Raw genomic sequence first — 68,730 nt, 5'->3', positions numbered from 1 at the left:
CCTCTTTTTTTTTTTTTTTTAAATTTTACTCACTCTTGCTACATTGAAAACTTTTTTTCCTTTGCAAAACTCCTTCCAGACTCCCCGTTTGGGGGTGCCCAGCGGCAGCACTGGCGGCCGGGATTCAGGGGGCTCTGCACCCCGGTCCTGGCCAGCTCCGATGGTCCTGGCCTCTGGATGCGGGCAGCCAAGAGGACAAAAAATAAAAAGAAAAGAAGGAAAAGAAAGGGGAAAAAAATAGGAAAAAGAGGAAAGGAGAAGAAACCGCTGAACCTCCACCTCTGGGCACCCACCCGCCAGTGGGCTGGCCCTCGGGGGCAGGGGGCACCTCCTCCACCCACCCCCGGAACCTCGGGCCCCCGGGAAGAGAGCCTGTTTGGAAAAGGCAGGGTGTACATCCAAGAAGCATTCCAAATAATAAAACAAACTGGGAAAGAAAAAAAAAAGCCCTATAAAGCCACACGCATAACCAAGAGAGAGAAACTCAAATGTTAAATTAACTACAAACTGGTACCAACAGGAAGAGTCCTTTATGTTTGCTGTGTGTGTGTGTGTGTGTGTGTGTGTGTGTGTGTGTGTGTGTTTCTGCCTAAAAAATTCAAGTTAAAAGTTGGAATCACACAGCTCCCGTCAGCCTGGGTGAAGTCAGCCCGGCCCTGGTGGCCACTAAGGCCGCGGGGGGTCACCGCGGACCCCGTGCCAGGCGCGGCCGCACCGCTCTGCACCCCGCGAGTTTGTTCTGGGTGATGACCGCAGGACGGGGGGGAGGGGGGCGAGGGGAGGGGAATACTGCACGACTCGCCGCGACCCCCGCTCGGCCCGGCCGCTCCTCCCCTCCCCTCCCGTCCCGTCCCGTCCCGGGCAGAGGGGCGCGGGGCGCGCGCGCTCCGGGGTCCCGGGTCCCTGTAGTGCGTCGCGCGGGTGGCGGCCCCGGGGTGGGTAGGGGCGGGGGTCGGGGGTGGCGGGCGCCCCCCGCGCCGCTCCCAGTCCTGAGCAAGGAGGGGCCGCGGCCGCTCGCCCCGCGGGCCCCCCGCTCTCGCTGCCCCCCGACAAGAGCACCTTCTGTTTCCCTGAAGAAGCGGACCCCGGGCGCGCGCGGGGGGCCGGGCCGGGCGCGCGCGGGGCCGCGGGGGGGCGCGGCGGCGCGGCCGGCCGGGGGGCCCCGGAGCACCAGAGGGAGGCCCCCGCTGTGTCCTGAGACGGACTCGGGGTCCGGAAGCACCGGCGGGGCCGGCGTGGGGGGCGCCCGGGGGGCGCGCGGGGCCGCGGCGCATCCTTCCCGCGCCCGTGCGCGCGCGCCGGGGCGGGGGCGGCGGCCTGGGCCGGGTCCGGGCGGGCCGGGCCGGGTCGGACCGGGCCGGGCCGGGTCGGACCGGGTCGGGGCGGGCCGGGCGGGTCCGGCCGGGCACGCTAGGGCGAGGCGGCGGCGGCGGGGGGCGCGCGCTCGGGGCTCCGCGGCGCCGCCGCCGCCGCCGCGTCGGGCAGCGACTCCTCCGAGTCGGTGCGCAGGTCCTCGTCGTCGTCGTCGTCGTCGTCGTCGTCGTCGTCGTCGTCGTCCTCGTCCTCGTCGTCGTCGTCGTCCTCGTCGTCGTCGTCCTCGTCCGCCTCCTCCTCCTCCTCCTCGTGCAGCTCCAGCTCCTCCTCGTCGTCCTCCTGCGACGACTCGCCGGGGCGCGCGGCGGGGCCGGGGGCGCCGTCGGGCGCGCGCGCGGGGGCGCCGGCCGCGGCGGCGTTGGCACCGGGCTCCGCGGGCTCCCCGGGCTCCCCGGGCTCGGCCGGCCCCGGGCCCAGCCCCGCGGCCGCCGCCTGCGCCGCCGCCGTCTGCAGGAAGAGCAGCGGGCAGCCCGGCTCGGCGGCGGCCGCGGCCAGGCCCAGCGCGCCGTCCAGGCCGGCGGCGGCGTTGGCGGCGGCGGGCGGCTCCCCGCGCTCCTGCTTCTCGTGCTTGCGCTTGTGCGAGTCCATCTGCGACATGCCCACCACCGTGTGGCGGCAGCCCGGGTAGGTGCAGTGGAAGTGCGAGCACTTGAGCTTGTACTTGCAGTCGGGCACGGCGCAGTCGGCGCTGGAGCTGAACTGGCAGAAGCCCGCGGCGCTGATCACGTCCTGCTTGCCGTGGTGCTTGCGGTGCGCCGTGACCTTGGTGCTGTCGGTGCAGCGGAAGCGGCAGCGCAGGCAGTGGAAGTGCGTGCTGGTGCCCGAGAAGGGGCAGTCGGCGAAGTGGCAGCTGAGCGACGCCTTGAAGCGCTTGAAGTCGTCCAGCACCAGGTTGTCCACGCGGTCGTGGTGCTGCGCGTGCTTGTACATGTGCGTGCGCCCGCAGAACTTGTAGCCGCAGTTCTCGCGCGTGCAGTGGTAGTGGGTCACCTTGAGCGAGAACTGGCACGCCGCGTCCTTGCAGTCCTCGTACAGGTCGAAGCGCCGGAAGCCCTCCAGCATCATGCCCTCGTCCAGCATCTTGCGCGAGGACGCCGTCTTGCGCCGCTTCCCGAAGGGGGACATGTCCTCGATGATCCAGAAGCGCTTCTTGGCGCCGGTGGCGGTGGGCATGGAGATGGTGTTCCCTGCGGGGGACACGGGGTGCGGGGCGGAGGTGAGCGCCCGCCCTGGCTCGCGGCCGGTGCGCGGGAAGCCCCGGGCTGGCCCTTGGTCCTGCCGGTCTGCGCCACTGGCCACCCCCCGCTCCCGCTCCCGGGCGCGTGGGAGCCGCCTCCCGCTGCTGGCTCGGGTGGAAAGTGGCTGCGTGTCCTGGCGCTAACTGGAGCTAGCTGAAGGTGGGCGGTGAGGCGTCTAGGCCGGAGTGTAATTACCCACACGGCACAGGAACCAGCTCGCCGCTAATGAGGGATGGACGGCCCCCGTTTCTGCCAGTCCTGTTCTGGGCACTCGGGACTGTGTGGCCTGAAGCTCGTGGCCCTGAGCCGCCTTCCTGCCCCAGGAGGGCCCAGAGCAGGGGCACCCCTGGGCCCTCCTTCCTGACCAGGCCCAAGTCCGTGCTCCCCATTCTGGAAGGACGCAGCAGGTGGGAAGCCCAGGTCCTGGGGGGTAGGGGGGGCACACACAGCCCCCCTGCCCTCTCTGCAGCCCACCCTGTTCCTCCATCCTCTGGCCCAAGGGGCGCTGCCCCCCACCTCAGCAGGGGAAGAGGCACCAAGCATTGTTGGGGTGCAGGGAGCAGACACCTCTGTCCGCCTGCACCTGGGATCTGCTCTCCGGGAGCCCTACAGAGAGGACCAGGGCTCAGCCCCAGGGGTCTGCAGGGGGGCGGGGTTCAGCCTGGCGTAGAACCATCCAAACCTCAGCAGGCCCCAGGCACCTTCCCAAGGTCCCCAGAGCACCCCCAGATGTGGAGGGACAGACTCTGTCCAGCACAGGACCGGGTGGCCCTCGGGAAGCCGGGGCAGCCTCCGCTCTCAGGGTGGGGCATGAGCAGGGCCGGGAGCCTGTCCTCGGCCGGGCGGGCCACACACTTGGGGGGGGGTGAGTTACCTGCGGCGTCCTGAACTAGGGGGGCGTCCCTTTTTACTGGAGTGGCGGTGGCGGGCGGGCTGCCGTGGGGGTGGGCCAGGCCCCGGGGGGCTCCGAGGGCGGCGCTGAGCAGAGAGTAGGAGAGGCAGGGGGGGGAGAAGAGGCAGGGCAGGGAGGGGAGGGGCGCCCGGAGCAGGGCCGCCGAGAAGGAGGGGGGCGGGGGGTGCTGCGGAGCCAGGCGGGCAGCCTCGTCACCAGCGGCAGCAGGAGGAGGAAGAGGAGGAGGAGGAGGAGCCGGACAGCCTGGAGCGGGCGGAGAGACGCAGAAACAAACCAAAAACAAAAACAAAACAGAGACACAGAGAAGAACCCAGATGAGAAACGGATGGTGGGGGGCGGGGCGGGGCGCGGTGGACAGATGAGAGAGGTGCCACAGAGAGGGGGGAGAGAGAGGGGGCGGGGGAGAGTGGGGGGGCGGGCCTGCGCTGGGGGCGGATGGGGGACAGCCCCGGGGGCTGGGGCCACTGCTTTCCTCTGAGCTCGGAGAGGAGCGTGGGGGACCCTCTGGGCGGCGCCGGGTGCTCCGTGGTACGGCGGCCCCTCACCTGCCGCCGTGCTCTCATTGCCCACGGGGGTGCTGGAGCAGCTGCGGTCCATGGTGGACGACCCCGAGGACAGGGCGCCCGGGCTGCAGCCGGTGTGTTCCATGTACTCGTCCGGCTCCGTGTCCAGCAGGCTCGGGGGGCCCTGCGAGGAAGCGAGGGGGGGGGGTCCTGAGGAGGCCGGGCAGGGTGACAGTGTGGCCGGCAGGGGCGGTGGGGCGGGCGGGGCGGGGCGGCACCTGGGCCGGGGGCGCGCGGTCAAAGTTCTTGCCCAGCATCCTACGCATGTGCTTGCGGGCGTGCGAGGTCATCTGGTGCTTGAGCAGGAAGGAGAACTGGCAGCCCTCGCGGATGCAGTGGAAGTGGCTGTTGACCTGGTTGTACTTGCAGCCTGCGGCGACACAGGCCGCATCAGGGGCGCTGCGTGGCCCACCCTCCTCCTGCCAGCTGCTCCCCCCCCCCCGAGAGCCCAGGACCCCCAGGACCTGCCCCCGCGGCCCCTGTCCCCTACCTCCAGGGAGCCCCGTTCCCGGGGCCCCGCCTGCCCCGGCCCTGCTCTGGCCAAGTGCCCTGGGCAGGCGGCGGCAACTGTGGGCAGAGGGCAGGTGAGGGCCTGCCCGTCACCATGGCACCCGGGCTGGCCAGGTGTCTGATATCACCCGCAGCTTTGTTTGGCCGGGCTACCACCCAAAACACCCCGAGTTGAGTCAACAGGCAAGTGCGGGTCCCGGGGCCGCCACGCGCTGACATCTGTTGCCATGGTCACCCGCCCGCCCTCGCCGGCCCCCAGTTCTCGTGGTCGGGATGTGAAGAAAAGGTTGTTTCCTCCCTCTCCCGGCGGCTGGCTTTTGAAGCACTGACCCTCCTCCCTGCTGGCAGCAGCCGGCCTCCCCCTCCTCAGCTCCACCCCCCAACCCCGTCCCGGCTGCCATGGTGACCGGAGTCCCAACAGGGCCACCCCATGACCCTCCTGCACTGTCCAGCAGGTGGCCCCGCCGGGAGGCACGAGGAGTGCCGCCCAGGGCCTGAGGGCGCGGGACCCCCGCCCCAGCCCCACCGCCAGCCTCCGCAGGGAGGCCGCCCAGTCCTGGATGCTGGGACTGGGTCCCTCCAAGGATGAAGTTCTCAGTGGCGACATGGGGTGGGTGCCAGGTACTGGGTGCAGGCGGCTCCTCCCTCCGCACGCCCGGGTCACGGGTGCTCTGTGCCTGTCCCAGCAGGTCCCTGGCACCGAACACTGGGAGGCTGGCAGTTGCCCCCCACCACCCCGCCCAGAGCCCCGCACCCAGCCGCCTCCCGGTCCCTGCCAAATCAGTGAATGAGCCGAGTGCCTGCAACGGAAGCCAAGGAAACAGACCCCAGGGGCGGGGACACAGGCCCGGGGGACTTTCCCCAAGGCCCCTGGGAAGAGCCACGTGGATGAGGTGTGCCCAGGGACACCCAGTCACACCTGTTTCCTGGGCTTGCAGCTCGGGCCCTGTCTGTTTCTGCTCTGACAGGGCCTGGCCTGCGGGATCCGTGACTTCCTCAGTCATGCTGAGGGGACCCAGGCACCCTCCCGAGACACTCGGGCTGCAGAGTTAGGCCCAGCTTTGCATGGGGTGTGATGCCAGGTGAGGAGCTGGCCCCAATGCGTGTCAAGTATCCCCCTGGCCGCTCACGGTCCCAGCCCTCGTCTGTGACATCGGGGTCTGCTGGGCAGGAAACGAGACCCCTCTCCACACCCCAGCGGCTGCCTTCTCCCGGGATGCAGTACCTAGCCGGCCACACTCCTCGCGCTTTGTGAAGTACTTGAAGCCGTTGGCCGCCCGCCGCTCGGCTTTCTCGTGCTTCTTCAGGTGCCACGGCAGCTTGGTGGTGATGTTGGTCACGAAGTAGCAGCCCGTACGCAGGCAGTGGTAGTGCCCGCGCAGCCGGAACTCGCAGTGCTGCGGGAGGGACGGGGCTCAGGCCAGGCTGGGGGTACCCCCATCGGGAACCGCCCTGAACTGCACTCCCAGGTTCAGTGCAGGGGAACCCCACCCCCATCCCACAGAGGCCTTTTACGATAAAAAATAAAAAACGATGAAAAAAAAAAAACACTCTTGCTTGTGTCCTTTCAGCACCGGGCTGAAATCTGGTGCCTGGCAACCTTGCGGACAACTGTCTGTCCACCCAAGCACTGTGAGCTTGCTGACCAGCAGAGGTGGGAACCCATCCCTGCACTCGCCCCCAGGCCTGTGCCAGGGCAGACATCACCAATCCATCCCTGCACTTGCCCCCAGGGCAGGCATCACCAATCCATCCTGATTCTGTCCGCCCCTCCCTAGTAGACGGTCCCCTCCCCGCCCGATGTGCTCTTCCAGGCAGCCCTCGTCCCCTAGTCTCTGAGGCAGGCCTGGCCGCAGAGTCTAGCTACCTCCTGTCTGGGGCAGAGACAGCTCCACCCAGCAGCCCAATGGGCCTATTTTTAAGTTCTGGGCCTCTAGGGAAAGGGAGCATGGTTCCAGGACGGGCAGACAATGCCAAGTGCACGGCAGCTGCCAGCACTCAGGCACCTCCGAGGGTTAGGACGGCGGGATGGGCCTCACCCACTGGGCACCCGTCTGGACCCCGGCCCAGGGCCTGTGGGGGCCAGCACCATCCCTCCCAGTGTCTGGAGCGGGGCCACTCCAAAAAGGGCGTGAGAAACCGGGTCTCTGCCCGGGAAAGCCGACACAGGTCCCGTGCCCTGGTGTGCACACCCTCCCTGCCCCCAGCTGTGTCCCTGCCCCCCCCCCCGCCCTGCCCACCGTACCCACCTGGTTAGGGCAGAGACACTGCAGCGAGTAGTACGCGAACTGATCTCGCACGTTGACGAGGCTGTTGTTGGGGTTGATGTGGTCCAGGCAGTGTGACTCGGCCTTGCCCGAGGTCTTGCAGACGTACTTGCAGTTGCCGAAGAGACAGTGGAAGTGGAACTTGTTGGCGTACTTGCAGTCCGTCGTGAGGCAGGGGTCGCTGCAAGGGAAGCACAGCCCGCAGGTCATTGGCATTCCCGAGGACCCACCCCGCTCGTCTCGGGGGTCTTCTCCCCTGTCCTCTCCCCGCTCCTGCCCCCGTGGCGTGGCCAAAGCGAGGGCCCCCCTCCAGTTCAACGCCACAACCCGGCCGGAGGAGACTACAGATCCCAGCATGCCTTCCTGCTTTTTTTTTTTTTTTGGGAGCGTGGCTGGGGCCAAGGGATCGCGGGGAGCGGGCAGCCCAGAGCATTGCATGCTGGGACACGTAGTTTCCATGGCCACACCTCTGGGCTACAGGCGAGGATGGCAACAGGCACTTCTTGGAGAGGAAAGTGAGGGATGGTACTGCCGGCCTGGTGTGGTGCCAGCAGGGCGCGGCCCTGCACTGGCTGAGTGACAGGGTACAGATGGCAGGGATGGGGGAGGAGGACACGGGAGCCTGGTGGCCCTGGAGCCTGGACAAGCGTGGGGTGCGTGTCTGGAGTCAGTCCTGCGGGGGCTCGCGGCTGCTGGACACCCGCCCTTCCGCCCGCCCGCCCGCCAGAGCCCCTCAAGGGCAGCAGGGCTGGGGAGTGGGAGGGGGCCGTGGCGGCCTGGCCCGGAGCTCTGCCCCGCAGGCCAGGACAGGTGCGGACGGAGCCCCCCAGCTTCTCCCGGGTGCCCTCCCCAGCCCCGAAACTATGGGGGAGGGACGGGAGGCAGGGGCTGCCCCGTCGGCCCCAGGCGCTGAGACAGGAGGACAGCGGCCACTCAGGCGAGAGTTCACATCCAATTTATTGCGTTTATTGAGAACAGGGCGCTGCACGCAGAACGATACAGAGTCCCGCCCCCGCCCGCCCCTCCCAGGGCAGAGGAGGACGGCCTGGCCCTGCCCTCCCAGTCCTGGACTCCAGCGTGGCCCGTGGGGCCTGGAGGAGACCCCTGGGAGAGCCACCCCTCCCTGCCGCAGTGCCCCTTCCTCCGGGCAGTCCTCAGGGCGTCTCCCTGCTCCCCGGGGCCACCTGCTCCTGGGACCGGGCAGTGAGGTCTGAGCCGCGACGTCCAGCGGACAGCGGACAGCAGCGGGGCCTGGGGGCGCCCCTGTTAGCACCTATGCCGACTCGCGGGGTGGGGGGGCTGGGGTGGGGGGGACACTCCCGGAAGTCACAGAGGGACTCACTTCTCCTGGAACTGGAGGAATCCGGGTTTGACCTGGGGCTTGGCGTTCTCTAGTGAGGTCGTGGCCAGGGGCGAGGCGGGCAGGTGAGGAGCTGGTGCCGGCAGCGGAGGCATCTGGGGGATGGCGGACGCCAGCTGCTTCCAGGCGAGCAGCGTGGGGGCGGAGGGCGCGGGCGCCGGGCTGGGGGTCAGTCCCTCCACCGAGGCGGCCGCGGCCGAGGTGACGGGGGGCACTGGGGGGGACGAGGGGGCCAGGGGGGGCTTGGCGTCGGCCGCGGGCGGGAAGGCACCCTCCACGCTCCCTTTCACCGTTCCTCCGTCCGTCCGGAAGTGGAAGCTGTGACGGAGAAAGCGTGTCGGGGGTGGGGGGGGCACGGGGACCGGCCCTGCCCGGTGGGGGGGCCCACACACCCGTCCAGTGCCTGCAGGAGCCGCCTGTATCTGGGGGTCCCTCGGGGGCTCTCAGACGCTCTGCAGCCTGTGCCCGGGTGATGCGTTCATCCTCGGTACCCCCCCCCCCCCCACTCAGTCTCTGTTCTCAGGAACACCCAAGGCTTTTCGGGAGCGGGAGGGTCTATTTCAAATGTCCCGAGTTCTGGGTTCGATTACTGCAGGCGGCTGCACCCGCCCGCCGCGCCCTGGGCCTGCCTGGGCTCTGGGAGTTGACGAATCAAGTTCATGGTGTTTTTTAGCTCAGGCAGAGTCTAGGGAAGCCACCGTGCGGCTGTGGGGGGGAGGGGCTCCTGCTGGTGGGGGGTGCCCGGCCTGGGGGTGCAGGGGACCCCCATCCCGCAGGCAGGCGCCCACTCACTTGGCGTGCTTGATGGCTCCGTCCAGGGTGCTGAAGAGCGCCCCGCACTCCTCCACCACGCAGTGGAAGTGGGCCTTGTGCAGGAAGTCACACTGCGCGTCACACACGTCCTTGGTGCCGAACCTGCGGGGGGGGGGGGGGGCGGGGGAGGGTTAGAGCCGTGCGGGGGTGTGTGTGGGGGGGAAGGCGGGCGCGGGGTGGTGGGCCCCTCACCTGCGCAGATACACTCTCCAGGGCTCCGCCAGTTTCTCCTGCACCAGGGCCTTCACCGCCTTGCCCAGGAAGGGGCCCGAGTCCGCCGAGGGGCTCCCCTCCCCCTCCGTCGGGACGCTTAACAGGCTGCCGAGGTTGGAGCTGCCCTGAGACATCTGAGGAGGAGGACAGGGGCGTGCTGGGGGCCGGGGGGGCTCAGGACACGCCGACCCCGCGTGTGGGCTCTGAATGATTCCCTCCACCCTCCAGAAGGGTTCGGATCCGTTGGTCAAACCGGGGCCAGGACCCGCCTCACTCCCCTGACTCAGAAGCAGCCCTGGTGAGGTCCCTGCCGGGTTTCCTGAAGAAGAGCAGGCGGCGGGGGTGAGGGGTGGGGGGAGTACTGGGAACAGGATGACCAAGGAGGGGTGCGGCGGGGGTGCTGAGGAGGCCGCGGGGGCAGTGGCCACTGGACCAGAAGGTGGGGCTGGAAGAAGGCTCCGACCCGCTCATGGGGGTGGGTGTGGGGCTCGGGCAGGGAGAAAGGAGGCTGAGGAGTGGGCACTGAGCCCAGGAGGCAGAGCAGGGCAGAGAGCCCGTGGGCGGGTGTGGGAGTGGGGCAGCGGGACCCCAGCCCGTGAGGTCGCCGGGCCGGTCCCCCGCAGGCTCTGTGTACAGTGACCCAATTAATCTTGCTGTAGTCAAATGCATCATGTGAAGGGGGGGAGATATATTTGAGATGATGTATAATTTACAAAGACCCTGCATTATTTAAAATAAATATTCCGGGCGACCCTGCGCAGGCGTCCGGGACCATTACTCAACCGGAAAAGTGGAGACCGATTCTCGGCTCCCACTTCAGCCCCCCAACCCCGGCCCCCTCCAACCACAACAAAAAAATAGATATAAAATAAATAAATACAATTAATAACGAGCAGCGAGGGGAGTTAGAAGGCTCGGGGAAAAGGCTCTGGGAGCCGGCCCTCCATCTGAGGGAAGAAAGGGTGTCACACGCTGGAATATATTTCTTCAGCCAGTTCATTAAATTAATTTGTAAGCAGTGGCTCTGAAATTATATCCGATGAAAAATGGCCTCAAAATTTAAATGGTACAAACTCATCTTATTAGAGGCAAAACATTAAAAAACAAACACATCCCCCCCCCTCCACAGCCCCCAGCCCAGCTTTAATTTCTCGGGGTGGGGGAGAGGAAGGCGTGTGATGGATGGTTCTTACCTTATTCATAAGCGAGGATAAAAGAGATGAATTTGCCGGGACTGCGTGGCCATTTGATTCATTGCTGGAACACACAAACCACGTCCCCGGGCGTGGGACAGAGCCCAGTCCCCACACTGCCCCGGGGCTTCCGGTCCCCTTCTGGCCCGGCCTGGGGCAATGGCCTGGGGCAGGAGGGGCCCCACCTCTGGCCTCTGGTCAAGGCCCCGCTGGGCCCCACTCTCTGCCTTACCTGGGCTCCTTCAGGGTCAGGTCTAAACTGCGGTCGGCGGCCTCCTGGGGCCCTGGGGTGCCCGTGTTGTCTCCTGCCTCTGCCTTCGCGGGGGCCAGAGGGAAGCGGGTGGGGGTGGCCTGCTGCCCACTTCCTGCGGGGATGGGGGGGATGCCGGTGTGAGCAGGGCAGGGCTTCCCAGGTGGACACGCCACCACCCCGACCCGGGGGGCCTCTGGCCGGCGCCTCTCGCCCTGACGAGATTGGCCGTGACGTGGATGCCGGGCGGCAATTCTTCAAGTGATAATTATTGCGGAATTATGTCAAAGTCGTCCCAGAGAGCAGGGTGGGAGGCGGGCGGGGGCTGGGGCGGGGGCCCTCCATGGCCCCCCCACCAACTGTCAGAGCCAATTTGCGGTGCTGTCGCTTGGGCTTTTATTAAGGACGGTGTCGAAGCTGAGGGGAAGTGGCAGATCCAGGATGGGGCGCCCCTGCCGCGGGCGGGCCGGCCCCTGGTTGCCAGGGAGACAGCCGGCCCTGAGCGGTGGCAGCCGGTCACTGCAGCCCCGGCCTGAGACTCAGCCCACCCGCCAAACCATCCAGGGCCCGGCCAGCCTCTGGGGCTCCAGGGGGACTTCAGAGGCCTGGGCTAGCCTGTGGGGAGAGCAGGGGCAGGTAGGGCCAGACCTCGGGTGGTCAGAGAAGCTGCTGACCACAGCCGTGGCCCCGCCATCCCTGATGACTGGAATATCCGTCTGCCCCCTTGCGCTGGGACCGACACATAAGTGCCCAGACACCGGTGGACAGAGCAGGTGGCACCTTGTCAGGAGTGAAGGCCCTTCCCCTGCCCTTTCTTTGGGGGAAAGGAGATTTTCTAAAGAGAACAGATTCCCAGGGAATCTCTGAGCCTGTCTGGAGGGCCACGCCCTGGCCACCCGCAGCCACCTCTCACTGGAGGGACCTGGGGATCTGCTGTTTTCAGACCTCAGAGTCCACCTTCACTGCCCTCCCTGCCCCCGAATCTCCCGCCCCCAGGTTCCCAGGAACTGACCCAAACGCTCTCCCAGCACCCTGTGCTCCTGGGCGGGGCCTGGGCCTCCTCCCGGGGACACACTCGCCCCACAGACTTGGGTCTGTCTATTCCCTGCTTCATCCCCCGCTGCTGATCCTGTGCCAGACACTGCGGGAGGCGGTGTTCCCATCCCTCTGCCCCAAGCCCTCTCAGTCTGGTCCCCAGGGTAGTGGGCAGGGAGGGCAGCCACGATTCCGGCAAGGAAAGGAGAGAAGATACAGCCACGGTCCAGGCAAGGGAAGGGCGTCAGGCCCCGGGGTCTGGGCAGTGGACGTGGGGGGCGAGGGCCCAGCACTGGGGTATAGTCACAGCTGCAGGCACTCCCCTGGAGATTCACAGGGCCACGCGTGACCAGTGTCAGCTGTGCTGGGCAGCACCGTGGATGGATAGCTCATGGACACACTTGGCCTCGAGGGACTGCTGAAGAATGGCTCCACCCATGGACCCCTACAGCATGTCACCCTGCCCTGGGCCTGACCCAGGTCCCCTCCTGGGCACCGGAGGCCTCTGGCAGCTGTGGCCCCAGTTTGTGCCCATCAGGGTCGGACCGGTGGAGCAGGAGGATGCCATGATGCGGCTGGTATCCCCAAGGCCGCGTCCTCGCCCACTTTCCCAGAGGAAACAGAAGCTCCTAGTTGGGGCAGACAGGGCGAGGGACAGAGCCTCTTCCCAGCCACCCCCATCCCAGCTCTGCTCTGGACCCCGAGACCGGCGAGCCTCGGGCAGGGCCTGGCACTCACCTGGGTCAAAGGTGGCCGAGGGCTTGAGGGCGGCCGCGGCCAACCTGGCCATCATGGGCGAGATGAGGCCTTTGCTGGCGGAGATCCTCTCCATGATGGAGGCAGTGGGTGCGGGCACCGAGGCGGCCGCGGCCGGGCCCGGTTCGCCCCCTCCCGAGGTGGCCAGTGCAGGGGTGTCGGGGGCAGCTGAGGCAGCCGGCCCGGAGGACATGGCCCCCAGGAGGCCGGGGGCGCCCACGGGCAGCGCGGCCGTGCCCCGGCCCGGCAGCATGGGGAAGTAGGACGAGCCGGAGGACAGGCCGGAGTTGGAGAGGGCGAGGGCCAGGGGGATGGAGCCGGGCAGGGCCTGGGACAGCAGCCCTGAGATCTTGCTGTTGGGGGCCTTGGTGGCGCTGGGCGTGGCCTCGGCAGCTGCGGCCAGAGAGGCCGAGGACTGCTGGCTGGTGGGGGAGGCGCTGAGGCTGGAGTTCTTGCTGCTGAGGGCCGAGAAGTCCACCAGGTCGTCGTTGCTGGACTCCTCGTGCTCCGTGTCCTTGGCGCCCAGCAGCCCGGCCGGCAGCCCCAGCACCCCGGCCGAGCGCACGTGGCGCCGCTCGTGCTTCCGCTTGTGCGAGGTCATCTGGCTGGTGGAGGTGAAGGTGAAGCCGCAGCCGGCGCGGATGCAGTGGAAGTGGTTGGTGGCCTTGCTGTACACGCAGCCCTCGTACTTGCACTCCTCGTACTTGTAGAACTTCTTGAAGCCGTCCTTGGCGTACGCGTCGTCCTTGATGTGGTAGCTCTTGTGCTTCTCGATGTCGCACTTGTTCTTGAAGGTGAACGTGCAGCCCGGGCGCCTGCGAGGGCAGGAGGCAGCAGGGAGGGTCAGCGGCCCCCTCCTGCAGCAAGGTGCTGCCCCACTGGCCCCGCCCACAGCGCAGTAGTAGTCCCGCCCACCGGCAGCACCGCCCCTGCGCCCCGCCCACAAGCCCCGCCCACAGTGCAGTATTGGCCCCGCCCACTCGCAGCCCCGCCCTAGTGCCCCGCCCACTCACAGTGCTGCCCCACTGGCCCAGCCCACAGTACAGTACTGGCCCCGCCCACCCGCAGAACCGCCCCTGTGCCCCGCCCACAGTGCAGTATTGGCCCCGCCCACTCGCAGCCCCGCCCTGGTGCCCCGCCCACTCAAAGTGCTGCCCCACTGGCCCAGCCCACAGTACAGTACTGGCCCCGCCCACTCGCAGCTCCTCCCTAGTGCCCCGCCCACAAGCCCCGCCCACTCAGTGCTGCCTCACTGGCCCCGCCCACGGTGCAGTACTGGCCCCGCCCACTCGCAGCGCCTCTGCCCTAGTGCCACCGCCCACTCAGTGCTGCTTCACGGGCCCCGCCCACAAGCCCCGCCCACTCGCATCGCTGCTCCACTGGCCCCGCCCACAGCCCAGTGTTGGCCCCGCCCACTCGCAGTGCTGCCCTACTGCCCGCCCACTGGCCCCGCCCACTCACAGTGCTGTCCCACTGGCCTCGCCACCTGCAGTGCCACCCTACTGGCCCCGCCCTCCTACAGTGCAACCCCACTAGCCCCTCCCACAGTAAGTACCCCTCTACTGGCCCTGCGCCCTCAGTGCAGCCCCCACTGGGCCCGTCACAGTGCAGTCCTACTGGCTCTGCCCAGAGGACCACCCACTGGCCCCGCCCCCAGCACCACTCACTGGGCCCGCCCACCGCGGTGGTACCCTGCCCGCCCACCTGCAGTGGAAGTGCGTGGTCTTCTGCCCGTAGAACTGGCAGTCCGCGGTGCCGCAGTCCTCAGTGGCCCGGAAGCGCTGGAAGCCATCGTTGATGAGCTGCGTGTTCTTCTTGTGGAAGTTCTCGTGGGTCATCACATCTGACGTGCTTGTGTACACCTTGTTGCAGCCCACCTGGGGGGCCAGACCGTGGTCAGCACCCTGCCCCACTGTGCACCACAGTCCACCCACCTCCTGGCGGGGCGCGGACCTGGGTACCCACACGCCTCCCCGCAGTGGAGCCCCAGGTGCCCCTGCCCGGGCTGACCCTAGTGGTCCTCAGGGACCCTGGTCTGGATGGTTTTTGTAGGGACCCGTCTTGCACACAGAGGCTGTCCCCCCATCTGCAGGCTGCCACTGAGACCCCTAGGGGGGAGGAGGGGTCAGCCCCGGGCCTGGTGGTCACCTCTAGCCCCGGGACTGGTTTGGAGGCTCTCCCTGGCACTGCGCCCCCACCCGCACCTGGGCTGGGCCCGGCCGACAGACGTTGCCATATTGAGTAAAGCTCCGTGGAATGCCAGCGCCCTCGGGGCTCCCGTGCCAGCGTCTGCACCATCTCAGACCCCCCTGTCCCTGGGCTCAGGCTGTTTCACGGAACCCTAACAACCCCCGACAAACACGGACGGCGTGGCAGCCGCCGGCAGCCCCGAGTCGCTCCCCCGGGACCTGACACCTTGAAAAAGCCCAGACTCGACGTGGCATTAAAACAAAGAATTAAACAAAAACCTCCTCAGGAACCATTTGCGATGCTGCTCTGGGTGCTAAACCCTGAAAAATGTCTGTCTGTATAAACAGCTCCTGAATCTCACCGCACCAAGTATGGCCACGGCCCCTGCGCTCACTCCCACCCCGCCGCTCCTGCCCCCGGGGTCGGGAATGGGGGTCTCTGCCGGCTCCCCGGGCGGGCATCTGCAGGGGCAGACATGGGGGGGGACAGGGCCCGGGGGCCTGCACAGGGGTCAGGCACCTGCCTATGTCAAGGGGCACCTAGCAGGCAGGGCCGGGGCCTGCATATTGGAGCAGCGCACTTGGGGGCTGGCGTGTCGGGGGCACTGCATGTGGGGACACGCAGGCTGGGGGACACGCAGGCTGGGGGCCCGCACGCAGGGGACAGGGCACGCGGGGGCGCGGCCGGGGCGGCACCTGCATGCAGTGGTAGTGTGTGCTCTTCCCGTTGAGGTGGCAGCCGTGGTAGTAGACGCTGCAGTCGTCCAGCGGGCTGAAGCGCATGAAGCCATGTTGCAGTGAGTTGTCTCGCTTCTTGTGCATGTTATAGTGGCGGATCACGTCCTGCTTGCTCGTGAACCTCTGCCGGGAGAGCGCGTGTCGGCAGGGCCGGGGCCGCCCCCCACGGGCCTGGGAGGGGCCATCCAGAAGGGACCAGAGCCCCAGGCCCTCCCTGACTTCTCCCCCCTCCCCCAGCTCTGCCCACGTGTCCCGTCCCCCGCTGATGCTCGCTGGGGAGGGTTCGACTGTGTGCCACAGCGGCCAGAATCTCAGTGTCCATCACAATATGGGGCTGTGAGAGTGAGGGCGGGGAGGAGAGGAGTCAGGACGGGTCCTGGCCACGGGAGAAGCTCCCGGGCAGCGGTTTGAGGAGCCGGGAGGCGCGTGGGCAGTGGGCAGCGCTTCGGAGTCCACCTAGAGTGTACCTGGTAGTTGCACTCGGGGTCGAGACAGTGGTAGTGCTCGCGGTACTGGTACGCACAGTGCAAGTGGCCACAGTGCTGGCTTCCCGAGAACCTGCAGAGACCGGGTGGGGGTTGGGGTGTCACCGTGTGCAAGGGAGAAGGGAGTGGGGGTGCCCCAGGGGAGCAGGCGGGGGAGGCTGGGCCCCCATCTGCCCGGAGCTGCTGCTCCCGCCCCCAGCGTGTGACATGCCAGCAGTCCATGGCGTTTCTTCCCGCACAGCATCTGTCTGGCTCCCTCCCTGTGGCCCGCTCGCTCTGCACCCAGCGCCACCGCCAGGAGCCCACGCTGCCAGCCGCTGCCGCCTCCCACCCCGGGGCTGCCAGGATTGAGGGGAGGCCGTGGAGATGTGCCCTGGGTGGGGAGCAAGCCCCCGCCCCCCGGGACAGGGAGAGCCCCTCCACACACGGATCTAAGCTCAGCTGCCAAACGGGCCATCTGCTAAGCAGAGCGCTAATAACGCCAATAATAACAGTATCAGCGGTGGAGACACAGGAGCAGAGCGCAGCTGGAAGTCGGGGGCCGGGAGGGCGGGGGCTGGACAGAACCTGGCGCCCTGGGCCCTGCCACGCGGCTCTCCACCGGCCAGGGGCCAGTTTGGGGGTTTCTGGGGGGAACCTCCCAGCCTACAGCTGACGGGGGGTCAGGGGTTGAGGCCGGCACACGCCTGGGAGGTCGGTGCCTCTGGTGTCCACTGCCCTTCTGGGGACCCAGCCCTGCTGCAGAGTCAGATGCTCCCGGCCCGGGGTGGGACCACGTCGGAGGTGGGCAGTGAGAAGCCTGGGGGCAGGCCTGCGTGGGGTGGCGGGGGTGGGGGCGGCACCTGGCCGCGGTCCCTGGGGGACCTGCTGCCCTCGCCACGGCCACGTCCCCAGGGCCTACCTGGCGATGTATTTCTGGTAAATGTTCACATCCTCAGTGACGGCGGGCTTATCTGTGGGCAGTCCGTTCCTGGTGAGGGACAGGGGACACAGCCAATCAGTGACCGGAGTGTCGGGCTGCAGCTCTGTGCCCGGGCCCTGGGGTGCCCTGCGGCCCGGCGTGGGGGTGGGGGAAGCCTGGCACCGGGTCCCAAACCCACGCCGGCCAGGGCAGGGCTGGGGCTGGAGCGGCAGCCATGGATCTGGGCTGCTGGCCGAACAGGGGTCGCTTCTGTGTGGGGGGGCCCCCTCCGGCCTCAGGCCAAGGGCTGCCCGACTCTGTCCCCAGGTCTCTGCTGGCCGGAGGGAAGGGCCAGGGACCTGCTGTTCCTTTTCCCACGGCCAGAGCCGTGCTCAGAGTGCCCCATCTGTCTGTCTGTCTGTCTGTCAGTAGCCAGGCTCAGCGCTGGGGCCCGCAGCCACCAGCCACCTGACCTGACCTGCTGGGGACAGCAGAGAAGCCTTCGAGGGCCAGGGGTCAGCGGGAATCAGGGGACAGGGGTCAGAGGGCATCAGGGGTCGGGGTCAGAGGACATCAGGGGCCAGGGTCGGGGCATCAGGGGCATGTTAAGAGCAGCCCACACGCCCCCGGCACATGACTGCGGGTGTACGGGCGGGGGTGAGGGCCCACGGCTGGTGCGTGCAGAGGTGGAACCCGTGGGTCTGCGGATGTGTGCACCCGTGTACGCGCACCTGTCTCTGTGTGCCTGTGTGTGTGGCGGGGCGTGTGTGTCCTGTGGACAAGCCTGCTGGGCGGCATGAGGGTCTGCGTGTGTGTGCGCTGGGGGTAAGCTCCAGGCCGGCCGGCGCAGGGTGGACGCGGGGCGTGGGGGGCGCCTTACTTGACGGTGGACACGGTCCCCGTGGTGATGGAGTCGGTCTTGGAGAAGGTGGACTTCAGGTACTCGGGCGCGTTGAAAGGCAGGGAGGCGGCCGGCTCGGGCCCGGGCCCGGGGGCGCTGGGGGCGCTGGGCCCACTGGCCAGGGGCGCCGGGGCCAGGCTGGGGGCCGGCGGGCCCTTGGCGGCCGGGCCCGGCTTCTGGACGGCGCGCACGTCGTACTTGGAGGGCCGGCCCACCTTGCCGGTCTTGAAGGCGATGGCCCCGCCCATGTCGGGGCTGCCCTCCCCCGGCTTGAAGAGGTGCAGGTACTTGACGTTCTCCAGGTCGTACTTGGAGGGCTTCCTGTAGGCACTGCCGTTCTGCGGGCGCAGATGCTCCCCCGTCTTCAGTTTCTGGATGAAGAAGTCGTACTTGGAGGCGCGCGCCACCAGGCCCTGCATGGGCACGCTGCTGTGAGACGGCAGGGGCAGGATGGTGGCCTTGGTCTCCAGGTGCGCGGTGCTGGGCAGCCGCAGGCCAGGCAGCGGCCCTGCGGCCTCCTTGGGCCCACGCTCGTCCGCCTTGGCGCCGAGTGCCGGCCAGCAGAGCTGCTCGCCCGCCTTGAGCTTGCGGATGTATTCCTCGTACTTGGAGAAGCGGGCCCGCTTGCCCAGCGCGTCCTCGGCGCCCGCGGGTGCGGACGAGGTGGCCGGCTCGGCCGTGCAGCCGGCCTGCAGCCTCTCCAGGCTCAGCTTCCGGGCCAGCTCGTCCCGGGTGTCGTGGTCCTCGTACCCGAACATGCCCAGGAACTCCGTCACGGTGGAGGCCGCGTAGTCCCGCAGCGAGGAGGCCTCCCCTGCGGGCGGGTGGAGGGGCGGGCGTCACCTGGGGGGGGCCTGGACCCCACCCCACGGGGAGGGGCCGGCGGGGGAGGGGCCGGGCCAGGACATGATCTATGGCCATTTGACTCACTTGTTAGGTTTTACGACTCTTAAATTAATTTGTTTTAAAAAAAAAAGTAATTAATACTGGGGTAAAATAAAACGAGTTCATCAATGCCAGGAAAATCAATTTCCTAAATGTTCTGGCCGATGGCTTTTCAGTACATTAAACAAAGTTTCATAAATGTCTCGGCGCTCTCGCCCCGGCCTAATATGAAAGAGGATGGCTTTCCTGGAAGGGAGGCCGCGTCCCAGCCTGCGCGCCAGGGGCCGGTGAGGCGGGGCCCGGCCAGGTGGGCTGGACACTCGGGCGGGGGAAGCCCAGGCTTGAGGGGGCCGCTGGCGTGGGGCGGGGTGAGCCTGGCTGACCCTCGGTGGACACAGACCCTCATCCCTGGAAGCGGAAGGGCCAGCCCATCTCCCCAGGACTGGCCTCTGGACCCTCACATGCTAACACCCCCCCACCGCGCACCCCCAGCTGGCTGCTATCTCGGCCTCCGGGCCCAGCCCCGCCCCCACCTGTCACCTTCTAGCCACCTGTCGGCTCAAGTGGCTTCTGTCCATGCAGGTGGTCTCTCTCCCCGAGGACCATCAGGGGGTGGCCAACCCATGGACCTCCACACTCCCTCCCTCCCTGCCCCCCTGGGTCAGGACACACGTGTGGCCACAGCCCCCCCGCGGCCCAGCACCCTGCCCCGGGGACTCAGGAGCTGGGGGCAGAGGGGAGCTTCCAGGTGGGGGAGGCCAGAGGTCAGAGAGGCTCGGGCCTGCAGAGCTGCCCCCTGGGCGGGGGGCCTTCCCAGAGGGGTGGGCTGGGGCGACTGAAGCCGGTGAAGCTCCAGGACCGGGGAAAGAAACTAAAAATAGGCCGAGGAGGCAGCCGGGCCTCGCTATATATGGCAGGGAAGCCGCGGCCGGGAGGGCAGGCGTGCGCGGGGCGGGCGGCAGGGGTCCCCCAGCCCCAGGAGGCCACAAGGTGGCCCAGGGGCAGACCCAGCCAGCCCTCGCTGCAGCCCAGGCTGGACACAGCCCCCCCCCCACCCCAGCCTCTCTGCCAGTCCTGCTGGACTCCAGCCAGAGGGCGCGGGCAGGGCCACCGGCCACCCTGAGGCCCGGCCCCCTGGCGGCTTCCCACTCTCCAAGGAGGCAGGAAGGAGGCCGAGGGGGGGAGCGCGAGGATCCAGGGGCTGGAGGCCCTTGTCCCTGTCCGTCCCCTCTCCCCGGGCCGCCGAGTCTCCTTGTGTGGGGAGAGAAGGGCTTTTCCTATTGGGAAGCTGAAGGTCATACTCTTCCTCATTGATCTTGCAATGTTTGTTAATTACTCTGTCACTGATGTGGCGAAGGATAATTAAACAGCTCTGTTTATATCTTATATGCATAATTATGTGGCTGTGCAGGGCTCTCCACGCGGAGGGGGGTGCCCCTCGCTGCAGGAGAAGGGGGCAGGGGAGCGGGGAGGGGGCCTCCCACCCACGTGCCCAGGACCCCTATGTCCAGAGCGCCCGTGGCCGCTCCGAGTCCTGGGCCTGGGCCCGGGAGTTCCTCCCGGGAATAAGCCCAAAGCGCCAGGCCCCGGGGGTGGGGGCAGCAGCCGTGACCCTGTGACCCTGGCCTGCCCCCAGAGCTGGTGGGACAGAGGGACAGCGGGAGCAGCTGGTGAAGGAGGCGGGAGGGCGGCTGGAGGGTCCTGAGGTGTTCGGGGCCCCACGGGTGCCCCTCTCCGGGCTGCGCGTCCACCTCCTCGTGTCTGCATCCCTCCACCCACTGCTTCCTGGCGTGGACCTCGGGGGGCAGAGCGCTGCCGACACGCACCTGACACCTGCTTGGTCGCATCCTTGCAGGCGGGTCCGTCCGGGTCCTTCTCGTCGGCGCCGCCGCCCTCCTTGGGGGGCTCGTGGCCGGGGTCCTCCTCGTCGCTGCAGCCCTGCGGCTGCACCATGTAGACGCCCTCGGGGGGCAGCTCGGGGCCCTCGCGGGGGACGCGGCCCAGCAGGGGGGCCGGGGCCAGCTCCTCGCTGTACTCCCCGTTCACCCACTTCTCGATCACCGCTCGCCTCTTGTCCTCCTCGCTGCGGGGGGCCCGGGCCAGCCCTGCCTCCTTGTCCTGGGGCCGCCGCGGGCTGCTGGCGGCCTGGGCACTGGCCTCGGCGCCCTTCTCCACCACCACCTGGCGGCTCAGCTTGGCACAGATGGCGTTGAGCTTCAGGCCGCCTTTGCGCTTGGCCGCCATGGGGGGCTTGCCTGCGGGCGGGTCGGGGCACCGGGCACCTTCAGCTGTGGGAGGAGGGGCGAGGTCAGAGGCTGCGGGCCCGGCTCAGCCACCCAAAGGTGCCCCCGTGGGGGACCACCGCCCTCCCTAGGCTCAGCCCTCCTCTGGGCCTGCACCCCCCTGGGGCACGAGCTCAGGGTCCAGACCCTGCTGACCTCGGGCTGTCTCCCCCAGAGCTGACCACAGACACCCCGAGAGCCGGGGCCTAAGGATCGTCCCCACATAACTGACCTCGTCCAGCCCGTGCCATTGGGAGCAGTTGTGTCTGCCACGGGCCCCCCTCAGTGGACACCTCCACCCGCAATCCCCTCCTGGGGACTCTACCCGACACAACTTCCGTGACCCCACGGTCAGGCTCCACCTAGGAGCACCCCACAGACCTTCTCTGTGTGCCCCGCAGTCCCTGTTCTCCGAGTCAAACAGGGCCGCGTGTGCACACCCATGCACGCATGCACGCGCACACGCACATGCACACGCACACCATGCACACCCATGCACTCACACATATGCACACACACATATATGTGCACACACGCACACACATGTTCATGCACACATCCACACCAGGGGCCAGGGCTGGGGGTGTGGCACATGCACACACACACAGACACACACAACACACACACATATGCACACACATCCACACACACACAGCACGGCCCTGACTGCCCCGTGTCCCTGCCCAGCCCGAGGAGTCACTGCTGGAACCGGGCCAAGAGCCTGGGAGCAGCTACTGCGGCTGTGGTTGGTCCGTCTGTCCGTCTGTCCGACCCTGTGTCTGTCTGTCCTGGGCACCAGATCCTGAGGAAGGACTGGGGTGGGGGCAGGGCAGACACCGCTCGCTCACACTGGCGGGGGCCTTCGGCACCCCCGGGCAGAGGTGGCCCCGAGTCTCACACTGGTCAGAGGCTGGCAGCCGCCCCCTGGGCCACTCGGGTCTCGCTCTGACGACTCTGCACCCCCAGCCCTGCAGGCCGGCCACAAGGCGCCCCTGCAGTACCCGCCCGGTGCCCACACCCTGAAGCTGCAGCCTTCACCCGAGAACGGCCGGCTGGTGCTCCCTGCTGCCCCTCACTGCCCCCCGGGCACCGGCTCTCCCCTCACTGCCCCCACGCCCACACCCCGAGCTTCTCCTTCTCCACACGGGGGGGTGCCTGCACCCACACTTCGGGCAGCGGGTCCCACGCTGCCCCCTCCCTCCATCCCTCCCTCCCGCGGAGGCCTCACCTGGTCCCCTTTGTCCCCAGGGTGGAGGAGGACGCTGGGGGGGGGGCGCGCTATTTTTACCAGGAGGTAAGCAGCCAGTGTCATGCAGACGGCAAATGAACCCATAAATATTTATCTCCAGGAAAAGGAAAGCAGGGGTTCCCAGGCCGCCCTGCTCCGCCGACCCCCCTCCCGGGGCCCCCACCCATCCTGGAGCCTCCAGCCCACCCTTCCCCGGGTCTCCGCGCCACCCTCGGGGCTGGGGGCACCAGCTGCAAGGCAGCTGCGCACCCAGGGCCCGGCCCGCCCCTGTGCGCTCCCTGGTTCCGCCTCTGGCCCCCACACCTGCCCTCCAGCTGCCGCTCTGCCCCACACCTGTCCTCCAGATGTTGGCCTCCCTCTGACTCCTGGGGCCAGGGGTGGGGGCCGGGGGGGGCGGGAGGCTGAGGCCGGGCCACAGCAGGGAAGGCTGAGGCCGTGGGAGGGGGGCTGGGGCGGGGGGGCCGCCTTCCTCCCGCCCCGCGCCAGGCCAGGGCCCCCCATAAACACACGCTACCCCCCGCGCGGCTGACCCCAGGCTCCCGTCCATGTAAACATTCCCCGGACTTTCTTCTCTGGAACATAAACGCGGCGGCCGGGCTCAATGGGAGGAAGCCATCCGTCCCGGGCCCTGTCACGGCCCCTTTCATCTCCTTCCCGCCACCAGGCTGCCCGCGGCTCTATTTACACTGGACACTTCCTCTGGGAACAATGCTGCCCGGGAGGCCGGCCGGGGTGCTCCCCGCGTCCCTGGGCGCTCCTGCTCGTCTCGGCCCTGGCAGCAGCTCAGCGGTGCCCGTGCCAGCTGGGGGGCCAGCGGTGCCCCCATCGGGGACAGCCCAGGCAGGGACCTGGACCTCCTGATGGCGCCCAGGGGCATGAGCCTCGAGGCCGGGGACGCTCAAGGGGCAGGAGGAGTGGACAGGGCCTGGGGCACCCTCGCCACCCCACTCACGCCCTGCCCTCCAGGCTCCACGGGACCAGCCCGCAGGCAGGGGTCTCTGGGGTGGGCACCGGCGCCGCACGAGTCTCTGGATCCTCTGGCCGCCTCACCAGGGCCCAGCGGCCTCTGCTGTGGAGGACACTGAGCCCCCAGCCCCAGCCTGAGCCCGGAGCCTGGCCAGCAGGACACCATGGGGTGGGTGCCCGGGTCCACCCTGCCTGTCCCCTCCTCCCCCCCACCTCCCAGTCCCCCTCATCCCGAGCCCCCTAAAGTGTTAACTGTGATGGGTAAAATGGTACAGCAGATTGCTACAATAAATAATTTACTGATATTTATAAATATTCAAATCAGCCAGCTTCAGAGACAGAACGCGAGGTCGGCCTCGGGAGAAGCCGAGACGGCAGAGCCTCACGCCTGCCGCCGCCGCTGGCCAGTTCCGCCGAGTGGGGGCTCCCCGGGCTGCACCTGGGCCCCCGCCCGGGCTGGAGGCTGCGGGGGGTGGGGGGGAACAGCCGCCCCTCTCCCTGCCAGCGCCCATCAGGCCTAGGGTGGGGGAGGCCGTGCCGGGGCGCCTGGCAGCCCCCCAGCGGTGAGGGACGTGAAGGGACCAGGCAGCTGTCAGCTCCGGGCCCGGTGCTTTATGGGCTCTGCCTGGTGACTCTGAACTCCCTGGTAGGAAATAAAGTTCTCCCCGCGCGTCCCTTCTAAACATTTCACTCAGTGGAAACGGTGTTTAAGAAAAATGAGGACATATTTCTTCCTAAGGATGCAGGTTCCCCGCCCCCCCCGGCGGCCTCACGCCCGCTGTACATCAGAGGGGGAGGCAGGGGGCAGGCACCTGGGGCCTGGGGTGGGGGCACCCCGGGGCCTCGACTCCTGACAGGCCCTTGGGGGACCTCGGGCTCCGCCCCCACGGCACCCCCTGAGCCGGAAGCGAGTGCCCACACAGTCTCCTCTGGGGTCGGGCTGGATTCCCTGCAGGTTGGTTACACGTCCAAAGTCATGGTGGGACCCTCATAAAGGTCCTCCCAAAGTCACGGTGCGACCCTTATAGAGGCCCCCAAAGTCATGGTGGGACACTCATGAAGCCCCCCAAAGTCATGGTGGGACACTCATAAAGGCCCCCCAAAGTCACAGTGGGACCCTCATAAAGCCCCCCATCAGGCCGCTCAGCTAGGAAGGCGGCCACATCGGGGCCCACCTGCACCCCCATAAGAGCTCCAACACTACGGGTTCCCAGGATCGTGAGTGGACGCCACGGGGGGTCGTGTCCAGTCTGAGGCTCCTGGGACGGTGCTGCCCCACTGGCTCGGGGTTCCTTCCCTCCCACCCCCCCACCTCGTCTGCGTCTCAGCAGTTCCCGGTGCCCGGCCACCTGTCCCCGAAGACAGGGTGTCCTTCCCAGCCCACCTCAGCCCAGATCGGAGTGTGGGGGGAGCAGAGCGGAGGGTCTCCGAGTCCCCGGTCCCCAGGGCCACCAGCTGGGGCGCGGGGGGCCCTGCCGCCGGGGCCAAGCTGCCCCCTTTGTTTATTTATTTATTATGATTTTTTAGTCCAGTTAAAAGGTTTACTATCCAGACGCGCCTAAGTGGCCTCACTTAGCGTAAGTAACTCCATAAATCAGGGCAACTGTTAGCATCCACCGCACAGCCAGCCCATCAATCTCCCCCAGGTCACAGCCAAACAGGAAGGGGAGAAAAGAGAGTCACCGCCCAGGGGAGGCTTAAAACACAGCCGTGCTGGGCTGGGCGCAGGCCGCCACGGTCACGCGTGAGCAGAGTGCCCACCACCCTGGGAAGGTGACCCACTGGGGGCTGTGGGGCGGCTGTCACGCCACCCCCAAGGGCTCCGGGCTCATCCCTTTCTTTCTTTTCTCTCTTTTTAACCTGGGGGCCACACCCCGGCTGGGATCACCCCCGGCTCTCTGCTCCGGGATCTCTCCTGATGGCGGCGTGGCGGGGTCCGAGCACAGTCGGCCACGTGCCAGGCCAGTTCCCGCCCCACACAGCCCGTCTCTCTTTTGTGTGGACCGGCCCGCCTGGGTGAGAGGGGCTGCCCAGAGGAGGGCAGGGAAGCTGGGCTAACATCAGCCAGGCCCTACCACGACACTGGGGTGGGCTGCACCCAGACCTGTGAAAGCCAAGTGGAGCTGGGGAGGGGGGGCGGGGCTGACCCCCTCCACCCGCACCTCCGTGGCAGGGACCCCGAGCCGGCCCTTCCCAGGCCCAGGAGGGGCCCCACGCCCCTCGGGGCCACCGGGCCACCGGCACCGACCCCCTCCGAGGGTTGGGGGTGTCTCCGAGGCCCCGAGGGGGCATGCCAGCCCCCCGGGGTGGAAGCCACCGGAGCCAAGGGGCCCCCCGCACCCTCGCAGACCCTGCCGCCCGCCTGCCCGCCGCATCTCCCCGTGAACTCTATTTCTCTCTCCTCTCGGAAAACAACTGAGCTGTAAATACTGTTTAACCTTCTCCCCCCTCCCCCCAGCCCTCCCCTCCGCACTATAAAAACACAAATATGCCATAACTCAGCGGCCGGCCGCCCAGCCTCCAACACGCCCCGCGCCCGGGCCTCTCGGAAGGTCATTACAAACGACTTTCCGATTCACTGCTCCTGAAATAATTTTGTGTATTAAAACCTGAATCTGCACTTTCTGGGGCCGAAAGCCTCGCTTAATTATGGCGGGTGTCCTTGGGACGGACAGTGATCCTTCACGCGCCCGCCGCCGCCCCCCTCCCCGGGCCCAATCTGTTTTCAAAGTGTGTCTGTCCTTTATTAAATTGTTTTCTTTTCCACATTATCAGTTGCCATGGAGACCTCATCTCTCGGATTATTTGAATTTCATTATATCTATTGATTTGGGAGCATTTCATCTTTTTTATTGTTTTTCTGTCAATTTTCAAAACGAATAACCATCTAATTTGCGTCAGCGCTGATTATGTTTGTCCCTCAATAGAGGTCGGCAGCTGCGCTGGGGAAACAAATCAATGAAAAACCATCATAAAACTCCCCACTCCGGGCGCCGGGATGTGTGGGTGACATTCCACGCCTGCGAGAGACACACACAGTTCCAAGTTCAGCTCCAGCGGCCGCCCCGGGCCCGGCTGCCTCCTCCGGCCTTCAGACTTAATTCGGCGATTTGGGGGCCCGCTTAGTGGCGTGTGGGCTGGCGTGGGCGGCGGTGTGGTGGTGGGCTGGCCGTGGCGCCCGCCGGCGGGTGAGGCCGGGGAACCCCGGAGGGTGCAGTGGGCAGGGACGGGAGGAGCGGGGGGGCGGGGGTGCCCCGAGGAGGGGCCGGGCTGGGAACGAGGGGGCCGCAGGAAGGGGGAGGGAAGGAGGGAATTCGAACTGCTTACTTTGTTGGTTTTTTTTAAATAATTTATGCAATTTTAAGCATTTATGTATAAATTTTTTAATAAGCCACCCCGGAGCAGGCTGGCCATTAGCATCCCGACGTCCTTCTGTCCAATGGGCTGGCAGAGAGGATCAATTTCTGAGAGCACTTTCCCTTTTTTATGACATGATAAAATGCTTTTAAAGCAACTTACACAAATATGGAAATTTTTTCTTCTTTTCGCCGCCCCCCTCCCCCTGGCCGCCTCCCCAGCCCCCGGGAAAGGGGGGGGCGCGCGCACAGTGCTCGGGCCCTCTGCTCGGGGAGGGGGGCCGCGGGGGGTTGGCAGGAGGCAGCCCCAGTTCTGACTGGAACTGGCCGCCTGTCCTTCTAACAAGGGCATAAACTTTCATTACCCATGCACGCAGTCAAAGGCAATTTAGGGAAACGCGCTGCTCAGAAAAGGAAGACCTCAGCGATTCGTGGCCCGCGGCCGCCACAGTCCGGGGCTCCCGCCTTCCGCGCGAGGGAGTCCGGCTCTGGCCCTCCGGCCCGGCCCCACGGGAGGGGCGGGAGGGTGCTCGACGGTCGGCCGCTCACAGAGGGAGGGAAGCTCCCGTGGCCCTGGCCGGCCCCCAGCACCCTGCCCTGGGCGCGCTAGCCTCTGTCCTCAGCCCTACACCAGCCATGGTCAGACACAGGCCCCAGGGAGCGGCTGGTCTCGTCTGTCTGCACACCCCCAGCCCGGGGCACGTGTGGGCAGGAGCTTGGCTCTGAGGGGAAAGGATGGATGGTGGATGGATGGATGGGTAGATGGATGGATGGGTGGATGGATGGATGGATGGATGCGTGGGTGGGTGGGTGGATGGATGGATGGATGGGTTGATGGGTGGGTGGATGAGTGGGTGGGTAGATGAATGGATGGATGGATGAATGGATGGTGGATGGATGGATGGATGGATGGTGGATGGATGGATGGGTAGATGGATGGATGGGTGGATGGGTGGATGGATGGATGGATGGATGTGTGGGTGGGTGGGTGGGTGGATGGATGGATGGGTTGATGGGTGGGTGGATGAGTGGGTGGGTAGATGAATGGATGGATGGATGGATGGATGGATGGTGGATGGATGGATGGATGGATGGTGGATGGATGGATGGGTGGGTGGATGGATGGATGGATGGATGGATGTGTGGGTGGGTGGGTGGGTGGATGGATGGATGGGTTGATGGGTGGGTGGATGAGTGGGTGGGTAGATGAATGGATGGATGGATGGATGAATGGATGGTGGATGGATGGATGGATGGATGGATGCGTGGGTGGGTGGGTAGATAGATGGATGGATGGGTGGGTGGGTGGACATATGGACAGACGGGTGAATGGATGGGTGAGTGGATGGATGGATGCGTGGGTGGGTGGGTGGGTGGATGGATGGATGGATGGATGGGTGGGTGGGTAGATGGATGAGTGGATGGATGGGTAGATGAATGGAAAGATGGGTGGGTGGATGGGTGGGTGGATGGATAGATGGATGGATAGATGGATAGATGGATGGATGGATGGGTTGATGGGTGGGTGGATGAGTGGGTGGGTAGATGAATGGATGGATGGATGAATGGATGGTGGATGGATGGATGGATGGATGCGTGGGTGGGTGGGTAGATAGATGGATGGATGGGTGGGTGAGTGGACATATGGACAGATGGGTGAATGGATGGGTGGGTGGATGGATGGATGGATGGATGGGTGGATGGATGAGTAGCTGGGTGGGTGGACAGATGGGTAAATGGAGGGATGGATGGGTGAATGGATAGGTAATGATTAGTTAGATGAATGGATAGGTAATGGATAGTTAGATGAATGGACGGATGGGTGGGTGGACAAACAGATGGACTGATGGATGGGTGGACAACTGGATGAGTGGATAGATTGATGGACAGACAGATGGAGGGCTGGATGGGTGGATGGGAGGATGAGTGCACGGTAGATGGGTGGATGGATAGGTTTATAGGCTGGTGGGTAGTGGGTGGATAGTGGACAGATGGAGGGTAGGTGAGTGGGTGGGTGGGATTTGAGTGGACAGGCAGGTGAAGAGACTGGGGGTGATGGATGGATGGATCATGGGTTGATAGACTGGTGGTGGGTGGAAGGATGAATGGATGGGTGGGTAGATTGGTGGATGGACAGGTGAACTTCTGGGCACATGAATGGATGGTGGGTGAATAGACTGGGGGTGGATGGGTGGGTTGATGGGTAGGTGGGTAGGCGGGTAGACAGTTACATGGGCAGGTAGACAGTGGACAGAGGGAGGAGGCCGAGTGGGAAACCAGCCCAGGGGTCCAGTTCCTGCAGGAGATCGGCAGAGGCCAGGCCAGGCCTCCCTCCAGGGTCACCTGCCTGAGCTTACGGGGAAGGCTGCCTCTGGATGTGGAAAATGGGGAGGAAGGGACAGCTTGACCCTCATCTCGCTGTCGCCGCCAACTCCTGAGGAGGACGGCAGGCACCCTGGGCCCAGCCTGAGGACGGCCCTGTCCCGCGTCCCCTCCTCCATGCAGCCCTGCCCAGTACAGACACTGAGGGCGAGCGTGGGGGAGCCCTGGGAGGCTGAGGGGCTTCTCCCAGAGTCCTTCCCACCTGGCCACTGGCTGGGGACAGCGCCCGACCCACAGGCCGCGGACACTCCCCATCAGACTGAGTGACCACTGCAGACCCCTCGCAGTACCACCACCCCCCTGCACTGTCCCTCTGTTTCGGAGGGGCCAGCGCCCCCCAGGGAGGCAGGGTGAGGAGGGGCTGTGGGTGGGGAATGTGGATGACCAGCAGGGACAGAAGCCCGTGGTCCCGGGGTCCCTGCCTGGGAGAGGGAGGAGCCGTTTCCTGCCCAAGGCGGGGGACAGAGTCCAGCCCGGCCGCCGCTGTCCAGGGCTCCAGGGGCGGCTGACGCCCACCGCTCCCTCCATCCCCCAGGCTCCTTGGGCCCTCACCTGCCCGGGCACCCCGGCAAGGCCCAGGCTGCGAGCCCCGGGTGAAGCAGGCCATCTCGGACCTCGGCGGGGGACGTCAGGGGGCAGGGCCGGGCCCCCTGCCCCCTCAACTGTCATTAAAATCACAAGTTTCTGTTACAATCTAAACATTCCCACATCGCATAAAGGGTTATATTACACCCGAGCCACCCCAGCCCGTGTTTGCAAAGAGAAGCTCACGGCAGGTCCCCCCTCCTGACGAAGTGACTTATTAAAGTTTAAACAGTAATTAACAGAACAATAAAAATAAAGGGATGTTTTGGGAGTCATAGCGCACACAGGGTTTTGGCAGTGCCAGCAGTTTTTCAGTGCCCTGCGCTGGCAGCAAAATGTGACGACGGCGACGGGGAAGGCAGAGCCGGGGGGCCGGGCCCAGCCTGGCGACTTCCGGCCGGGGGTGAGGGGCCGCTGCCAGGCCGCAGGCTGGGCCTGGGGGCCCCCGGGCCCCCCTCCAAGTGGGCACGGACCACCGGCTGGGGGAGGGGTGCCACGCCCCCGGGCCAGGGCGGGGGGGGGGGGGCTTGGGGGACTCCAGTCCTGCAGTTACTGGGCAGTTACTAGCCCTGGGCTGTAGGCGGGACAGGGCTGTGTCCCCTGAACCCTCCTGGGCGAGGCCACCCCTGACGTCTCTCCCACCTCACATGGACCCCAAGGCCTCTGGGCCCCCACCTAGGCCCTTGTCCACACAGGCTTGAGGACCAGGCCTGCGTCCACCTCGACTTCCTGCCTGCTTCCACCCGGCGCAGGGCAGGGCCCCCCTCGGCGCCCAGGAATGGCATGAGTCTGACTGCAGCGCCCTGAGACACCCCGCCCCCCCTCCCCGGCCAGGCTGTGCTCTCCTGGGGGGAGTCCCCGCTCCCCTCCCAGCAGGAAGGAGGCCCCTCCCAGGGAGGTGTGAGTCCCCCGCTCCCCGCTGCACCTCCCTGCTCCATGCGGGTAGCCAGGCTGGAGGCCCTAGGAGCTGGGTGGACCCAGCCCTGGCCCCGCCCCTCTCTGTGCCCACTTCTCTCACCCCGGACATCCGCCCAGCCCAGCCTGGTCCCTGTGGGCGCCCAGGGCTGGCCCCACGCAGACTCCCTGAGGCAGCAGAGATGGGCCTGGAGGTGAGGTGTGTGTGGGGCTGTGGCAGCTCTACTGGGCCATGAGGCCTGGGCAGTGGAGGGACAGGGACGGGCCACACTGTAGGCCCCAGCACAGAACTTGGCCCCGAGAGCTCAGCAGACAGAACTTTCCTTCCCCTCGGTCTGGGCGGAAACCTCGGGGGCTCCAGTCTCTGTCCCTCAGTGAGGGTCTCAAAGGTGGGCGGGGGGCTGAACCACCAGCTCCTCTGCTCAGAAGCCTGATGGAAGGACCCCGGGTTTGAGCCCCTGGCTGCCCTGAGGGTCACCGCAGCCCTAAAGGTGTGTGACAGGGGCTCAGGGCTCAGGATCAAGGCCAAGGAGGGCTCCAGGCTGCCTCGACCTCCCCACGCCGTCCCTGGGGCACCCCCATCCTGAGCTTGATGGGCAGACCCCAGGGGGGTGCCCCCCGCCCCCCTGTGGCCACACAGCCTCCCAGGGCTGCTGGAGCCCGGACAGTCGCCCAGGAGGCCCTGCTGCCCCCCTCACCGGGACACCCGCCTTTGGGGCCACATGTCAGGGGCCGGCTGAGGGGCTCAGGCCCACAGGGCGCGGGGCTGGGCAGGGGTGCGTGGAGGGAGGCTGGGCACCGTGCGTTGGTGGCCGTCCCCCCTGCAGGCCAACACCCCAGCAGTGGGGTGGCAGGCAGAGGGGCCCCCCCGCACCCCACCTGGCCCCCGCAGGCCCGAGCCTCGAGGATTTCCCTCACGGTGGCGTGGTGGAGGGTTAGTGCTCGTCAACCATCTGGAGTAAGGAATTACCGTCACCTCCCTGATCCGGGTCCCTAAACCCAAAGCTGGTGACAGTGTGTGTGCGGGGGGGGTCTCTCTGAGGGGCCAGGAGGGCCAGCCAGCGCGTCCTCTGCCTCCCTTACACCCCCCACCCCGCCCGCCCGCGCACGCCCGCTCCCGGCACGCCGGGCTGCGCTGGGGCCGTCAGGTAAATTAGATCTGAAAGCTGACAATTTCTGACCATATTTCCTTGATTATTTCAAACAAATGCACAGCAGCCGCTGTAAGGAGATTAAAGTGACATAAACGTCCCGGGTGGGGGGGGGAGGGCAGAGGATTCAGGTCACCCCATCCGTCCCCCGCCTGACAGACGCTATATCGCTATCCAATCCAATAAAAATCCCCCCCTTTTGCTTTAATTAATTTTACAGCTAGCTTGCTTAATTACTTTCAATCAAAATCCTCCTGCCATCGCAAAATTAGAGATGGTTGAGCTCCATTAGCCTAAATTCTTCATTTCCATATAGAAAAGAGGCTGTCGGCAGAGCCAGCCCGGCTGGCCTGGCGGGACAGACGTCCGTCTGCCGCCCTGCCCGCCCGCCTGCGGAGCCCACCCAGTCGGGCTTCCGCTCTTGCCCGGTTTCCCTCATCCTCTGCCCCTGCGGTTCCTGGGCCCGAGAGCTGAGGTCCAGGGGGCTTCCCCGCCCCGCCCCCAACTCCCGCCCTGGACTCAGGCTGGACCCCCCCCCCCATCCCCGCGGGGGCTCCCACACCCCGAGCCAGCCTGCCCTCTGGAGCCCACGCCCGGACGCCCAGACAGCAGAGCTGGGCTCCAGCGAGGCAGGCCACTGAGCGGTCAGCCCGGCTCTCTGGAACCCAAACCACACAGGCCGGCAGTGCCCGCTGGCTGGCTGGACTCAGCTGTCGGGCAGCCGGGCCCCCGGGTGCTCTCGAGGTCCCACATGGGTCCTCACACCCCCCCCACCCATCCCCGCCACGGTGGGTGTGGCGGCCTGGCTCGGCCATGGGGCGGCCCCCACTCTCGGCCCCACTCCGCGGCTCCACTTCGCGTTTTGCAGGCGGCAGCCACTGTCGCGGCCGGGTCTGGCCCGACCTGGGCTCTGGCAGGGGTGAGAGCCGCACCAGGACTGCGGGATTCCAGGGAACCTGGCCGGGATCTCCCGGGGCAGGGGGCCAAGTCCACCCGGCTCCCCTCCGAGGCACACCCCGCCCCCACCTGCTGGGACCCTGGGGTCCGGGCCGGACACTGGGGGCTGGAAGCTAAGGGAACTGCATGTGGGGGACCAGGTCCAACCTGACCTGCCGGCCAGAGGGTGAAGCCGGGACAGGAACCGACCTGGCGAGGCCCCTCCTCCATGTGGGACCCCAGGCCCGCCGCCCAGCCCCAGGCCTGCCCAGTCTTCAGACCCCTCCTGAGCACCCCAGAGTCCTCAGCTGGGGCTGTGTCTCAGGCAGTGAGTGTGAAGTGGCAGGTGCCCAGGGAGGGGGGGCCTAGCCAGCACCCCTCACACACACACACACACACACACACACACACACACGCCACCACACAGCACAGTTTGGGAGTGGCTGCTGCGTCCAGGGGACCAGGAGGTGACCGACGCAGAGCTGGGCCTGCTGAGGGCAGCTGACCGAGCCAGGTGCCTGCCGGCCGTGTCCACAGCTGCCCAGGGCCCAGCTGCAGGGCGGGGCCCAGCCCGCCCCCTCTCCGGCCTGTCCCTTGCCCCACTCCTCACTCGGCCTCATCCTGGGCACCCCAGGGCTCCTGGCCGCGACCTCACTTCCTCGAGGAGCCCTCAGAGCTGTCCACAGGCCGCAGGGCTCCCCGGTCCTCCCTCCTCCAGCCCCTCCTCCCTGGTCCTCCCGTCTCCCGCCCCTCCCCCTCCCCCCATCCCTGCTCCGGCTACTCTGCACCTGCCCCGTCCCTCTCTCCTCTTTCCGAGTCCAGGATTTCTGTGACCACTTGGTGACCCCTGCAACGCCCCCCTCCCAAAGCGACCCCCAGCACCTCCGCACAGAGACACGCCCGGCGAAGACTGACGGATACCGAAACGAAGCGTCTCTGCTCCACCGGGGCAAGGGGTCTGCACAGCCAGGGGACCCCCCGCCGGGACGCTCGAGGCCTCGGCTCACCTCCAAACGCCCTTCGCAGGCCCTGCCCAGTTGCCACGGCCTCTCCCGGGCAGGGAACAACTGCTGTGGCCGAGGGGGAGGCGCGAGCAGCAACTGTGGGCGTGGGGCCTCCCGCCTCCCCTCCCGGACCCAAAAAAGGACGGAGGGGACGGGGGCGGCCGGCCGGCCCGCCAGGGAGATCCCAGGCCCCGGGCCCCACCGCCCCCTGCACGTGCCGGGCGCTCTCTCCAGGGTCTCGGGCGGGCGTGGAGCCGGGTCCCTCCCGAGGGCGCTGGGGTCGGGTCAGCGGGTGGCCAGGCTGGGGGGCGGGGGGCCGCGGAGAGGGGGAGTTCTATCAACGCCTCCCAGTCAGAGCAGAAAATGTCAGCGTTTATGGCTTCATCGCTGGCGTCGCAGGGCCCGTGCACCCTGCACGGGAATGTCACCGCTTGTCATGTTCTATCACCTGCCGTTCGTTAACGCCTTCCCTGCGAGGAGCCCGTCTCAGCCTGCCCCGGCCCCCGGGGACCCCGGGACAGAAAACAGCCCCCACCACACCGCCGCGCGCTCCCGGCTCTCGGGGGTCCCCGGGGAGCGCGGCTGAGGGACCCTCGCATAACCCCTCCAGCACCCCCGACTGCCTCCCGCTGGGAGAGGGTCCCCACAGCCCGGAATTCCGGAGCTGGGTCCGGACCAGCACCCCCACTGGACGTTAGACCAGACATTCTCCTCCCCGGGGTGAGGATGGGAGGAGGGACAGGTCTTCCCGGGGCCACCTGCTGACCCCTCCCCGGGGCCTCACAGCTGTCCAGCTCTGCCCGCCCCGGGGTTCTCCTTCCCGTGCAGGGTGAGCTGTCCACTGTCTGCCCCAGGCTGAGCTAGACGCACAGAGGCCCGGGGGACACCCCTGCCCCCCAGGACCCCATTCCCTTCCAGCAAAGGCGACCCACCAGGAGAGTCCGCTGACCCAGCCCTGCAGCCATGCCGGCCTCTGCCCCTCATGCCCAAGTTCCCCCGAGTGCCCATCAGAGAAGACGCGGGAACGCGTCCACCTCCCCCCTGCTCCCTTTTCGGAGAGGGTGGGGGCCTCCAGCTGCGCCCACCATCGCGTCTCCTCCTGCCGGCTGGCGAGGGAGACACCTGGGAGCAGCCGTGGGGGCTGTGGGTGTTGGGGGGGGGTTGCTGGGGGCCGTGGCCAGCAGCACGCAAATGCCACCTGGAGCCATCCTGACTCGGGGGTCCTCGGGGGGCCCTTCCCTCCCCCCGGCTCCTATGTGTCCTTCCCCCGAGCCTCCCCACTGGGGGTGTTCCATCCCGTGGGACACAACGAGGCATGCTCTGGGGGCCCCGGGTACCGTGTCTTCTACAGGAGCCCCTCAGAGCCCCGGCCTGGCTGGGAACTTGGGGTGTGCGGGGCAGGGAGCCTTGCCGAGCTAGCCGGGCCCCCTGACCTGGTGTCGGTGCCCCCCTGAGGACCCTGCTCTGGGCCGGCACGACTGAGGGGTGTGGGCACCCCCGAGCAGCGGCAGTCCTGGGGCAGGCAGCGTCCCAACGGGCAGCCGGAACCCCTGCCAGGGCTCCAGGGGTGCTGGTCCCCATTCCCGAACCCTGAGGGGCTGCAGGGGCCGAGGGGAGCGGCGGGAGGGGTCTGCTGCCTGCTCCCAGGGCTCTGCCGAGACTCTGGGATTTATCAGCCTCCCGGCCAGGCCCAGCACTAGCCCTTTCATTAAGTCCCTATCGATGGGAAATTACTCCCTCACTCAGGAATAGAAGTTTTCATCTTATTCTAACTTAGATTCTTAAAGCAATTACCCGGCGTCTGGCAATGACTTCACCGCGGCCAGCCCTGAGGCAGCCCAGACCCCTGGCTCGGCCCCCGGGGCGGCCCGGGCAGCCCCCAAGCCCCCGGCCGGGGCCTGCGAGGTGGCACAGGGCCTCCTCCCGCACCACCTGTGCTGGGCCCCGGCGGCGGGCGCGGGGCCTGGAGAGGCCGCGGCAGCTGGTGTCGCGGGAGTTTCTATTTTTAATTGTTTGATCGGAATATTAACTCATCTAGACCCGTTCCCAGGACGGGGTTCCAGCGAGGGCTCCCCGGGCCCAGCCCGGCCTCTCTGCCCCTCGCCTGTCAGAGTTCAACTCTGCAGTGAGTGATTGGGGGGGTGGGTGGAGAGAGAGAGAGAGAGAGAGAGACAGACAGACAGACAGACAGAGACAGAGAGGAGAGGGGGTTGGGGGGATAGGATCCAAGAGACAGAGGGAGACAGACAGAGACAGAGAGATAGAGATGGAGAGAGGGAGACAGGGAGATGGAGAGGGGGAAGAGAGGAACGGGGTGGGGGCCGAGGCTGGTCACTCCCCCGAGCCCCGGGAGCTGTGGCCACGCCCTCCCCTGGGCACCCTCCTGGCCAGCTGCGGCAGCCCCCGGGCTGGGGGTTCAGCTCTCCTGGACTTTCTGCTCCTCGGGGTCCGGCCGGGCACTGTCTCCAGGGGGCCTGGAGCCCCCGAGCCCAGCGGCTACCCTGGTGTGGTCTGGCCCTGCCCCCTCTGTCCCTCCCAAGGTCACGGGGCTGTCCACGCCAGGAATATTTACTCTCCAGCCTGGCCCTGCTAGCAACACTCACCACAAATATGCTTTCTGATAAAGTTGGCAGAAAAAAGTTCTAGAGCTCAGGCCAGAGCGGGAGGCTGCCCCCACCGCCCAGATGGCACGCCCCCCCCCCCCGCCCCCGCCGTCCGTGCTGCCGCTGCCGTCCCCTGCCGCCTGGGGGTCCTCTCTCCACCTGCGGCCGGTGGCCCGGCCAGTGGGGGCCCGGTGCTGCGGGCACCCCCCCCCCCCGCGTCCCGGACGGTCTCACCTCGCTGAGCCCCTGCACACAGGAGCTTTAATGTTTTTATTACCTGTTTGACTCGCTGCCTTATTGCTTCTCCCCTTAATGGGGCCGTAACCGTGGAAACGAGGAATAAACGGCCACCAGAAAATGAGATGATTAAACAGGTCACCCTGGCAAAACAAACTCAGCCAAGGAGCCTGGAGGGGGAGGCGGCCCGGGCCCAGGGTCGGGGTCCAGACACAGGACCCCGGCGGAGGGCAGATGTGCGGGGCGCCCCCTGCTGGACGTGCCGGCTGAGTCCCCAGGCCCCCCCTCCACACCCCCCTGCAGAAGGGCCCCCTCCCCGGCGAGCGCGGGTCCTGAGGAGGGGAAGGTGACGCCAAGGACAAAGGTGCTTCCTCCAACACCAAGTTCCAGAACCTTCTCCCGTTGACCTTCTCACTGAGGAGACCCTCTCCCCACACCCCAGCACATCCTCCTCCCCCCACTTCAGTGCATCCTCGTCCTGGAGCACCAAGACCCTCGTGGAACTGGAAAAGGGGAAATCAGTGACAGTGGCCTCGAGCACAGCCCACGAAGGGGCCCTCCGAGGTCCACGTTGCCACGGCCCAGCCAGGCGGTGCCCTTGGGGGGTGCACCCCTTCACTCCCACCTCCGGCTCTCCGGGCGGGCGGGGTGTGGCCAGAAGAGGTACCAGCACCGAGGTCGCGTGGGGCCATCCCCGCGAGTCCCGACCCCGTCCAGCGCCTGCTGGGCAGTGGACTTCATGGGGACCACAGCCACAGGGCCCCCTTCCCACCTCCACATGCCTCTCCGACCCAGCCCCGGCCTCAGCAGGCGTCCCCGTGGGTGTGAGGCCAGGGGGATCCACGGGGGCAGCAGGAAGTGGGCCTCAGCCTGGGCCTCTGGGCGTCCTCCTAGACACAGGGGGGCCAGCGCAAGGCTGCCCGGGCGTGGGCAAGCCCCAGACCGGCCTCTCGCTTCTCTCTTGTCTGGACTGACTAGGTCTCGGGCTGCAAGACGGAGGTGAGGCAGGAGCCTGGCTCTGGGCACTGCAGGGCCAGTGACCGGGGCTGCCCGAGACAGCCCAGGGGCAGGGCGGGAGGAGGCCGGAGCCACAGCCACTACCCCGTGCCATCCACCCGCACGCCTCCCTGGGTCCGGCCTCTCTGCTAGGCTCGCCTGGGGGCTCCCAGCCAGGGAGACTAGGCCTGCCCGGAGCACCTCCCCGCGGGTGCCTGTCCACCCCGTGTCCCAGCACAGGCCGCTCGCTGAGGCCAGAGAGGTGCCCTCGTGTCCTCCGTGCCGAGGGACTGGCCGCTCCTGCCGCGGCTGCCGTGGGGAGACACCGGCTGTCCTCAGGGCTGAGGGCTTGCATCCCCAGGGACAGGGACGAGGGACAGGGAGGTGGGCAGCTGAGGGGCAGGCCTACCGCCCACTCCGTGAGGGCACTGACCGGGCACAGACCTAGGGGCTGGAGAAGGTTCTGCCTCGTGACTCGGTCTGACCGGGGGCCGTGGGGGCAAGTGAGACCTCGGACACACGCGAGGGGCTTCCTGGCCGTCCCTGCCGACCTGGCCAGACCCCGTCCTGCATGTGTCTGTGAGGTCGGAGAGGCCACAAGGCGCTCCGGGCAGGCCTAGTCTCCCTGGCTGGGATCCCCCAGGTCACAGGCCCAGGGGCCACGTCTCAAGTCCACAGCCTCTCTCTGCCCGTTGTCCGTCTGTCCATCTGTCTCCTGGCACACCCATCTGTCCTCAAGCTCAAAGGACTCTGAACTTGGCAGGGCCCAAATGCGGGTGTTCGGGCCCCGGTCTCCTCAAGGGGGACCTCCTCGGCCCTGCCCGGCCCCCTGCGTCCAGGGTGCTCGCTCCTCCCCGGACAGCCCCTCTGTCCTGCAGGCTCCCCCTCACCAAGAGGGCACCAAGGCGCCAGCCCCCTGCAGCACACGGGCAGAACCAGCGCTTGGCCCAGCTGCAGGCACGGGTCCAGTCGACGCCGGTCTCGTGGACGGATCTGGCCAGGGTGAGGTTGGAGGGAGGAGCGTGAACATGGCACACGCAGGAAGCAGGAAGCCGGCCCCGGGCTCAGGCCTGACCAGAACCGTGAGGCCCCGAGCCAGGTCCAGCCTGGCACCTGCGGCTCCCGGGCACCCGGAGATGGGCTGACTGACGCTCAGGCTGCAGCTGTGTGTGCGTGTACGTGTGCGTGCGTGTGCGTGTGTGTGTGGGGGGTGGGGGGGCATTCCTGGGGTCAGCGGTCACCCAGGCAACTGCCGGAGTCCCTTCTGCCTTTCGTCCCTGTGCCCTGCACATGGGCCCCGACGAGGCAGGTCTGAGCCAGCACCAACTCGAGTCCGCCCCCAGGACCCCAGCCTGGGTGGGACTGGCCCTGGGGGTGATCTACAAGACTGAGGGGGCCAGCCTGGAGGGTGACCAGCAGCGAGGCCTGGCTTCGAGGGTGGCGAGACCGGTTCCTCCCGCTGACCTGACCCTGGCCCAGTTGTGGCCTACTGCCCAGACGCCTGCTCCGCCCCGCACAGCTGCCCCGTCCAGTTCCCTCTCCTGCCCGCCGGCGGTACCCTACCCCTAGGCCCGCGGACAGCCCCACTTCCGCGCCTCAAGTTCCCCCTGGGAGAGCCGGATGCTCACGCCAGCCCCCCGGGAATCAAGGGCACGTGGGCCTGTGGCCTGAGCGGGGAGCGGGTCTGGAGCGGCCAGTCCCCGGGCTGCCCGTCCAGGAGGGCGTCACCTGCTCTGGGCTCCCGCGGGAAATCTCTCTAAAAGGGCCTAATGGAGCAACGTCCTCGCCCTCCCTTGCTTTCTCGCTCCTTTTTTTTTTTTTATTAGCATTTGTGGAATTTATTCCCAAACTCTCCTAATCTTCCGTACACAACCATTTGATTTGCATAACCCAACCCCCTCTCATAAAAACTGGCTGCTAGTTTAATTAAAAAATGTAAATTTGCTGTCATCTCGGGGCCTGGTGAATTAGGACGACACCGGCATTTTTTATTGCTAAAGACGGCCAGATTGATCCAGCCCTTGGCTGAACTATGGTGGGGGAACGGGGTCTACAAGGTCCTGGCAGCCCTTCCTGAGCATCCCACCTGGGAACGCCTGAGGCCAGAGTGTGTGGGGGCCTCGGTGCACGGAGCCCAAGGCCAGGCGGACCCCCGACCCGGGCAGCATGGGGCCAGGTCCTGTGGCCTGGCCCTGGGCTGGGGCAGGCCTCAGACGGGGGGACCCTGGAGAAGACAGTGCACATGGCTCCAGGGCGAGCCCCCACCGCGGGGAAGATACTGGGGTTCGGGACACGTAGCCTGGCCTGGGGGCCACCCCTGGCCATCGCTCCCCTTTCTTAGGACGCGGAGGGGTAAGCGCTTCTGAAGTTGGGAGCGGAGGTGAAACTTCCAAGTTCGGGAAGAGGCTGAGATGCTATCGGCGAGGGCTCCTCCAGGGCAGGGAACCTCAGCACCTGGACCGCCCTTCCGCCAATGGACAGAGTCCAGGCCGGCCAGAGAGGGACACGCTGACCTCAGGGGCCCTCTTGGCTTCTAGGAAGTTTCCCGAGCCTGGCCCGGGAGGCCGGGAGCCGCCCTGGGAGCTCCCCACCCCTCCCCACCTGCCCTGGCCCACGGGGACGCCCACGCAAGGGCCCGGAGCCGTGCCCCCACGCAGACCGGGAGGGTCCAGTGGTGTGGGCAGGCCTGACGCCAGCCCCAGTTGGCCCAGGTGAGGGGAGGCTGGGCAAGCAGGCCTTCCCGCTGAGTAATGCCTGTCCCACGGCCCGCCCACAGGCAGGGGCCGGCCCAGTCAGGCTGGCTTCTGGCGGGGAGGGGTGGGGCCCCATTACTGCAGAGGGGGGGTGGGGCCTGCGATGAGACACCTGATTAGAGGTGGGGGCGTGGGAGGCAGGGAGGGGCCCTGGACACCTCTGGCCTTGCCCAGCAGGGGGTGTCCCAGCCTTCCTGGGCACCCTGGACCTCCGGTGGGCTGAGCCAAGCTCACCACTTGTGGCCGCCTGACCGCTGGCAGCGTCTGACCACACTTGGCACGCCCCCCCCCCCCCACACACACATACCCTCTTCCGAGGCCGGCGCTCACCAATGCCACCCTGAGCCCACCTGGCCGCCTCGGACCCTTGAGCCATTCCACTTTGACCTCAGAAAGTCAGGGGTCAGCTCTAGGGACCCCAGAACAACAGTCCGCGCTTCGGTCCGGCAGCACTGGGCACCACATCAAGTCCAGGGAGCAGCCCCGTGGGGCCTCCACCCTGCTGGCTCCAGACTGGGTGTCCCAAGGGCCAGGAAGGAGGCGGATGCCGGCAAGGGGGAGCCGGCCCGAACCTGACTTCCATCCCGGCTCCAGCTGGAGCCCCAGATGGGACCAGAGGAACAGGGAATAAAATTTACTTTAAAACTAATAAAACACCAAAGTCTCGGCTAGACTCTGCCCAGGCCAGCACCCTGGCATATGAACGCCCCCCCCCCCCCACCACAGGCACCGCCCAGACCTCCAAATGTAGTCGTTGGCCTACCCCCCCACCCCAGGGTGGGGGCCCAAGGGGGCCCGGGAGAGTTGTGGGCCCCTTACTTTGAACTGATAGCAGCCGCCTCATCCCACGGTTCTCAGGTGAAAAATAGTCATTAGCTGTAATAAGCAGCTTGATCATCCGACACAGCCTTGTCCCAAATAAATTAAATTCCTTTACCTTGAGACAGTCGCCCGAAACCAGACTAACCACCTTTCCCAACAGGACGCTGCTTTCAAAAACTAAACCACCCCCCACTAAAAAAATACAAACACGCACACACACACGCACGCACACACACACACACACACACACACATACACACACCCCACAGCCTGACACACACACACACACACACACACACACACACCGGGAGCTTTTGCAAGGAAGGAGAAAAACACACACACTGACAAACACGCACGGGAGGGAGCGCGCGCCCGCACAAACCACACGCGGCCCTCGGCAGCGCGGAGACAAGACCCCCACCCCGCGCCCCCCACGCGCCCCCCACGCCCCCCACGCCCTCCCGGCCCGGCGCGCGCCCCTCCCGGCGCCCCGGCACTCCGACCCGCAGCCAGCCGGTGCCCCGAGCGCGCGCGCGCGCGCGCGACGCACGCCCCCCGCCGCGGCCCCGCGCGCGCCCCGCGACCCCCGCGCGCGCCCGCCCGCCCGCCCGCCCGCCCGCCCGCCCGCCGCGCCCCGCTTGGGGCTGAAAGCGGCAACTTCCGTGAAAGCGGCGAAAGAAAAGTGAAAGAGCCGCGCGGGCCCGCCGGTACCTGTGCCGAGGTCCATCCTCCGCTCCTTGGTCCCAAACTCTTCCAGGGGCGCCGGGGGAGACAGAGAGGGAGACCCGGTTAGTCGCGGCGCCGGCGCCCGCCCGGCCCCGCAAACTTCCCCGCCCCGCGCCCGGGGGTCGCGCCCCGCGCGCCCGCCCCCCGCCCGGGTCCCGGACCGGGGGGCGGGGGTTGGGCGCGCCCCCGGCCCGCCCGCCGGGACCCCCGGGAGCGCCCCCGGCCCGCCGCGCCCGCGCGCCCCGCGCGCCCCCCGCGCGCCTCCCGTGCGCCCCGCGCGCCCCCCGCGCCCCGCGCGCCCCCCGCGCCCGGCCTCCCCCGCCCCGCTCCGGCGCTCACCATAGTCGGAGAGTCGAAAGCCGAATTCACTTAAATAATCAACTTTCATAATACTTAATTAATGCCTAATTGCAACTGATTACTCCCCGAATAACAAGTTGTTTTAAAGCCCTGATGTCATTGCTCCTGCCGGGAACGCTCAGGGTAACAGTTTGGCAGCGGGCGCGGCGGGCGGGAGCGGCCGGGGGCGCTGCCAGGCGCCGCGGTGATTGGCAGCTCGGCCCGGCCCCGCCCCCGCCGGCCGCGCGCGCCGCCGCCGCCGCCGCCGCCGCCGCCCCGGCAGGTGAAAGAGCGGGGCGCGCGCCCGCGGGGCTGCGGGACTGAATGGGCGCGCGCCCGCGCGGGGCTGGGCGCGCGCGCGCGTGTGTCTCTGTGTGTGCGCGCGCCCCGCTCGCCGCCGCCGCCGCCGCCGCGCGCGCGCGCGCACCCCAGCGCCCCGGCTCCGCTCGGCGCGGCACGGCGACTCCGCGGAGGACAGCCGCGGACTTCAGGACGCCGGGCGCGGGGACGCGGCTCCCGGGTGGGGTGGGGGGAAACCCCGAGTCCCGCCCGCGCCCGCGCCCGCGCGCGCGTCCCCTCCGGCCGCTCAGGGTCCCGCGGGCGCGCGCGCGCACCGGTTCTCCCCCCCGCGCGCGCGCGCGCGGCCCCGCAAACTTTTCCTCGAGGGCGCACGCAGGTGCGGCGGCGCCCGCCGAGGCCCCGCGGCGCTGCGGGGAGGCCGGCGCGGTGGGGCTTTGCGGGTCGGAACCGAGGTCTGCCTCGCTCGGCCCGGGACTGCGGGCTGGGGCCGGGCGGGGGCAGCGGGGCGTCCCGGGAATGCGCGCGCGCACGGGACCCGCCCGGGACCCCCAGTGCATCCCTGCCTCGCCCCCCCTTCGTCTGCCCGGCTCCAGCTTTGCAAGGAGCCCCGCCACTGCCACTCGGCTAGCTCGTGTGCCCCTCAACCTAGGTGCCACTGGCCTGGCGCTGGCCTCGCCACACTGTCCACCTCTCCTGTCTGCCCGCTCAGAGGGGCACTCAGCTTTCCAGTTTCATCTCTGACTTGGCCCCACACACCAGCCTTCCTCAAGGAAGCCCAGTCTCTCTCCTGCCACCTGAGTGCCCCGAGTGACCAGACTTATCTCCTGTACTGGACATCAGTGCCCGGGTGACTGGGTCTGTCTCCTGTACTGGACATCAGTGCCCAAGTGACTAGGTCTCTGTCTCCTGGCACGTTAGTACCCAGGTGACCAGGTCTGTCTCCTGTACTGGACATCAGCTCCTGAGTGACAGGGTCTGTCTCCTGTACTGGACATCAGTGCCCAAGTGACCAGACTTATCTCCTGTACTGGACAGCAGTGCCCAAGGGACCAGGTCTCTGTCTCCTGCCATATCAGTGCCCAAGTGACCAGGTCTGTCTCCTGTACTGGACATCAGCTCCTGAGTGACTAGGTCTGTCTCCTGTACTGGACATCAGTGCCCGAGTGACCAGACTTATCTCCTGTACTGGACAGCAGTGCCCAAGGGACCAGGTCTCTGTCTCCTGCCATATCAGTGCCCAAGTGACCAGGTCTGTCTTTTGTACTGGACATTAGTATCCAAGTGACTGGATTTGTCTCCTGTATTCCGGGTCAGTGCCCAAGTGACCAGGTCTGTCTCCTGTACTGGACATCAGTGACCGAGTGACCGGGTCTGTCTCCTGTAGTACAGGTCAGTACCCGGGTTACCTGCTGGGGCTTAAAGAACCCAGGGCGGGGACAGTCAGTGAAGTCCTTACTCACAGGGTCACCGGCTGGGCTCTGCCTGTCTCCTGTCCTGCTGCCCTGCAGGAAATATCTGTGGATGGTTTCTACCTTGCACAGGGAGGGCCAGAGAAGCCCTGGGCAGAGCAGCTGGGGAGTTCATTGGCCTTTCTTCTTGGGGAGCCCAGCGCCCCTTTCTGAGTGGACAGCCCTGCCTTCTTGGCCACCTGGCTGCCACATGGCCCATGCCGGGGGAGGAGGAGCAGAGAGATGGGGCTTCCCGAGTCCCCCCGGCCCCTGCTTCCCGGGCAGGAAGGGTGTGCACCCCACCCCAACTCTCCCATGCAGGCTTCACAGGGCCGAGAGCAGACGGGGGCAGGCCTATACAGACAGGGCACCGGCAGGCTGACCCCCGTGGCTTGGGGCTGATCCCGAGTGTCCTGGCACTAGGGGACACACCGACCCTTCCTTTGCCACCCGGGTACCTCTGGGGCACAGGCTGAGAATCGTGTCTCCGGGGAAAGAACCAGGAGGGCTGGAGGGGGTAGGGACCCGCCACGTGTAGTCACGGGTTGGGGGAGCCTACCCTGGGGTCTCTGAGACCCCCTCACGGGGCACCCCGAGGCCTGGCTCTGGGCAGAGCCGCCAGCCAGAGGGGCCTGTGTAGGGCACCAGGCAGGTGTGTGGCGGGTGATGGGACTGGGAGGCTGAATCGGTGAGGTCGGGGCGCAAGGGAGAAGCCCCCACGTGCTCCCTCCAGAGTGTGTGCCAGGGCCGGGGGGGGGGGTCCCCCGCGCTCCCGGCCGGCCTCCTGGACCTCGGCGCTGGCCCTCTCCTGAGCACTCCCTCCCGAGCGCCCCGGGCCTTCTCCGTCAGCGGCTGCTTACACACACCAGGTATCTCCGGCTTTATCTCCTCTCGTTTTGAATTTGTAACTTTCACATAAACTGGAACAAAGCTCCTTTGTTCCTGCGCACCCCACCCGGGATCCCAATAAACTGGTTCCCTCCGAGACAGCCTTGGCCCAGGGACCGAGCGCACGCGGGCGGGGAGCAAGCGCCTTCACGCCCGCGCCCAGGCCGCAGGTCTCGGTGCCTCTCGCCAGGCGGGCACAGGCGCGGCTCGGCGAAGACGGAGGGCAGAGCCCGGGCACCTGGGGACGGGGCCAGGGGCAGGGGCGGGGGGCGCGGAGAGGAAGCCCAGGGTGAGAGAGCGGCGAGCAGGGTGGCGGGCGGGGCGGGGGCTGGCGGAGCGTGGCAGGCTCGGGGCCTGCATTAGGGCGTGAGCGGGGCTGGCACCGGCCGCCCGCTCGGGCCGTAATCCTGTTAGCCGGCAATCTCCATTCCGAAAGAGCTTCATTTCTTTGTGAATATTTGTAAACTAGATATCTAATGGAAAATTATAGGAAAATTATAGTGAAATTCATGACGGAGAAATCCGATTATCCCTAATTCAATTATGCCATCTTAGCCCACACAGCACATTTCCCATTTTTTTCCCATAAATACCGATGCCAGGGGTCCCGGTAATCAAATAAAATTGAAAATCATCTTCCCATTAAATTCAATTAGCCGCAATTTCTAAAGCCTATCAGAGATTTTAATTACTAAATTATAAAATTCTCCAATGCTAAATTGAAACCAAAAAAATTGTGCATCCTTATATTTCAGCGGAAAGGAAAAAAAAAAGGGGGGCAGCAGAAGCCTTGAGAAATGCTCACTTCTCTGTCCGGCTTCTCACCTGGCAGGCACCACATCACGGCCTTTCTCGGGGCCGGAAAGGAAGTGGGGTGCAGGGGCGACCCACAGAGGAGAGGGTCCATACAGAGGAGGGGAGGAGGGTGCCCACACGGCTACTCGGGGGCCACCTCCTCCTCCTGCTTCTGGCTTCAGATGGCCCCGCCCCCACGGTGATGTCCCCCCACGCCCTGCGGGGATGGGCCGCTGCCACCACTAACTTCTTGGCAGGGGGACAGAGGTCCGGCACGGCCGCAGCCAGCTCTGGGCGGTACCCAGGTGGCCGGCTTCGTAGCCCGGCCCGGCTCTCACCTGACCCCCAGGGGCCTGGGCTGGGTCACAGGTGGGGGCAGACAGAACCCAATGTCCAGTGGACACCATCAGGGGACGGTTCTGCCGCCCGAGTCGCGCTGGGGGCCCGGAGCCGGGTCGGGCACCAGCCTGCAGGAGAGCAGCCTTGGCCCCGCCTGGCCCCCTCCCGCCTCTCCCTGCCTTGCGCCTCCCTCCCTCCCTCCTGGGCAGGCCCTGAGCTGGCGGGTGGGGGGGCTCCCTCATGCACCCCCATCTCCTTAGAGGGAGGTGCCGGGAGCCCCACGCCCGACTCCCGCCTGCTCCCGTCCCCACCCAGGCACTTACCCTGCTCCTAAGCGGCTCGGGGAGCGGGGAAAGACTGGGGTGGTGGCACGGAGGGACCCCCGGCTGGCACCCGTGGGCTGGCCGGGCCATGCCAGGCGGTGCTGACGAGCCCAGGGCCCCGAGCGAGTGGGGAGCCGGTTGGATCGGCCGGGCAGCCAGGAGTGCCAGCAGGGGAGGCACCGCAAACAAAACAAAAACAAAAAAGTTAATTATCTTTGGCTTTTTCTTAATAAATATCCAAACTGGCCCGGCCGGATCCTCCGCTTTGGAGGGAGCAGCGAGAGAGAAGGAGGAAAAAACCCCAAACCCAACCCAGCAGACTGGGGCTCCCTCCACCTTCCTGCCCTCCATCCCGTCCTCGTGTTTCATCTCTTATCAGCGGCCGCTCACGCCCAGTCCCCCAATTTTGCAAGCAGCGTCTGGCCACTAACGCTTTCCTTTTTTTTTTTTTTTTTTTTTTTTTTCAGTTTTGGGATGGGAAAACTGTGGGTGTGAGACCGAGAGGCAGATAAGTCAGCAGGCCGGGAGGCGGGGGGGAAGGCGGGAGGGCGAGTGGGCGAGTGGCGGCGTGAGCAGGAGAGGGCACCGGGACGCCCACTCTGCTGCCCACTCGTGGCCCCCAGCCAGGCCGAGGTCTGCTCTGGAATGTTCTAGAACACGGCGCTGGCCCATGCATGACTTCCGTGACAAGGATGGTCTCCGGGAGATCGATTCGGGATTTCTGTTGTAACTCCGAAACCGTTGGCCTGGCAGTGCCCCGGGTGCTGCCCGCCCTGGGCCGACCCTCCTGTCCAGGCGCGCGGGAGAAGGACTTGAAGAGGCTGGGGGCTGGGGCTCCGGTGGCCCTGCCAGGCCCCAGGAGGGGAGTCCTGGGATGATTCCGGGGCTTCTGTGACAATGGTGCCCACCCAGAACCGGGGGCCCCCATAGCTGGGCCCGTGGAGGGGGTCGCTGCCTCAGAACCAGGACTCGGGGGTGGGGGTCTCAGCTCCGCCACTGCAAGCTGGGCAGTCTCAGGCGAGCCCCTGGCCATCTCTGAGCGTCCACCTCCCCGCAGCCCATCGGGTTGGGAGTGCTAATGAGGCCGAGGTGTCTTTCTGGGGTGATGGAGATGGTCTAAAATTAGATAATGGGATGGCTCGCCACCCGCACGAAGACACTGGAAACGCTGAATTGGACACTCGGCCTGTGAGTTATATCTCAATAAAGTGGTTATAAAAGGGGGTGGGGGTGGGGGCCGTCGGAAGGGCACGCACACAGCCTGGCACAGAGCAAATCTCAGTGGGCAGCGGCACCGGGCAGCGGCGGGGGCCTGGGCAGGGCGGCCGGCCGGGACTCCCCATGTCTCCCGCTGCTGTTTGCAAGCCTCTCTCTCTGGGTGCCCAGCGGCTGGCTGCCAGCCGCAGAGATGCCCAGGACGGCTGCCCCCGGGCCGGGAGCGTGGGCACCCCCTCTCGCCTCGCTGCCCGGGTCCCTGGAGAGGGACTGCCCTCCGCAGCGGGCACAGCGGCCGCGCTCCCTCCACACGCAAGCCCTCGTATTTCCATGTGCAGCAGACCGTGACTTCACCTTCATACTAGTTACAGGGTTATTTAGCGTCTCCTGACACTGAGTCGCCCCACGCCGATCTGCTGCCTGGTCTCTTCCCACGGCGCCCTGTGGCTGCCCCCCCACCCCGCGTCCTCGGGAGGGGGCAGACCGACCCTCCGCCCGGCCCCTCTGCCCGGAGCTTTGCCCTTCAGCGTGATGGAGTGACGGCGGGGGCTGGGAGGCTCGGCAGGAGGGGATGATGGACAGAGGGTGGGAGAGATGGACAGAGAGGCCCAGGGCAAGAGGGAGCTTCCGGCCCCTTCCTCGCCCGGCCTGACGCTAATGTATTCAAGCAGACGTTCGTCTGCCGGGGCCAGGACGCGGCTGGTGGGCCACGAGTAGTAGTCGGGGGCGCACGGCTCCCAGGCTGGACTTTGGGGCCCTGGACCGGGCACTGGTTGCTGGTCCTGCTGCAGCTCGCACCGGAACTCATCTCCCCAGTGGAGGGGGAGGGCTGCCTCGGCCTGTCCCACCCCCGGTGCCCTCTGTGCCAATCCCCCAGGCCCTGCCAACACAGTTCCTCTTGCTATGGCAGCCGGCCTGGGATGGAGGCAGGTGGGGCTGCTCAGGGCAGAAGCTTCCAGAAAGGCCAGCGGCCAGCACCCCCCCCCCCCGTACCCCGGGATCGCCAACTCTGCTCTTAGACCCTTCCTCCTTGCTAGGTGCTCCCTTCGTCTCTCCGGAAACTGGGCGAGGGAGTGACCAATGGCTCGGAGCCTCCTGGTGGGGCCAGGGGATGTCCATTCCCCGAGCTGGCCCCAGAGTCCAGAAGCTGCACATCAGAGGAGGAGACCCCGAAGGGTGGACATGTCCAGGGTGAGGACGAGGAGGAGAAGGAGGGACGCAGCCCACCCCTGGCTGTCCCCCCCCCCCCCCCGCCATGTGCGAGGCCCTGCCCCTGCCGGCAGGGAGAGGGTCACAGTGGCCTGGCCGGAGAGACGGCCGCGGGCCATGGCGGAGAAGCCGTGCTGACTGCACTCTGTCCATTACGGCTCGGATCATAAGCATATTGCACAGGGCTCTGCTTGATGCCGAGGAAATCCAATACGCTGAAAGGTTAATGCAATCAATTAGGGTGACAAGGAAGTGAAGTAAAGCCTTCGGAGTAGATGAAAAGGAGAGAGAGCGAGAGAGCCAGAGAGGGAGAGAGAGAGAGGGAGAGAGGGCGCGCCGTGGAGTTGGGGGATTGGAGGATGGACGTGGGGAAGCCCGGTAAAACGGGAGCTCGCACGCCGCAGAGAGCAGCTAGGGAAGCGAACGCCCCGAGGGCAGGACCCCTGAGAGAGGGTCTTCCCGACACCGCCCAGCTCTGACATCTGACATCTGACCTCTGCCACGTGAGGCTTCGTCTCTCCCGTCCCCACGGCCAGGTTGGGTGGCACAGTGGCGAGGCCCCAGCCCTGGCCCCAGCAGGCCCCTGAGTGGGGCTGGCACCAGGAGCCCCCCTTCCTCGGGCCTAGCCCCCTGGGCAGCGTGGTGGCACAGAGAACACCGCCGTGTCACGGCGTTCCCCGGGAAGCGAGCCCTGGGTTCTGCCCGCACCCTGTTTGGCAGACGGAGTAAGGGGTCCGTCCGTGGGCAGGAAGCTCCAGAACCCCCAGCACAGCCCCAGCCCCCAGCGACTGCCAGTGCTCCCTTCCCTGCCCCCGAAGGGCTGCCCTGGCCCATGCCGGGCATGGTGGGAGTCCCCAGAAGCCGGGGCTGCTGGCACCCCTGTGTCTGCCTGGTAGGGATCTGGCTGGGGCAGGAAGTGGGGATACCAGGCCCAGGCCAGACACCGTCGGCCACTGAGCTCACTTCGGGGGCACAAAACCCTCCCGAGAGGTGAGGAAAGGAGCCCAGCACGGCCTGAGGCCCCGAGTCATGGCGGGGAGGGGGCTCTCCCCAGCTGCCCGGCGGGGCTCCCTGGCTGATGCCAGCACCCACATGCACGGCCACCCACCGACAGTGGTAGAGGCAGAGGGAAATGGTCAGGGAGTATGAGGACCCTGTGAAGGTCCACCACCCGACCCAGGTCCGTGCTCTGTGTGTTCTTGGGTCCGTGAAAGCGGGGCAGGCAGGCAGCATGTGCTACTGTAAAAGGCCTCCAGGGCTTTCAGGGTTCGACATCCTCAGCCCTGCAAACAAGTGGGCAGGGCCGGGTTCCAATAAAACTTTATTTACAAACTCAAGCTGTGGGCCGCACTTGGCGGGAAGAGATGGACTCAGAGGAAATGGGCTCGGGAGATAGACGCCCTCCGCCCAGCACCCCCGGAAGCCCTTCCCCGCGCATCAGGTCCTCGTGGACGGCAGCTCAGGAGCTCTGGGTCCCGAGAGGGGTGAGCTGCTGGCCAGGAGAGGGGGCGCCGGCCGGCGGCCGAGGGAGAGGCCGGGGGAGCGGCGCTGTAACCAGGGTGGTGCGGGCGGCAAAGGGAGGAATCCACGGCCCCAGCAGCGTGCAGGGCGCGGGCCGGGCCTGCCCTACACCAGCCGCCTCTGATCACGTTTTCAGGGCCACTGCCCGCCGGCACAGACAATGCTGGGGGAGCCTTTGAAGTCGCAAAGGGATGCCGCGGTGGGAGCCGGGCGGCCCGCTCCTTTCCCCAGTCCGGCCGGCGCGGGGGGCCGGCGGGACAAAACCCCAAGCCACTGGCCTCTGGGCCCCCGAATGGGCGGAGACAAAGGGAAAACAAACAGGTTCGGAGCCAGGCGCACGGTGCCGCGTCTGTGCCCGTCCTGCCGCGCGGGCTGCCCGGATGATGGATGGCAGGGCCGGCTCGCCCCCTCCAGCAGACCTGCTATTTACATAACACTGCGGTTCCACCGGTCACCTCTGACACCGCGCTGCCTGGGGCAGGGGCCCGCTGGCCCCCGGCGCCCAGGCCCAGCCCCTGCAGGAGGAAGCGGGGACCACTGGTGTCCCGCGCCCCCCAGCACTGGCCAGGAGCAGGGCTTCCGGGCGGGCGGGCTGGCAGCGGCCCTGCCACCACTGAGTGTTGCCCCCCCAGGCCCCTAAAGGCCCTCCATGTGCTCCCAGGAGAAGCTTCTGGGCAGCTGGATGGAACCTCACTTCCCAGCATGGTGAACTGGGCACCTGGGGCCCGGCCGGCCCAGCCCAGGTGAGGGGCCACCAGCTTGGGGGCTGGGTGGGCTCGGGACTCACCTCGTGGTGGATCCAACGGGCTCGGTGCACGCAGAGGGGGGCGTCACTTCATCCTGGGGAGAGAGAGAGACCCGTGTTAGATTCCAGAGGTGCCCAGGCCTCCCAAATGCTGGACACCAGGGGCCTCCCTGGGGCCCCAGGCTTGGGGTGGACACTCCTGGGTCTCAGCAGGGTCCACAAGGGGGGTGGACCTGGTCACTGTTGTTTGGTGCAAACCAGGTTTGGAAAGGCTCAGAAAACAATGGGAGGCAGATCACAGGGGAAATGGGGTCCCCAGGGCCCCCCAACCAGCAGGAGAAGCCAGAGGGTGCCTCTGTGCTGCCAGGAGGGGAGGACGTTGGGCACCAGGGGGCCGAAGAGGGGTACGCGGCACTGTTCCGGACCCTTCATCCTCCTGGGCACCCCAAGGCACAGAGATGCCAGCCGCTCCCTCGAGCAAGCGGGGCACCAGGGCCAAGTGGACACTGAGGCCAAGCGGGCACCCTCCTAGCCCCGCCCATGAATCCTGGCTGCCCACGCCAGGCCCTGGCCACTGTAATCGGCCACCATAGCCCAGTGCCCACTAGACAGCTGCAGCCCTGCTGCCCCGAGTGCAAGCTGGGCAGTGGACAGAAAACCCCAGGGGTCCCTCGGCGGCCCAGCCCCGCCCCTTGCCTCGGAGGGTCCCCCACGCCCACCCAGGAGGCGGCCCCGGTCTCTGCGCTCCTCCCCCGCCCGGGCCTGCGGCTCATCACGGATGCGAGCACAGCCCGGCTGCCTGAGCTGCGTAATCCCCCAAATCAGATTGGGGGATTGCGAGAGGTGGGGTGACCTTGTGCCGGCCCCACCACCCTCCCGCCCAGGACACAGTTAGCCGGATCACGTTAATTGTTCCCGACATCCTCCGAGGAGCCCGGCCCCTGCGCACTCCTGCCGCGTTCCGGGCACGTGGGCTGCGTCCAGCCAGCCAGGCGCAGGCCCCGCTGGGATGGAGCAGGGGCAGGTGACCCCCCACGTCCGAGCCAGACGCGAGGGGGGTCTGCAGAGAGCTGGCCCGCGGAGGTGGGGGCTGCGTGAGGGGCAGGGAGTGGGAGAAACACAGGTGAGGCGGGAAGGGCTCCCTGGATGGAGCGAGGCCCTGCGGGCCGGGGGGCCGGGACGGAGACCCCCGCCCTCCGCGGGGAGGCGTGTAGGGCCACCACGGTGCCAGCGCGCGCCCCACCCAGCCCGCCCAGGGGCCTCGGCCCCGGCACCAGCCGCCCCGCACCCGCCTGCCCCGGATCTCTCCAGACACCCCGGCCGGCCTCCCTTGAACCCCCAAAGCCCCCCAACTCCACAACTTCAGTATCTCCCTTCTACCACCTTTTTCTCCCCTCCCCGCCTCCCCGGGAACTGTGCATTTATTAATTCATGAGGCACTAATTAGTTCTTTGTTTAATTTTGTGTTAAACAGACTGACCGGAATGATAACGACTTTGAGCGCAGCGCCGGCGTCCCCAACCACCCCTGTTTTCTGACAACAAGGGAGCGCGGGAGACCGGAGCGCTGAACCCAAGTCCCTCAGCAGTTGCACTTCATTAAGTCAAAATGTGACAAGAAGCTTAGAGAGCAACTCGCAGATCTGATCGTGGAGAACAGTCGCGAGGAAACTTTCCAGGAGTTGGTGGCGGGTGGTGGCGGCAGGGGAGGGGCCGGGCCAGGCCGGGGACGTGAGCGGCCGGCATGGAGGAGGAGGAGGAAAAGGCTGTGCCCGGCCCTCTCTCCCGACCGAGCACCCCTGCCTCTCCCCAGCTCTCCCTGCCGCCTGGCTGGCTCTGAGTGCCGTGCCTGTGCGTGTGTGCCTGTGTGTGCGTGTGTGTGTGTGCTTGTGTGTGTGTGCGTGTGTGCGTGTAGCCCGGCAGAGCTGGCAGAGAACCCAAGAGCGACTGCAGTGAAGAAGGATGAAGACCAAGCAGAGGAGCCGAGCTGGGAGAGAGGCAGGAGACCCTGGGCCCAGGAAGGACCGTCCAGTGCGACTTCCTGACTGAGACGGGACGGTGATGAGGGAGGAAGACAACAGATCCGTGTTCTGTCCCAGGGCCTCAACTGCCAACATCCACCAGCACTCGTGCAGCTGCCAACCGCCATCCACGCCCTCACCACCACCCCTCCACTCTCACCTACTCATCCCTCCATCCGACTTCCACCCGCCCCAGCCATTCACCCCTCCAATCCATCCACCGCTCACCCAACAGTTTCTCTTCCACATGTCCATCCATCCATCCATCCATCCATCCATCCACATGTCCTCCCATCCACAACCCATCCACCCATCATCCATCCATCCATCTATCCATCCACACTCATCCATCCATCTATCCATCCATCCATCCTCCCATCCATCCTCCCATCCATCCCGCACTCACCCATCCATCCATTCATCCATCCATCCATCCATCCATCCATCCATCCACACACTCATCCATCCAGCCATCCATCCAGCCATCCTTCCTCCCATCCATCCTCCCATCCATCCATCCATCCATCCATCCACACACTCATCCATCCATCCAGCCATCCATCCATCCTCCCATCCATCCATCCATCCATCCACACACTCATCCATCCATCCATCCATCCATCCATCCTCCCATCCATCCTCCCATCCATCCCGCACTCACCCATCCATCCATCCATTCATCCATCCATCCATCCACACACTCATCCATCCAGCCATCCATCCATCCTCCCATCCATCCATCCATCCATCCATCCATCCATCCACACACTCATCCATCCATCCATCCATCCATCCTCCCATCCATCCATCCATCCATACATACATACATACACTCATCCATCCATCTATCCATCCATCCATCCTCCCATCCATCCATCCATCCTCCCATCCATCCCGCACTCACCCATCCATCCATCCATTCATCCATCCATCCATCCATCCACCCACCCATCTTTCCATTCATCTACCCATCCATCCACTCATCCATCTATCCATCCATCCATCCGTCCGTCCGTCCATCCATCCATCCTCCCATCCATCCACCCACCCACCCACCCACCCATCCACCCATCTACCCATCCCCCTCACCCTCCCTCCCTCTTCTTTCTCCCATCCACACCCATCCACCCAGAGATTCGTTCGCTCACTGCACAGCTACGCCTCATCCCACACACCCTCCCTTCCTTCCCTCCTTCAGACATTGGGGCTGTGTGTGTGTGGGGGGGGGGGGGGACGCAGGCAGGCAGCAGGGCCACGCCAGCCTTGGGGCCGGGTCCCTCCTGTCATGGCCAGGTGAGGTGGGCACCATCAGGAGCCAGCCCTGGCCCAGTCCAAAGGCAGCGGCTGGTCTCCAGCGAGAGTGCCATGCACATGGAGAAAGCAGGGGCTGTGCTGGGCCCTGGAGGGAGTGTTCACAGCCCAGTGTTCGGCGCCTGGTGCCCGCTGCCCGCGGTCCTGGCACCCTCTGCCCAGCCGGGGGGAGCCTGCATCCTCCCCCGGCCAGTCCCGGGGCGTGGTGGGCCCTCACGGAGCCCGGTGTCCCGGGCCGGCTGCTGGTAATTTGCTGTTAGACCGCCTAAGCAAACCAATTAAAAGTAATCATTAATTATAGCAGACGCGAGCAGAGAGGGGACAGGGCGGAGAGGGGACAGAGGAAGCGGGTGGGCGGGAGGCCCAGGGCCGGCGGGCAGTGTCGAGAGGGGGCCCGGCCCGGCATGGCCCAGAGGCTCCTGGCGTCCCAGAGGTGCCGGATCCCTAAGGGCTGGCATGGGAGCAGAGGGAGGCAGAGGGGTCATCAGGCCTATGAAGCTGGGGACCCACCCGCGTTCCAGGGCCCAGAGAGGCCTCGGCGCCTCCCTCCAGGGCCCAGCACAGCCCCTCGGGCCGAGGCCCCGTATTTATGAGCAGCAGCTGATTCTGCCCCAGGCCAGGCGCCTGGTCCCCCCGACTGTGCCCGACTCAGGGCCACGGCCGAGCCTCAGGACAGCTGTCCGTCCCCACCCCCGCCCCTCCAGGCCTTTCTCGGGGCGGGCCGTGTCAGCGCAGACAAGGCCAGCGTCATGGAAACGGGCGCTTTCCCCCAGAAATCCTCTCTCCGGCCTCCTTCCTGCAGCGAGGGGCTGTCAGGAGCGGGAGTGAGCTCTCCACCACCCCGGGGCCAGGCGTGACAAAACCTATTTTCTGCCTCAAATTTGATTGATTAAAAAACTTTTTAGGAAAACCATGTTAAAAGAGTGAAAATAAAAGGGGGGGGGGAGAAGAGAGGAAAGGGAGAAGGAGAGAGAGATAGGAAGAGAGAGAGGGAGAGATGGAGAGGGAGAGACAGGTAGAGACAGGAGGGAGAGACAGAGAGGGAGAGGAGAGAGGGAGAGAGATAGAGAGAGAGGGAGAATGAGGAGAGAGAGAGAGGGAGAGAGAGAAATCTGGGGGGAGAAGAAGGCACAGGAGAGGCCGGCCTGAGGGGTCAGCAGCCCACTGGCCACACTGGGGACACTGGGCCAAGAGGTGCAGGAGCCCGGAGGAACCCTAGGGGAGGCAGCGGGCTGGGTGGGGGTCCCAGCTCTGCTTGGGATCGGGCAGGCACCCAGGGCAGGCGGTGCCAGGGGGGAGGTTCTGGGGGGATTCATCAGGCCACCGTCTGGGTGCTGTGGGTCAGAATCTTGAACCCCCAAGATTTGGGAGGGCCGAGAGGAGGGGTGTTGGTGGAGGGGTGAGGATCAGGAGGTCTCCGAGCCTCGTGCTGTCAGGAAGGCCCCCCATGGCCCTGTCCTTGGGCCCCACCTCACCAGGAAGGGGTGACGCTGGGCAACGGGTTTGTGTCCCTGTGGCCTGCAGGATGAGGTGAGGAGTGGCCCAACCAGCAATGCTGGGCACCTCTGCCTCCCTCCTGTCAGGGTGTGCCACGGTGTCCCTGGCCCTTCTACACCCCAGAGGCCGCCAGAAAGCACAGATGGCTCTCCTGGAGTCTACGGTGTGGGGTCTGAGGACCCCGGGCCCCCCACCACACACCTGAAACACACAGGAGTCTGTTCCCAAGGCCACCGGGTCTCAGGCCTGGATACCAGGGACAGACGTGACACATGCATGGGGCTGGCCTTGAGGGTGCCGTGGGCCCAGGCCTGGTGGGACCACACTTTGGCTAAGCAGCAAAGGGGCCCCAGCAGGCGCCTAGACCTGCCTGGGGCTGGACACAGGGGCCACCTGCGGTGCCCGAGCCGACCCATCCGGACCAAGGATGAACCAGGAAGGCAGAGCTAGGGGCAGGCGGGGAGAAGGGGCCATGGGGAGGGCTGAGTCCTCGGGGATCCAGAGTTTCTGGGGGGCACAACAGAAATGTCCCGCAACGAAGGACGTGCTTTCAGAGCAGAGCGAGACCTCGGCCACGCCCGGCCATGCCCACCACGCCCGCCACGCCCGGCTGTCCTGGACGACTGCACCCTCCAACCCGTTGGGGTTCTCAGCCCCCATGAGGGGCTCTGTGAGCCCCAGGGGAGCCAGGGACACTGAGGACAGCAGGACCACCTCCCCTGCGTCAGACCATCAGGTGCCCTCAATGGCTTCTGCCCAGTGGCATCCCGTGCTCGTGTGCCCACACACTCCCACGCGCGCACAGACATGCACACGTGCACACATGCACACTCATGCATGCTCGCACACACACACACACACACACACACACACATGCACACGCACGTGGGGCCTCTGCTCAGAGGGCGGACGCCAGCCCGGCGTTGGCGCCAGGGTGCGGGTGAGTAGGCTGGAGTCAGGGACCTCCTCAGCCACCCAGCAGCCCCCCGGGGTCCCAGCTGGCGGGGGAAGCCTCGGCGAGCCCCCCCCCCGCACCCCTGCCTGCTCCCACCCCGCCCTCCTGCCTGCTCTGGTGCGCGCGCACACCCCCCTGCCTTGGCCTGCAACTGTCAGGAGATCAACAAACAAAAGCTGCTTCTTGACAGGGAGTCATTTATATTTTAGCTTCGTTCCATTATCCTAACGAATCCTTCATCAGCAGATGCGATATTAACAGCAGAAAATCAGCTCATTACATCCGGGGGGAGTTCATCAAGGCGGCAATCATGGATGCAGCTCCCCAGCCTGCGAGAGGCCAGTGCGCCTGTTATTTATTTATTTTGTTACTTATTTATTTAATTTTGGGGGGTTCTTTCCACATAATTGCGCCGCATCTCAGATCTTTAATAAATAATTCGTGGGTTCTGAACTGCATACATCTTTGCTCCGCCGCGAGCGCCCGCCTTAGCCAAAATATTTACCAACATTTAAAAGTCATTAGAATCGGGCCGGAAGCGGGGGTGCCGCGACACTTAGAAACAGCCTGGCCCGGGGGCCGCGGGGCCAGGCCTGGGTGGGCAGCTCCAGGCGGGCGGGCCTGGGTCTCCTCTCCAGCTCACGGGACTTTGGGGCGCTGGAGAGAGGGTTGAGGCACCAGGCCGGGCGCAGGGGCAGGCAGGGAGCATCACTGGGTGATGTTCCCTCCGCGTTCCGCCCACCGCAGAGGCCCTCAGCCAGGGGACCGGCCAGGGGGCTGAGCATGGAGCGGGTGAGGGGGTCCCGCTTGGGCCCCCGGGACGGGCGGGCGGGCAGGTTCTGCAGGGCCACACGTCAGGGCTGAGCAAGCCTGACCCTCCTGGGCCCACACAGGCGGGCCCGGAAGAGGCCGTCCACCCTGCCCACGAGGCTGCTTCCCGGTCACGCAGCGTGGCCTTCGGGGGCTCCGGGCCCCGCCCCCAGGGCCCCTCCCCTGCAGGTTTTCCCAGTGGGCGCTGGACGCGGGCCCAGCCCGGAACGCGCTGCCGGGATGTCAGCTGTCATCTCCCTGCGCTCCGACAGCATTAAGCTCCAGTTTGTCCGACAACATCCGAGTTTCAGAAACCCGGGCTGGCTCTCTAATCAGGCTGCAGGACAAAGGTCTGGCCTGACCCTGTCACTTCCACTCACGCCTCCTGTCTGTCTCCCGGCCACGGCCTTCCTGCCGTTCCCTCCAGCCCGGCCCCTCTGCCGGGGGCTCCCCTGCCCTCCCCGCCTCTCCCCTCTGTGGCCCGGGATTCCCGGGGGGCCGCCCAGCACAGACCTGCAGCCCCCCTGGGCCGGGCTCCCTCCCGCTCACAGCTCTGGCTCTGAGGGAGCACACAGACAGGCCCATGCTGTTCTGGAACCTTCCACCCTGCTCCCTCTCTCTGACTGGCAGCCCACAGCCTTGCCCAGCGCCCACGTACCCGGGGTGGCCCCTGCCCCCTTGCCCCCTTTTAGAGACCCCGGCGTGGCAGGGCAGCCCCGCTTCTCAGCCCCATCTGCGGGGCACCATCTGAGGGCTGTGGGTGGGGGCAGCAGGAGGCCCGAGGCTGGGGGCAGGGCGGTGGTGAGGACCCCAGTCCTGGCCACCATCCACTGCAGAGATCCTGAAGCTGCCCGCGGGGCCCGAGGCACCCTGTGCGGCGGGAGGGGACAGGCAGCCCCCCGGGACCCCAGCCCTGACCACACGAGGGTCTGCAGGAGCAGAGGGACGTGCCGGGTCCCCCACAAGGCTGGGCCAACCCTCTCACAGGAACGGGAAAGCCAGCATGGCCAGGGCCAGGGGCACCCCCAGCATGGCCCCACGGGCAGGTGGGGAGGAAAGTTCTGGAATGCACAGTTGGGCAGGACCGTGCCACAGCTTCTGCAAAGGCCTCGGCCGGGTCCAGCTCTACCCACTGTTCTCGTCCTCCCCTCCCCGACCTCTCAGCCACGTGGGAGTTGGGGCGGGGTGGGGGGGTCTACTCTCCGGCGGCCCCGGGCCCCAAGCTCCTCCTGCGACACACCGTGCTCCCCACAGTGCTCCCCATGCACACGAGGCCCAGGGGTCGCCTGGAGACGGTGACCTGGGCTGGGGCTGGGCTCCTCAGGACCACGGCCCACCCTCGGAAGCATGGGAAGTATTAAGTATTCTGTCTCCAAGAAGAGGGAAGTCTGTCGGGGGGGGGGGGGGGGGGGGGGGGAGGGGAGGAGGGGGCACTGCCTGGCCCTCAGCGCCACACCCCTCCCCGCCCGCCCGCTGGGTCCACTCCCAACTTCCAGCTCCTCCGTGCCTAGCTTCCCGCCCGCCCCGCGCGCCCCTCGCCAGGGCAGGTGGCCGTGTGACTGGGGTTTCTCCTTTTTTGCAATTTATCAGTGGATCGTGTGGAGCTGAGTGGTGTGGGCCTCGCCCGGCTAAATAAAGCCTTGGTATTTCTGATAAAGCCATCAAATTCCTTATCAGCCTGACACAAAGTGCATTTAAAGAGACAGACGCCCTGCCCCCCCACCGGCCCCCGCCCCCCGCGCCTGGTTCAGATTTCGTTCTACATCGGCTGTTGGGGGTCAGACGGTGAATCTGGCTCCTGAGTGCGTGGGGACCGGCGGTGTGTGTGTGTGTGTGTGTGCGTGTGCGTGTGTGCGTGTGGCAGAGAACAGGGGGTGCCCAGGCCGTGTCCTCTCCGGTGCTCCCCTCCTGCCCACTCACTCATGTCTGTAGTGTCCCCCACGCGAGTCACCGGTGCGTCTGGCCCCGAGTCTGGAACCTGCGGGGGCTGGGACAGGGATGTCCCACAGAGGGTGGGGGTGTGATGGGGCAGTGGGCACCACTGTGGGACCCCCAGAGAGCCCACAGGGGCTGGGTTCTGCCCCCGGGGGCACCAGAGCTGGCACAGGACTCGGCCAGCCTGGCTGCTGGACAGGTCCCCCCAACTGGACAGACAGGGAAGCCTGGTCGGGCAGAGGCCAGCAGACCCACGTGTGGCCAGGGGACCCTGGGGCGCAGGCCGTGCTGACCTACGGCCCCACGGAGGAAGGGCACACAGCCCCTCCACCTGTCTTCCCATCCACGCAGCCTCACTCCCAGCCCTGCCCTCGTCCATCCCCCGCTCAGGATCCCACTGCAAGGCCCTTCCTGGGCGCCCCCCAGACCCTGCGCCCACACACAGCCTCTTGGTTGAGGAATCAAATTTATTATTTTTAATTATTTTGATTTATCAAAGCAGCAGCTACAATCATATTAAACCAACTTGGCTTCTTGGCATTTAACAGACACAGCTGCCACGGGACTCCCCGGGCTCCATAAAACACCGGCCAGCCACCTGCTCCCCCAGGGGGGCACCTGGGCCCCTTCCCCACGATGCAGGCCTCAAGGCACCCAGGGCCCACCTGCCCCCTCGGGAGTGTGGAGGAGCCGTGGGCGGGAGGGCGGGCAGGGGGGTGCAGCCTGAGGCCTCTACACACCCGGCCCTCGGGCGGGAGGCCTGAACCTGGCGCCCGGTTTCCGGGCAGGCAGCTGGGGTGCGGCTACACCCCGGACCTGGGACTGGACACTTGCCACACCACAGACAATCAAATTCGCAAGGGCCCGCGGGCCTGCGTCTGAGAGAAACTGAGGCTGGAGGAGAGGTCTTGGCCCGAGGGGCTTGGCGCCGTGAGCAGACCCCCCTTGGCACAGAGAGGGCTCCCTGGCCCCCTGCCCCCACCCCAGAGCTGGCAACGGCCGCCACCCACAGTGGGGCAGGGACCCGCCACCGGGGCTGCCCACGCCGGCCGCGGAGGGGCCAGAATCTTCTCCCTGTGCTCGGGGAGAGCCCTCGGCGGGCAGATGCTCCCCTTCGTGCCCAGGTGCCCCTGTCCGGTTGGGAGGAGCGACTGGCGGGCCAGGAGGGTGGACTGGGGCTCAGGAAGCGATGTGGACCCCGCACGGGCAGGACCACGGCGAGCAGGATTCCCCGACAGGCACAGGGAACCTGGCTCAGGCCCCCGGGAGCCCCCAGGGCTGTGGGTAGCCTGGGGGGCTTTGCACGTGGGCAGGACCCCTGGGGAGGACACGGTGGTGCAGGTGACCGGTCCCCAGCATGCCCTCTGACCCCACACACAACACTTTCCCTGCCAGGCTGCCTCCCCTGATCCCAGGCCTGAGCCCTGGGGCGGGGGTGCGGACGGGTCAGGCCCCCCACTGGCCAAGGGCTGCATCCAGGACCCCCACCGGCCAAGGTCTGCGAGGAGAGCCCAGCGCTGAGGCGGGAGTCAGGGTGCACTGACCCTGAGCTCGCAGCCAGCACCCCCCCGCCCCGGTGGTGCTCTCCAGGGCCTGGGAGCACTGGGCACGGCCACCAACCTGCCTGCAGTGCCCCCCCGTCCCCGCCCTGGGGAGGCGGCTGCCCGCCCTGCCTGGCTCGGAGCGGGAGGCAGGGAGGCGGCCGGGCGAGCGGATGCAGGAACCCCACGTTCGCTGTTCACTGCTCCTCACCGGCCGCCCGCGGGGGCAGCATGCCCTAATAAGGCCGCGGCTTTCTGGGTTATTTCGAGTGCGTGTGATAATGACTCCGGGCTCAGCTTCTGCTGCCCCCAGAAAACTTTCCGTCTGGGTGGGGGGAGGTGTGCGCGCGGCTGGCAGAGGAGAAGGTGCGGGGAGGGCCAAGGTCAGAGGAAACCCGAGTGGCCGCCGGGGGCAGCCCCGGGAGGCGGGCGCAGAGCCACGGGGCTCCGGGCACAGGTGGGCCCTGCCTGGGCCTCTGCTCAAGTGCCCAGCTGCCCCTGACCCTCCAGCGGGCGGCGCGGCCTCCTCCCCGCCGCCCACACCCTCTGCCCGCACAGTTGGAGCTGAGCCGTCTCTGCACCTCCTTTTCCTTGGCCCCATCACCTACCTCCCCACCCCCTGATCTCAGGGAAAAAACCCATCAAAATAACTATTTTATGTCTCCAAATATGCAGATCATTTTCTTTAATGAAAGATGCCTGACGTCTCCGATCCAATTAATATGCAAATGCAGAAGAGGATTTATTTGTGACATTCTGTCTGGGTGAGAGAAAACAAAAAAGGCCTGTTAACCAAAACACTAATTGCTGTGACTGATTGTCACATATCATCATTTTCAGAGGGTCCCTCCACTGCCGGCTCTGGGGGCGCCTGGAACCAGGACTCGCGCCGGGCGGCATCAAGGAGAAACAGGGCACCCCTGGGCGTGGCCCCGCCGGCCACCAGCCTGGGAGCCGCCGCCGAGCCCCAGGTTCCGGTCCAGTGACCCCCTGACCCGCAGGACGCGGTTCCTGACCTTGTGGGCCCCTCAGCACCTAGGCCCTAACCGGGGACCTGGGGACAGCGGCATGTGCTGCCGGCCAGCGGGCCTTCTGAGGCCGCAGAGACGGCCAGAGGGAACCTCCTGTCCCTGCTGGCTGACCCACCGCCACTTCCTGCCCTGCCCTGTGCCTCCGGCTCCCGGTGCTCAGTGCAAGGACCCCCCGAGAGAAGGTGAGGCCCAGGACAGCGTCCACTCCTGCTCACAGACCTGGTGCCCGGCTCCCACCCCACCCGGCACCCCAGGGTCAGAGGTCACAGCCTGGCAGGGCCCTGCTCACGGCTCCATCTTCCCAAAGACCTCGGAGAGGGAAGTGGGTTCGCCCCCGTGGTGGTGGAACCCCAGAGGGGCCGGAGGGCGGTACACGGGCATGGGGCACAGCTTGGGGTCCGGACAGCGCCAACCCTATGACTCAAAGACTCTCTGGGGCCTCCTGGTCCCCTCCAAGTCGGGGAAGGCCTCAAGCCAGCACCAATGAAGTCCAAGCGTCGGGGGCCACAGCCGCCCACCAGGGCCCCAAGCCGGTGGCCTCCCGGGCCTCGGCGACCCTCGCTGCCCCGGCCCAGCCACCTCCCGGCCCCGCCGCCTCTGCCCAGGGCCCTCTGCCCCCTCTGGCACCTCCACAGGCCTCCAGGAAGGGCTGGCGCCAGGGCTGCATGGGGCAGACACGCTCCCCCCAAAGGCCAGCCCCCGCACCCCCGGAACAGGCTCGGCAGGATGCCGTGTGGGGGAGCTTGGACGCCTTCCGGGAAGAGCGCAGCCCCAGGCGGGGTCCCGCTGGGAAGAGGGTGAGCAGGGCCGGCCCTGGGTCGGCCGCTCACCTGGCCTGCGCCCACGGCAGCGGGCACCAATGGGGTGTGTGTGGGTGCAGACAGGAGGGGAGCCGCGTGGCGCCAGGAGCCGGGGGCGGGGCGGGCGGCGGCGGGGCGCGGCCGGTCAGCTGAGTGGCGCCCGCAGCAGCGCCGCCCCCAGAGTGGCCCCGAGGAAGGGTCCCGTGCAGCTGCACGCCGACCACCAGCCGCCGAGTGCCAGGGGTGGCCTCGCCCCTGCCTGGCTGTGCCCGCAGACCTCCTCCAGGGAGCCGGGAGGCCGGAGCCCCTTCAAATCACCCCATCTGTGCAGTAAAACCGCCCGTAAAACTGGGGCTGAGCGTCTGTACCCGCCAGACGCCACCCACCACCTCCTCACCCGCTCCCACCTGCCCGACAGGCTGCCCCGGGGATGGAAGGCACGAAGGGAGCCCGGGTCTGGGGTTGCTCCGTGCGGGAGTGGGGCGGTCCCTCCTGCCCTTGGGCAGTCTTCCAGGCCGTGGTCCCCCACTGGCACGCTGGCCACCTTCAAGGGCCTCACCCAGGCACGCGGGGGCTCCCAGCCTGGCTCTCTGCACCCCAGCGTCCTGGGACTCTCACCCCCAAACCGCCTGGCCAGGGCCGACCACAGCGCACCCCTCCACCCCCCGCAGGGGCCCTGTTCCCCAGCCTCTCGGTTCCTCGTCTCCCGTTGATCTCACGGTCAGCCTAGGACCCTCCTCTAGGCCCTTTCCCCAGAGGCGGCCCTGCCAGGGGGTCCAGGAGCCCCCCCTTCTGTCTTGATGAGACGGCCACCGAGGTTCACGCCAGCTTTAAAAATACCCCCGATATGATCCACAGGGTGAGCTCCGAGGCCACGTGGCCGCAGCCGGCTATAAATAACCGAGGCTCACCCCCGAGCGCGGCCCCCTCCCCAGCACCCAGAACCTTTCGGAGGAAATCAAAGTGAGCACGACTGTTACCAAGTCACTGCTAAAATATTTACCAGCCTGGCGAAGCGCCGAAGGTGCTTGGCACTGAGTGTTTGCTTGTTTACGCGGCTGTTTTAAAGGGGCGAGAGCGTGGGGGGGGGGTGCCGCGCTGCTCCACGGAGGGTGCAGGTGGTCCCTCCCAGCTGTCAGCTGTTCCCCGCACACCACCGGCAGCTGGATCGGGCCTGGTGGCGGGTTCCCCCAAAAAGCGAACAGACTGGCTCCGGAGTAACTCGCCGCAGCCCGCGTGGGCCTGGCGCAGAGCGGCCCGCGGAGGGGAGCAGGCACGACCAACGCACGTTCAAAGTGCGGCACCCACCGGCCCAGAACCCCGCAGGGCCCCCTGCAGAGGGCCATCCAGGAGCCCCATCCTCCCCCGCGCTGCACACATGCGTGTGTGTATGTGTGTGCGTGTGTGATGAGCACGTGTGTGTATGTGTGCATGTGATGTGCTCGTGTGTGCGTGTGTTTGTATGTGCACGCGTGTCTGTTGTGCTCGTGTGTGCCTGTGGATTTGTGTGTGCGCGTGTGTCTGTTGTGCTCATGTGTGTGCCTGTGTGTTTGTGTGTGCGCGTGTGTCTGTTGTGCTTGTGTGTGTGCCTGTGTATTTATGTGTGCGCGCACACGTGTGTGTGCCTGTGGATTTGTGTGTGCGTGCGTGCATGTGCGTGTGCGCGTGTGTGTGCCTGTGTATTTGTGCGTGCGCGCGTGTGTGCGTGTGTGTGCGCGCGCGCGCGCGTGCGCCAGCGGGGGACATACGGGGGACATACGGGGGAGGGCGGGGACCTGGGGACGAGCAGGCACTTGAGCGCCCTTTTTCTTCCTCTTCCTCTTTCTTTGAAGTTCCCTTGTGGTTTGAATTTAATTTTGATTTTCTCAACTTTGGCAGATTGAAGTTGAAATAACCTACAAATTACTTAATGTGTTGTAAATCTGGGGGAATTCGGGAGTAATGGGCACCACATGTGGGCCGGGAGGCGGCCCAGAGGAGGCCGGGCCGCGCGCGCCCGCGCGGGAGAGGAGCCGCCTGCAGGTGGCCGGCGGGCGGGCGGGCGAGGTGCCGTCCGACTCCCCCAGGGCCAGGCTTGGCCCCCGGAGCCCAGGAGGGACTCGGCGAGAAGGTGTTAAGGCCGAGGCGTCTCCTGGGGCAGCCCGGTGACCGGAGACGCGGGGGCAGCCAAGTCGGCCGCGTGCCAGGCGCCTGCCAGGCCCCCGAGCCACGCCAAGGCCCGCGGCCCGCGGCCCCCAGCCCGGCCCGCGTGTGCAGCTGAGCGGGGCCTCCCGCCCGCCCGCTGTCTCCGGCAGATTTCTCTCAAGTACTAAGCCATATGGTTCCAGTTAAGCTCCATATTTTTCCTTGTCGATTGAAGAGACACACTTTCCTCTCTGCCAGACAGTTTGCAGATTGCTCTGTTGGCTCGATTTCTTATTGGATTTCTCAAAAAACCTGACATTTTAAATTAATTTACAGCCACAACAAAAAGAGTTCAGAATTTTAATGGTGTTGTAAGTAATTTTTAGGTAATCCACTCCAGATTTTGATATTAACCTTTGAAACTGGAGTTCATTCAGCTACTAAGTGACAATACCCAGTCAGATTGTGGGGTGGGTGGGGGAGGCTGGGCGGGGCTGGACGTGGGAGGGGCTTCCTGGGTCCCCCTGCCAGGGAACCCCAGGGGTGCTGCCCGGGGAATCCCAGAGCCTGTGAAGGACAGAGCAACACCAGGGCGGCGGGATGGGGGCTGGGGGTGCCACGAGGTCGCAGGGCAGGTGCTGGTGAGCCTGTCTGGGGGGGACCAGAGGCCTGCAGAACATTCTAGAAGGACCTGCCCAACTCACACTCAACGGGTGTGGGGTGCAGCATCCCCAGGTCCCCCAGCTGAAAGCGCAGGGCTCGGGGCTCTCAAGAGAGGCCCCTGCGCTGCACTCCAGGAAATAATAATGAAGACAGTAATAATAACGACAACAGTATTGATGATGACGACGAAGACGGTGGCAGTGATGATAATGTGATAGTGATGACGGTAATAATGATGATGACAGTAACGATTACAGTAATGATGACGACAGTAGTAATAATGGCGAGAGTAATAACGACAGTAGTGATGATGACGACAGTAGTGATGATGACGACAGTATTGATGATGTGAGAGTGGTGCTGATGACGGCAGTGATCATGTCGACGGTCACCATGCTGGTGACACCACGAGTGGCCAAGCGCTTTCACTCAAGACGCCAGGGGCACAGGAAGCGCCCACAGACGCGTGTGTCCCCGGCTGCCTCCATGACCAACCCCCCGGCCTGCGCCCACGGCTCTGGCACAGAGGAACCCACTCAGACCCCCTCGCGCCGGCAGGGGTCGTCGGGCTGGGGGTGCCCATCGTTCTGGGGCTCTGCTCTCACCGACCGGCTATAACCTCCAGCCCGCGGGAGCCGCACACCGGGGGGCAGAGGAAGCCCTGGCCGGCGTCCTTACGAGGCGCTGGCAGCAAGCGGGCCGCCGGGTCCCGTGCCAGCTTACTCGCTCACTACACAGCAGGCTGCATTCCGCTCCCGCACGGCGCCTGGGCTCCCGGCGAGGAGCGCCACGGCGCCCGGCCCGGCCACGCCGGACACTGGATGGCCCGCCCTGCCACAGGACTCGGAGAAAGGCCGGAGAGAGGCTGGACAAGGGGTGGACGCCCACACCAGGGCTGCTCTGTGGCCTTCTCCTGGTCGGGGGTGCCGAGGGCAGCCGCCCTGGGCACCCGCCCTTCCCCGACCCTAACAGAAAGGGCTGGAGAGGGGACCTCGGCCAGGGCTGCCAGCTGGAGGGTGGGTGGCGAGAATGACCTCATCACGCTGGGAGTGGGGCGAGACCCCGGGTGCAGCTTGAGGTCAGGGGGCCCATGAGGCCTGCTGGTCCCCAAACCCGGAGAAGCTGGGCAGTAGCAGCAGGTGGGCACGTGCGCTGGTGGTCTGACGGGGGCCGCCAGGCCAAGAGGCCCCTGACTCTGAGTCCAGCCTCCCCTATCCCAAACTCCCAGACTCCAGAACCACTGGCCCTTCGCTCCCGCAGATGGGGTTGAGCTGGGCCGCCCCACTGACCCTGTCCCGAGGAGTCGGCCGGCCTCTGCCCATGCCTCCTGCAGAGGTGGGCTGGGTCGCTGCCCCGCTCACTGCCGCCTCAGAGGAGAGGGTTCTGTGCCCCCCGTGCAGAGGAGCGAAGGGAGGCTCAGAAGCCCCCTTGGCCTGCCCGCGAGTCAGGGATGCTGGCGGGGCCAGAGGCAGCTGCCAGGCTACCCACCGCCCGTGCCCAGCCCGCGCCGTGCCCACGCCGTGAGCCCTCGGAACCTGTGGGGCCCTGGCGGGCAGCCAGGCAGCATGTTTGCATGTCGGGGGTGAGAATCAGACTTCCCATGCCCCCGGCACCGTGCCAACATGGGAAGGTTGGACTCACCCCTGGCGGGATGCCACATGCCCAGGGAGTGGGCATCTGTGGGCCTGCATGTCTGGAGAGAGACGGGTCCGGCCGCCGCCCAGACCTTCCCACCCCCACGCCCAGGGCCCAGGGCACTGGGCGGCACCGCACACAGACCCCCAAATGCCCCCTTGGCGCCCTGCCTGCCCCCACTGTGAGCCGTCCCCCTGGCACCAGGCCGCACGAGCTGGGCCTCAGACGCCACTGGAGCATGGCCAGGCTCGGGATGGCTCTCCCTGCTGGCACATGGCCACGGATTGGGCACTGCCGCGCTGGGCCCGTGGCCGCTGCCGCCGCTGCTCACGCCCACAGTCCCCAGGCTGCTGCCCGCCTGGTCCTCCAAGGGTACCGGAGATGCTGGGCCCTGGGCCTGCCACCACACACACAGCGCATCACAGGAATGGTGACCCCTGGGGACGGTGACTCCGAGGGACGGTGACCCCTGGGAATGGTGACCGCTGGGGATAGTGACCCACAGGGACAGTGACCCCTGCGGACAGTGATTCTAGGGGTGGTGACTCATGGGGACTGTGACCCAGATTCTAGGGGTGGTGACTCATGGGGATGGTGAACCCTGGGCATGGTGACCTACAGGATAGTGTCCCCTTTGGGACAGTGACCCATGGGGATGGTGATCCCCAGGACGGTGACCGACCTATAGAGATGGCATCTCCCGGGGACAGCGACCTCCAGGGATGGTGACTCCCAGGAATGGTCACCCATGGGGACAGTGTTCGGCTCTGCTGTGTCCCGGTGGGTGGGACTGACCCCAGTCACCCCCAACAGTCCAGTCTGTCCCTGGTTCTCGCCCATCTCTCCCTCTCTCTGTCTCTGTGTCTGTCTCTGTGTCTGTCTGTCTGTCTGTCTGTCTGTCTCTCTCTCTCTCTCTCTCTCTCTCTCTCGGCTGTTCCATGTTCCCCCAAGGGGGCATTGTTTTATTTATTTATTTTGTCCTTCCCCTTGTGGTCAGGGTGAAGCGCTCCTGAGGGGTGAGTGGCGGAGGTTGCCATGGAGACCCCGGCCTGAAAAAAGCTCGTTAGTCGCCAACTCGGCGTGTTCCGCAACTGACCGCCAGCGCAGGAGGGGACAGCTGGGGGCCGGCGCACAGAGTCGAATGGCTTTTTAATGGAGTCCTGCCCGGCGCTTGAGGACTCAATAAAGCCGGTCTGGGCGTCCGTGCGCTGCGGGGCCCTTTGTTGGCGGGGGCTGGGCTGGGAATGTGGCAGCCCCTCGCACGGGGGCGGCCGTGGCCGGCTGCCGGGCAGCTGGGGGAAGCGGGCGGGAAGGGGCTCGGCGCCCCCCGGCCTCTGCGCCAAGGCAGGTGGCCGCCGGGAAAGTGGGCCGCGGGGCGGGGACGGGCGGGGGACACTTGCTGAGCCCGCGAGGGGCCGGGCAGCCGGAGGGAGGAGACGCTGCCCTTTCTGGCAGCCTCTGGGGGAGAGACGGACACTGCCGTGGCCCTGAGGGCAGATGCGGACCCAGACAGGCACCAGTAGGGGACCCCAGGGGTCGTGGGGCTGGGGGCTTCCCAAGACCCCCCAAAGAGGCTACGTGCCTTGACCATGGTGCAAAGCCGGTGGGTGCCCGTGGCAGCTGACCTTGGCCAGCCCTACCCAGGTGGGCACGTCCCCATGAAGCGGGTCCTTGGGTGCGGGCCAGGCGGGAGGTGGCCCCAGGTGGACGCCACAGCAGAGTGTGCACCCAAGTACCTG

The 68,730-nt window shown here is 66.4% G+C and overlaps 1 protein-coding gene across 1 annotated transcript; it reads right to left on the bottom strand.

Moving 5' to 3' along the window:
• Window positions 1-7,992: 7,992 nt before the first annotated feature.
• On the bottom strand, window positions 7,993-41,961 carry CASZ1 (castor zinc finger 1). Its single transcript, XM_056110905.1, has 14 exons — window positions 41,887-41,961; window positions 41,533-41,571; window positions 20,411-20,872; window positions 17,679-18,513; window positions 16,799-16,867; window positions 15,880-15,970; window positions 15,371-15,535; window positions 14,190-14,362; window positions 12,468-13,300; window positions 10,677-10,809; window positions 10,445-10,508; window positions 9,231-9,385; window positions 9,018-9,140; window positions 7,993-8,543 (listed from the first exon to the last, which is right to left on the bottom strand). The coding sequence occupies exons 1-14, from the start codon at window positions 41,933-41,935 to the stop codon at window positions 8,204-8,206; spliced, it is 3,531 nt and encodes a 1,176-aa protein (XP_055966880.1). The 5' UTR covers window positions 41,936-41,961; the 3' UTR covers window positions 7,993-8,203.
• Window positions 41,962-68,730: the final 26,769 nt, after the last annotated feature.

The sequence above is a fragment of the Sorex fumeus genome, unplaced genomic scaffold (assembly GCF_029834395.1).
Source record: "Sorex fumeus unplaced genomic scaffold, SorFum_2.1 ptg000011l, whole genome shotgun sequence".
In the NCBI taxonomy this organism is placed as follows: domain Eukaryota; kingdom Metazoa; phylum Chordata; class Mammalia; order Eulipotyphla; family Soricidae; genus Sorex; species Sorex fumeus.
The sequence above is the reverse complement of the archived record's forward strand: the minus strand, read 5'-3'. Positions and strand labels throughout refer to the sequence as shown.

Coding starts and splice junctions, on each gene's coding strand:
- CASZ1 (XM_056110905.1), bottom strand. CDS start 41,935: ATGAAAGTTGATTATTTAAGTGAATTCGGCTTTCGACTCTCCGACTAT. Junction 16,868..17,678: donor GGGACCGTGTCCACCGTCAA/GTAAGGCGCCCC, acceptor GTCCCTCACCAG/GAACGGACTGCCCACAGATA. Junction 9,386..10,444: donor TATCCTCGCTTATGAATAAG/GTAAGAACCATC, acceptor CCTCCTCCTCAG/ATGTCTCAGGGCAGCTCCAA.